This window comes from Rutidosis leptorrhynchoides, chromosome 9 (genome assembly GCF_046630445.1).
Source record: "Rutidosis leptorrhynchoides isolate AG116_Rl617_1_P2 chromosome 9, CSIRO_AGI_Rlap_v1, whole genome shotgun sequence".
NCBI classification, from domain to species: Eukaryota; Viridiplantae; Streptophyta; class Magnoliopsida; order Asterales; family Asteraceae; genus Rutidosis; species Rutidosis leptorrhynchoides.
In genome coordinates, this window is record NC_092341.1 from 320,212,194 (window position 1) to 320,284,282 (window position 72,089).

Genomic DNA, 72,089 nt, shown 5'->3' on the forward strand with positions numbered 1-72,089 from the left:
TTTTTGGTCGTTGGTATATGGATTAGATATAAAGGATATGTAATTTTGTTTTCATGTAAATAAGTCATGAATGATTACTAATATTTTTGTAATTTTATGAGATATTTCATGCTAGTTGCCAAATGATGGTTCCCACATATGTTAGGTGACTCACATGGGCTGCTAAGAGCTGATCATTGGAGTGTATATACCAATAGTACATACATCTAAAAGCTGTGTATTGTACGAGTACGAATACAGGTGCATACGAGTAGAATTGTTGATGAAACTAAACGAGGATGTTATTGTAAGCATTTTTGTTAAGTAGAAGTACTTTGATATGTGTCTTGAAGTCTTTCAAAAGTGTAAGAATACATATCAAAACACAACATGTATATACATTCTAATGGAGTCGTTAAGTCTTCGTTAGTCGTTACATGTAAGTGTTGTTTTGAAACCTTTAAGTTAACGATCTCAATTAATGTTGTTAACCCAATGTTTATTATATCAAATGAGATGTTAAATTATTATATTATCATGATATTATGATGTATGAATATCTCTTAATATGATATATACATTAAAATATCGTTACAACGATAATCGTTACATATAAGTCTCATTTCGTAATTCTTGAGTTAGTAGTCTTGTTTTTACATATGTAGTTCGTTGTTAACACACTTAATGATATATTTAAATATCATTTTATCATGTTAAATATAGTGTATCAATATCTTAATATGATACATATATATATATTTAGTAGACGTTATCATAACGATAATCGTTATATATATCATTTCGAGTTTCTTAACTTAGTAATCTCATTTCTTATGTATATCACACATTATTAATATACTTAATGAGATACTTACTCATCATAATCTCATGTCAACCATATATATATATATATATATATATATATATATATATATATATATATATATATATATATATATATATATACCACAACATGTAGTTTTTACAATTTTGTAACGTTCGTAAATCGCCGGTCAACTTGGGTGATCAATTGTCTATATGAAACTTATTTCATTTAATCAAGTCTTAACAAGTTTGATTGCTTAACACGTTGGAAACATTTAGTCATCTAAATATCAATCTCAATTAATATATATAAACATGGAAAAGTTCGGGTCACTACAGTACCTACCCGTTAAATAAATTCCGTCCCGAAATTTTAAGCTGTTGAAGGTGTTGACGAATCTTCTGGAAATAGATGCGGGTATTTCTTCTTCATCTGATCTTCACACTCCCAGGTGAACTCGGGTCCTCTACGAGCATTCCATCGAACCTTAACAATCGGTATCTTGTTTTGCTTAAGTCTCTTAACCTCACGATCCATTATTTCGACGGGTTCTTCAATGAATTGAAGTTTTTCATTGATTTGAATTTTGTCCAACGGAATAGGGAGATCTTCTTTAGCAAAACATTTCTTCAAATTCGAGATGTGGAAAGTGTTATGTACAGTTGCGAGTTGTTGAGGTAGCTCCAGTTGGTAAGCTACTAGTCCGACACGATCTATAATCTTGAATGGTCCAATGTACCTTGTGTAAGACCCTAATATTTATTATACGGAAGTATAATTATGCTACATAAAGTGCAGGACGCATTGTGTAATTAAACAAAGCTCAGATTCTGTCCAGACATGGGTGCGCGCCGCGCACACCCATGGGTGCGCGCCGTTCACATGCCCAACGACAGAATTCAGCCTTTTTCTATTTTAAGTTTAATGAAGGGATTTTTGGTATTTTCACTTGAGGTCGGATCTCAGGCCTTATCAACTGGTTTGGATCCACTTTTAGATCATTTTCACATCCATTCATCACTCTCAAGTATCTTAGAGAGAGAGGGAGAATTCTAGTGAGAGAATTGGGGTTTTGGAGAGGAAAGAGCTTGAATTGATCAAAGTCTCGGGTGTTAAAGTTGTTCACCTCGTTCCTAGCTTCGTTTTGGTTGTTGTGGTATGTTCTAACTCCGAATTTCATTGTTTGATTTTTATATTCAAGTTAGGGTTTGAACTTAAATTGTTGATAAACCTATTTAAACTCATGAAGTGAGTTTAGTGTTGCTTGTAATCGAGTTTATTGTTATTATTGGTGGATTTTGGGTTGGTGAACAAATTGGCTATGATTAGAACTTGAATTTGAGTTTAATCACTAGGTTTACTGATTATGAAAGTGTTAGAACCCGTTTTATGTATTTGAAAGACTAATTTTGGAATTGAGTCAAAATTAGGGTTTACGGGTAATTTTGAGATTGATAAGTGTTTAACACTTAAGATTGGGTTCATTTGGTTTATTAGGACCATTGTCACTAGTGTTAGTGATTATTGGTTAGTTTGGGCGCGTTTTGTGCTTGGAAGTGCATTTGGGTCAAAATGGCACTAAGTGTCGAATTGGGTTGGTTTGTAAGTCAACCCTAATTGTGTATTGTTGTATTTATGATAATGGAAACGGTACTTTCCATTGACGAGTCGCGGATTACTTGGAAGCATTCATCAAGGCGACAATGTGAGTGTTAATATCCTATGTGTATATGTATGTGTAGGATGGGTGCGGGTCGGGTGAAGTGGTTCTCGGTTATAGAGCTCACTTCACATATAGGTGGATTTGATGGACTTGTGTATAGGTCCAATTGGCTCGATTGTGCGTTTTAGTTGATTACCTTTGGCGAGGTACACGTTTGTGTGTACGTTATCACACGTGGTTGTGATTTGGATGTTATAACCCCAAAGGCGAAGGGTTGATATTGTTGTGATGTGGATAACCCCGATGTGGTGGATTTTATAATCCCGTGACCGTGGGTTTGATGTTGAGAAGTGAATCTCGGGTAGTGCGGATTCATGATGACTCGGGTTGTTCGGTCATCTTGTGATGAGGTAGTGAATCTCGGGTTGTGCGAATTCACTAAGGCTCGGGTAGTTCGGCCAACCTCGGTTGTTGAATTGGTGAAGAAGTGAATATCGGGTTGTGCGAATTCACTAAGGCTCGGGTTGTTCGGCCAATCTTCATTGTGGTGTCTGGTATTCGGTAATGGGTTAAGGGGTTAACCTTATTCGTTTATATGTTGTTATATATATATATATATATATATATATATATATATATATATATATATATATATATATATATATATATATATATATTGTTTTATTGTCGTGATGTAGCTAACCCTCCGGGTCTAGCTTCTTGGCGTTGTTCACATCGTCGTTGGTGAACTTATGTTTGTTGATGCATATTTAGCTTGTTGCTTAGTGATCGTACGGTATGCTTAGATTAGCTTGCCTTATTGCATGGATGCTCCGGTATGCGGTATTTGAATATTTGTGGCGTGTCCATTTTATGCATATATATGCATGTAGTATATTTTCACTCACTAAGCGTTACCTTACCCTCTCGTTGTTTACATTTTTATAGATTGCATGGATGCGGTGGCTCGGGTAAGTGGGAACTAGTGGACTCGCATAGTTGCTTTAGAAGATCTTGCTTTTGGATTGATTAGGATTGGGTAGCATATCCCCAATCGCCATGCTCGGTCTTATTTTGTGTTAAAAATCATGTGGTTGAAAACGTGTATTTGGTACGAAAGTCGTAAAACGGCCGATGTGGGCCCGGTCTCGTAAAACTCATCTTATTATTGGAACGTGTTAGTTTTAACTAATATAAAATGTTGCGAAAAGCGTTTGGTCTAAAAGTGTTGAGAAGCAAGAGATCTTTTTACGAAAATTGGAAAAAGTGGACAACTATCTGCCAGGCCCTGTGCGCGCCGCGCACATGTGTGGGTGCGCGCCGCGCACCCCATCTGGACAGTTCAGTTTAATTTTTTTTTTATTTCCGCGTTTTTAGTTGGTTAACGGGTTGGGTTGTTACAAGTGTATCAGAGCATGGTCTAAGGGATTTAGGTGACTTGAGATAGGTGCCTAGACTTAGACTTTTGTGTGTGCTTATTTGTTGCGGGACTTGTAGGATTACGGGTCGGAATGGGTTATAGTTAGTGCCTTGTTTGTAAGTGGACTAACGTTTATATTAGTAATGCGGATATTATTAATATATTATTGTGTTGTGATAATAATTCTTGCGTGTGTTGTTGTCGCGTGGAATTTGTTTGTGTTTGTTTATGACATCAAGCGACGCGGTCGTTGTACTAACGAGTTGATACGGCGTGTGTGCATAATAAGGACTTGCAAACCTTATTACAGGTGCAAATCGTGTCTAACAAGTGATGTACGACGAGTGTTTAGCAAGATGGGGCGGTGTGGTGCGTATGGTTTTATACGTTCATGGACTAATCGTTTTGCATTCTTTAGAATGGCGACGCGAAACGAGATCAAGACGAATGACGAGGAGTTTAATACTAGAGTTGCGGCCGCCGTTGCGGAGCAAATGGGTGCGTTGGAAGAAAGAATGGATAGGAGGTATTCCGAATTTCGGAGTAGCGGCAAAATGGAGCGTTGTCTTAAGAGCTTCATGAGGACTAAACCTCCGATGTACGATGGGAAATCGGATCCCTTGGTAAGCACCACTTGGATCTCGGATGTCGAAGGGTGTTTTCGCACGATTGAATGTCCTCCCGAGAAGAGGACGAGGCTCGCTACTAGTTTGTTGCGGGGTAGAGCAAAGGATTGGTTGGATGGTAAGATTGATCTTGTCGGTGGTGAACTGTTTATGGTGTTATCATGGGACGAGTTTAAGAGGGAATTCTTCAAGGAGTTCCGGACTTCAGCCGATTTGTCAGAAATGCGGAATGAGTTCCGAAATTTGCAACAAGGGTCGATGGACTTGAATACTCTAAAGACGACCTTTATGTCGAAGGCTCGTTTTTGCCCGGAGTATATTGGGAATGATCGGATGTTGATAGAAGATTTCTATCGGACTTTGAATGATGATTTGCAGGGCAAAATCATCATTGGCCAAGTGAACTCGTTTGCAGAGTTATTTAACATGGCTAGGGGTTTCGAATCACATTCGCGATCGAAAGGTAGGGAGCTCTCAAGTAAAAGAAGGGTTGATTCGTATGGTGCTCCAAGTAAGAAAACTAAGGGCGCAGGTGCGAGTATGGGTAATGCGGAGAAAGGTTCGACGAGTTACCTTGCGCCCAGATGTTTCAATTGTGGTGTCAGGGGCCACAAGTTGTGGGAATGCACAATGCCGAAGAGTGATGACGTAATGTGCTACTATTGTCATAAAGAGGGACATCGCAAGCCGGATTGTCCCGAGTTGGCGGCGGCGAATGCCGCAAGGAGACGTTAAGGTACGTTTCATTTTAATAAATATGCCCTTTGAATATTTATTTATGTGTCGATGCGTTCGGGTTTGTGGGTTGCATAGTGTTTTGCATGTTATTGTTATGGATGACGTTCCTAATGGAAGTACCCTATGGTGACATTTTGATTAATGGGCGAAGGGCGTAAGACTTGGTGCAACCAAGCATTCCTTAGTATTGAGAAATGTTCTACCAAGCCTTGGGAATGGGTTTTGGTGCTCGGATGTTAGAGCGTGTTCGCTCTCGTGTTGAAATTGATGAACCGTGAGGTTCATCGGGTGGTTGGAACCTTTGAGATTGAGTGTTTTGGATCTCAATGTATGTTGGTAATGGAGTCTACATGACGTGACGTTAGGTGCCTCTTTCATACCTACTAGCGTAGTGTTCGACTCCGATGGTGTTGCGGTAACATTGTGCTTAGGGTACCGGAGAGAAACCCTTAGGTACATGAGTGACTGGGTGAAGTTTGGAGAGCTATAGCAATTGGATGATTGCGAGTGTATAGTTGTGTAATTTGTGGTACACTTTTCGTTCAAAGTGTTTAGGGATTTGGTTAAAATCCTCCGTGTGCTCAAGATTGGAGCAAGAAGTAGTGATGGGTCGTGTGAACCCAATTGTTGGTAAAGTCTACCTTTGGTAGCACTGTACGGTAGTACGAGTTGTGGTTATGGAACGTAGTTCCAAGTGGGGGAGTTACACTCCCGCACGAGGAGGTTTTAGTGTGAGAATTCGGATAATGCTTATGGTAGATCCGAAACTTGTGTTGGGACCTAGTTTTGGTCGATTTGTGGTAGAGTACAATTTCGGTGAATTGTACTTCTGATTTTAGATTTGAAATTATCACCGAGGTGATAATGTGGAAATCTCGTTGAGAGATAATAGACGTGTTTGGCGAGCAAGGTGAAGTCCCTCGGTTAGGGGATGTGCGTGGTGGATTCTCTTGTAGAGAATTATTGTTTTGTGCCTATGTTAGATATAGGTGGTTCTCGCTCGATTGCGTGGATGGTTAGTGGTATCCGTTAGGGTTCACTATAGTGTAGCAGAGCGCGATGTTGCACTACTCGTTGTTTGAGGCCAAAAGTGCGTATGAGATTGGTGAAGCATGACCTTCGGGGTCCGCTGACTTCATCATGGGAGTAGTGTTATATCGGCATGGTATAACATTATCGGGAAATGCGAGTACCGGTGGGAAATGCGAGTACCATTCCTTGCGTGTTGTGTTGTGGGACGTGAATATCGGTTGTTCGTATTCACAATATTTCGGGTAGTACGATTGTCCCTGTTGGTTGGACTCATAGTTTGAGGTAGTGAATGTCGGGTAGTTCGGATTCACTAAGGCTCGGGTCATACGGCCATCCTCGGTTATACTATGTGGCGTAGGTAGTGAATATCGGTTTGCGCATATTCACGATGACTCGGGTTGTGCTGTCATTTCGTTGTGGGATATATGGATTGGGTTGGTGAATTTCGGGTTGTGCGAATTCACTAAGGTTCGGGTTGTTTCGACCATCGTCCATATGTGTTTAGGCTCGGGTTGTTTCGGCCATGTTGTGTTGTGAACTATTGGTTGCTTATACACCAATGGTGGGGTCGCGAGGACCATGTCGTGTGATTAGTGATGCGATAGCCGTGTTTCGCTCACATGTTACGGGTGTGACAATAGTCGATTTTGTACACCTTGGGATTTGCGTTGCCATAGTCGTTTGGGGCGCTATCGGTTTTAGCCATTTGTTTATGATGTTACGATAGTTGCGTATTGGTCGTACTGCGCACTACAAGGGATGTTATGTGGTAAGCGTATCCGTAAGGATTCGTTTGGTTCGGTATTCTTCATTTCGGGTTGTTGACCTTAGGTTGAGACTTGGTTTCTTTTAGCATTGTACTCGGTAAGGGTACGCTAAGGGATTGATATCTCGGTAAGAGATTGATTGAGTTTTTCCAGATGTAAGGGATTGAGCAAGTTTTAATGCTCGGATTTGCAGATTTGTTAAATCACGGATGACGATTTAGTGTTAAGGGCGGTCCATTGGGAAGGATTGCCTAGAGAAATTGAAAGGAAACATGATGTTTCCGCTAATGTTAAGCGATTGTAGTAGTTTTCGGATGTCGTGTGCATTGCATGTCTCGAAATGCATGCACATGTGTAATTGGTAAGTGGTTTAATCTCTGAGTTTATGATAATTGTGGTAGAGGTCGGTTTGGAACGTATGTTTGAGGACTGTGGAATGTGGTCCGTTTGGTTAAGTGACGAGGATCACGAGGACGTGATCGATTCTAAGTGGGGGAGAGTTGTAAGACCCTAATATTTATTATACGGAAGTATAATTATGCTACATAAAGTGCAGGAAGCATTGTGTAATTAAACAAAGCTCAGATTCTGTCCAGACATGGGTGCGCGCCGCGCACACCCATGGGTGCTCGCCGTGCACATGCCCAACGACAGAATTCTGCCTTTTTCTATTTTAAGTTTAATGAAGGGCTTTTTGGTCTTTTCACTTGAGGCCGGATCTCAGGCCTTATCAGCTGGTTTGGATCCACTTTTGGATCATTTTCACATCCATTCATCACTCTCAAGTATCTTAGAGAGAGAGGGAGAATTCTAGTGAAAGAATTGGGGTTTTGGAGAGGAAGGAGCTTGAATTGATCAAAGTCTCGGGTGTTAAAGTTGTTCACCTCGTTCCTAGCTTCGTTTTGGTTGTTGTGGTATGTTCTAACTCCGAATTTCATTGTTTGATTTTGATATTCAAGTTAGGGTTTGAACTTAAATTGTTGATAAACCCATTTAAACTCATGAAGTGAGTTTAGTGTTGCTTGTAATCGGGTTTATTGTTATTGTTGGTGGATTTTGGGTTGGTGAACAAATTGGCTATGATTAGAACTTGAATTTGGGTTTAATCACTAGGTTTAGTGATTATGAAAGTGTTAGAACCCGTTTTATGTATTTGAAAGACTAATTTTGGAATTGAGTCAAAATTAGGGTTTATGGGTAATTTTGAGATTGATAAGTGTTTAACACTTAAGATTGGGTTCATTTGGTTTATTAGGACCATTGTCACTAGTGTTAGTGATTATTGGTTAGTTTGGGCGCGTTTTGTGCTTGGAAGTGCATTTGGATCAAAATGGCACTAAGTGTCGAATTGGGTTGGTTTGTAAGTCAACCCTAATTGTGTATTGTTGTATTTGTGATAATGGAATAGGTACTTTCCATTGACGAGTCACGGATTACTTGGAAGCATTCATCAAGGCGACAATGTGAGTGTTAATATCCTATGTGCATATGTATGTGTAGGATGGGTGCGGGTCGGGTGAAGTGGTTCTCGGTTATAGAGCTCACTTCACATATAGGTGGATTTGATGGACTTGTGTATAGGTCCAATTGGCACGGTTGTGCATTTTGGTTGATTACCCTTGGCGAGGTACACGTTTGTGTGTACGTTATCACACGTGGTTGTGATTTGGATGTTATAACCCTAAAGGCGAAGGGTTGATATTGTTGTGATGTGGATAACCCCGATGTGGTGGATTTTATAATCCCGTGACCGTGGGTTTGATGTTGAGAAGTGAATCTCGGGTAGTGCGGATTCATGATGACTCGGGTTGTTCGATCATCTTGTGATGAGGTAGTGAATCTCGGGTTGTGCGAATTCACTAAGGCTCGGGTAGTTCGGCCAACCTCGGTTGTTGAATTGGTGAAGAAGTGAATATCGGGTTGTGCGAATTCACTAAGGCTCGGGTTGTTCGGCCAATCTTCATTGTGGTGTTTGGTATTCGGTAATGGGTTAAGGGGTTAACCTTATTCGTTTATATGTTGTTATATATATATATATATATATATATATATATATATATATATATATATATATATATATATATATATATATATATATATATATATATATATATTGTTTTATTGTCGTGATGTAGCTAACCCTCCGGGTGTAGCTTCTTGGCGTTGTTCACATCGTCATTGGTGAACTTATGTTTGTTGATGCATATTTGGCTTGTTGCTTAGTGATCGTACGGTATGCTTAGATTAGCTTGCCTTATTGCATGGATGCTCCGGTATACGGTATTTGAATATTTGTGGCGTGTCCATTTTATGCATATATATGTATGTAGTATATTTTCACTCACTAAGCGTTAGCTTACCCTCTCGTTGTTTACATTTTTATAGATTGCATGGATGCGGTGGCTCGGGTAAGTGGGAACTAGTGGACTCGCATAGTTGCTTTAGAAGATCTTGCTTTTGGATTGATTAGGATTGGGTAGCGTATCCCCAATCGCCATGCTCGGTCTTATTTTGTGTTAAAAATCATGTGGTTGAAAATGTGTATTTGGTACGAAAGTCGTAAAACGACCGATGTGGGCCCGGTCTCGTAAAACTCATCTTATTATTGGAACGTGTTAGTTTTAACTAATATAAAATGTTGTGAAAAGCGTTTGGTCTAAAAGTGTCGAGAAGCAAGAGATCTTTTTACGAAAATTGGAAAAATTGGACAGCGGGCTGCCAGGCCCTGTGCGCGCCGCGCACAGGTGTGGGTGCGCGCCGCGCACCCCATCTGGACAGTTCAGTTTAATTTTTTTTTTATTTCCTCGTTTTTGGTTGGTTAACGGGTTGGGTTGTTACACCTTGGATTTAGTTTCCCCCGTTTACCAAATCGAACAACGCCTTTTTAAGGTGAAACCTTAAGCATGACCATTTCTCCAATTTCAAACTCTATATCTTTTCTTTTACTGTCCGCGTAGCTCTTTTGCCGTCTCTGGGCGGTTTTCAATATTTGTTGAATTTGGATGATTTTCTCGGCAGTTTCTTGTATTATCTCCGGACCCGTAATCTGTCTATCCCCCACTTCATTCCAACAAATCAGAGACCTGCACTTTCTACCATAAAGTGCCTCAAACGGCGCCATCTCAATACTAGAATGATAACTGTTGTTGTAGGAAAATTCTTCTAACGGTAGGTGTCGATCCCAACTGTTTCCGAAATCAATAACACATGCTCGTAGCATGTCTTCAAGCGTTTGTATCGTACTTTCGCTCTACCCATCAGTTTGTGGATGATAGGCAGTACTCATGTCTAGACGAGTCCCCAATGCTTGTTGCAACGTCTGCCAGAACCTTGAAACAAATCTACCATCCCTATCAGAGATAATAGAGACGGGTATTCCATGTCTGGAGACAACCTCCTTCAAATACAATCGCGCCAACTTCTCCATTTTTTCATCTTCTCTCATTGGCAGGAAGTGTGCTGACTTGGTGAGACGATCAACTATTACCCAAATAGTATCATAACCACTTGCAGTCCTTGGCAATTTAGTAATGAAATCCATGGTAATGTTTTCCCATTTCCATTCCTGGATTTCAGGTTGTTGTAGTAGACTTGATGGTTTCTGATGTTCAGCTTTGACCTTAGAACACGTTAAACATTCTCCTACATATTTAGCAATATCGTCTTTCATACCCGGCCACCAAAAGTATTTCTTGAGATCTTTATACATCTTCCCCGCTCCGGGATGTATTGAATATCTGGTTTTATGTGCTTCTTTAAGTACCATTTCTCTCACATCTCCAAACCTTGGTACCCAAATTCTATCAGCCCTATATCGGGTTCCGTCTTCCCGAATATTAAGATGTTTCTCTGATCCTTTAGGTATCTCATTCTTTAACTTTCCTTCTTTTACAACCCCCTGTTGCGCCTCCTTTATTTGAGTAGTAAGGTTAGTACGAATAATTATATTCATAGCTTTTACCCGTATAGGTTCTCTGTCCTTTCTACTCAAAGCGTCGGCTACCACATTCGCCTTCCCCGGGTGGTATCGAATCTCAAAATCATAATCATTCAACAGTTCAATCCACCTGCGTTGTCTCATTTTCAGTTGCTTCTGATTAAATATATGTTGGAGACTTTTGTGGTCGGTATATATAATACTTTTGACTCCATATAAATAATGCCTCCAAGTCTTTAATGCAAAAACAAAAGCACACAATTCCAAATCGTGAGTTGTATAATTTTGCTCGTGAATCTTCAATTGTCTAGACGCATAAGCAATCACCTTCGTTCATTGCATTAATACACAATCGAGACCTTGCTTTGATGCGTCACAATAAATCACAAAATCATCATTCCCTTTAGGCAATGACAATATAGGTGCCGTAGTTAGCTTTTTCTTCAATAACTGAAACTCCTTCTCTTGTTCATCCTTCCATTCAAATTTCTTCCCTTTATGCGTTAATGCAGTCAAGGGTTTTGCTATTTTGGAGAAATCTTGGATGAATCTTCTGTAGTAACCAGCCAATCTTAAAAATTGACGTATATGCTTCGGAGTTCTTGGGATTTCCCACTTTTCAACGGTTTTGATCTTTGCTGGGTCCACCTGGATACCTTCTTTGTTCACTATGTGACCGAGGACTTGAACTTCTTCCAACCAAAATGCACACTTTGAAAACTTAGCGTACAGTTTTTCTTTCCTCAATACTTCTAGCACTTTTCTCAAATGTTCTTCGTGCTCTTGATCATTCTTTGAGTAAATAAGTATGTCATCGATGAAAACAATGACAAACTTGTCAAGATATGGCCCACACACTCGGTTCATAAGGTCCATGAACACAGCTGGTGCGTTAGTCAATCCAAACGGCATAACCATAAACTCGTAATGACCATAACGCGTCCTAAAAGCAGTGTTTGGAATATCATCCTCCTTTACTCGCATTTGATGATATCCAGAACGTAAATCGATTTTCGAATAAACCGACGAGCCTTGTAGTTGCTCAAATAAGTCGTCAATTCTCGGCAATGGATAACGGTTTTTGATGGTAAGTTTATTCAACTCTCTGTAGTCAATACACAACCTAAATGTACCATCCTTCTTGATGTTTCGCGAGGTGTATATAAAATAGCTTATATTTTTACAGGAAATACTATTAAATACGATACAATTTTACACAAGATATTTATTTATTTATAGAATGGATATACTTAAACCTTGCTACAACACTTATAGGCAGTGTACCTAATCGTACAGTAGTGTAGTTTTTAGTAAGTCCGGTTCGTTCCACAGGGAAATCTTTAAACAAAGCTTAACGCTATATTTGTTTACTTTTATAAAAATACAAATATATATATATAAGTAATATTATTATTATAAAGGGGGGTTTTTACCGTTTAATGACCGGTTTGTCGATTTTAAAACTTTAGTCGCAGTTAAAATCAAATGTAAAATAATAAATAAATACAAGACTTAAATTAAAGCGTAAAGTAAATAACGATAATGAAATTGCGAATAATAAAAGTGCGATAAAATAAACTTGCGATAATTAAAAAGTACGATAATTAAAAGTGCAATTAAATACAATAACAATAAAAATGCGATAATTAGAAGTGCAATTAAATATAAAATAAAGGAAATTAAATATGAAATAAAAGAATTATGCTTATTTAAACTTCCGTAATCATGATGTTTGACGTGTTGATTTTAGTTTTATGCCCATGGGTTAATTGTCCTTTGTCCTGGATTATTTAATATGTCCGTCTGGTTTTGTCCATAACAGTCCATCAGTCATAAATATAAAGTGCGAGTGTCCTCGTCAAATTATCCTTATACCCGAAGTTAAATATTCCAACTAATTGGGGACTTAAACTGTAACATGATTTTAATACTTTGTTTAATAATTACACCAGGATGTCGACTGAGTGTAATCCAAGGTTTTAATATTTTGTTATCAATTATACCAAGTGTCCTTGTACATAATTTCACCCCTGTTTTAATTATTCTAGTGACTATTAATCCATTCCCGTGTCCGGTTAAATGAACGATTATTCATACATATAAATACCCCGCCCATCGTGTCCGATCGAGTGTATATGGTAATTTATAGGGACGCCCAATTGTAAATCTTTATATTAACATTAACAAACTATCATTTAGTTAAACAAATATAAAGCCCATTAATAGCCCATAGTCTAATTTCCACAAGTGTCGTTCTTTTGTCCAAACCCCAATTATGGTACAAAGCCCAATTACCCAATTTTAGTAATTAGCCCAACATCATGATTACTTCGTTTTAAATAAGCATAATAATAACTTAGCTACGAGACATTAATGTAAAAAGGTTGAACATAACTTACAATGATTAAAAATAGCGTAGCGTTACACGGACAGAATTTCGACTTACACCCTTACAACATTCGCTAACATACCCTTATTATTAGAATTATAATTAAAATTAAAATTAAAATATAAATTATAAATATAAATATATCGTATGAATGGAGAAAAGAGAAAGATAGATGGATATTTTTGGTGCACCAAAGCTCGATTTTTATAGGCAAGTGGGCTGGAACTGGGGCGCATGCGATCGCATGGATTTATGCCTTCGCATGGCCAGCTGGGGAGGCTCATTTTTGGTTGTTTTCTTCTGCCGACGGTTTTATAAATAATATAATATATTAAATAATTATAAGAATTATTTAAATATTATATTATATTTATGTGCATAGTTGACTTGTAATTTTTAGTCCGTTGCGTCGAGCGTTGAGAGTTGACTCTGGTCCCGGTTTCGGATTTTCGAACGTCCTTGCGTACAATTTAATATCTTGTACTTTGCATTTTAAATCTTGTACTCTTGTAATTTCGAGACGTTTCTTATCAATATTTGGAACCACTTTGATTGTCTTTTGTACTTTTGAGCTTTTTGGTCGTTTGCGTCTTTAATTCGTCGAATCTGTCTTTTGTCTTCACCTTTTATTATTTAAACGAATATCACTTGTAAATAGAACAATTGCAACTAAAAGCTTGTCTTTCTTGAGGAATAATGCTATGAAATATATGTTCGTTTTTAGCATTATCATGTTTCGTTAATGCGGAAGATATTGGGTAGTCAGTATATAAGACTAGGGCTGTTCTTTATTATCAGAGAGCACTAGATTCTAATACAACTACTACGTTACTAGTATTTTTAATGGTAACCAAGTGTATAAAGATAAAAATTTTAAAAATCCGAAAGAATTTAACCCCTTCCCACACTTAAGATCTTGCAATGCCCTCATTTGCAAGAAATCAATACAATTTAAATTATTGAGGGTGATTAGTGTAGAAATGATTAAATTTTACCAAAGTTTCCAAACATATTGGCGTTTGTTTGCTGAATGATAAATGGTGCATATCATTTGTTCATTTCGTCTGTTGTTACATCACATTTATTTGTCATCTTGTCGTCAAAATTAGTAGCTTTTGCTGAACTTAATGCCAGTCTTTGAAAATGCGCTGTTTTATCCTGTTTTGTACAATCGACAATATACATACATACAAATATAATCATGCATGGCAATTTGAAATGGGACTTAATATCCCACTTTCAAATTCTAAATATGAAATATTAGTACACAATAATAATAAAAATTACACAAATATATCCAATAACATAAGTTTAAACATGAAAAAGTCAAAAGATAAAAACATAAAAATCATAAAAATAACCAAATGGAACTAAATCAGTCTGGATAGGGGTTCCAGTTCATCTCATCGGGTGGGTTCCATTGTTGGTTATAGGTGTTCTGATAGGCTTGGTCATAGTCATACCGGTTAAAGGGTGGTCGGATATCGGGGCTATGTGGTGTAAAATGAGCAGGTCGAGTAGGTACATAGTTATTTGGTACCTGATATGATAGCTGGCTCATGATTTGGTGCTGATGAACTAACCAGCTATCGTGTTGGCGTCGCCTATAATCCTCGTATACTCGCTCGGAGTTCCACTGCTCATACATACTATGTCTTGCCGCGTTCGTCATTGCTTCCTCATCTATACGAACGTGGACGTCAAGAATAGCATCTCGAAAGACATCCCTAATGTCTTCCGCCTCCTCCATTTCCTCGTCTGAGCCTCTCTCTACCTGAGGATGAGATCCCTCATAGGGTACTGCCTGGTTACGTCTACTTTTCAATACCTTAGCACCCACATAAACTTTCAATCCTAAGGGCTCAACCTGTTCTCTACAAATCTGTAATGGACCCCCTTGGTTCCTATCAACACCTAAATACTCTCCAATGAGAGTAACAAAAATACCTCCTCCTATTATACTCCCGTCCTGCATTCCCTCTACCATTTTAGATAAATAAAAAGCAACACAGTAAGGGATATTGACAAAGCTTCTAGGATCCCGAATACACTTTAGGTAGAATAAATCATATAAGGTAATTTTTTCTTTATTATGACCTCTTTGTGTAATCGAGTTAGCCAAAAATCTATGAATAATACGAAGCTCGGCTCTGTCAATATGTGTATAGGAGTGTCCTCCTGCTCGTGTAAAAACATCAAAATGTGACATACGCCTCCAAATGGCGTCAGCGTCAAAGTTACTATCTACCCGTTCACCATAATGAATCAAGTTTGTACAATCGGGTAATAGCAACTCACCAGGAGTATATATCTGTAAGGCCCTGGCCAAGTCCAGCATGGACATTCTGTACATCCTACCGCCAAGGATAAACCTAAGAAATCTTCTATCATTTATTCTAACTATATTTGTATCAAGTGATACAGTACTCATCAACTCAACACACCATTCCTTATATATAGGTCTACGAATGGTGAAAAGACGTTCCCAATCTGTAAAAGAAGAACTGCCATACCTTTGAACTAAAAGCTGTCTAACACGGTCAGCTAGATGGACCGTTTCCAAAGGGGCCCAATCGATTACCCTTGGCACCTCTACATTTTTTTGTTACCAATTTGAATTTGTTCCTTTGATATGTCTCGTAATCTCTCCATCTTCTATCAAATCTCAGATTAGGATGTAGAGTGTGCTCAGGAATCGTTGGGAATTCTACTGGCGGCCTCATTGGGAATACTATGAATTCATCAACAAACTGTACCGGATCATAATAAGGTATGTGCTGATCAGGCTGTTGTTGTTCCTGTTGTGGTTCTTGTTCGTGTTGCATTTCTGGTTCTGGTTCTGGTGCTGGTCGTCTAGATGATGATGCTCCTGAACCTCCAGTATCGGCTCTCTGTAAAACACATTAAACACAAAATTTGTGCATCCAAATATGCATTAGTGTTAGCAAAATAACAACTTAAAACAATCACTATAACATGTTAAATCAAAATTAAACTTATACACATTTTCACAATTTTTCACAATTCTACACTTTTCAAATAAGCACATATGAAAATGTATACAAAATTCATAAGCATTTAACTCAAATAACATGTCAAAATATTCATTACTAATAATTAAACAAGTCTCAAATGGCAAATATATCAAATTAATCAAGTTCATGAATTTTGGACTTAAAAAGTCCACTTTAATCTCCAAAAATCATGTTTAGGATCATTGTTTGGATCATTTAACTATCTAAACATGTTACACTACTCAATTTAGCAATAATTCATGATAAAAATCGGCCATAACCTGTTTATATCAAAAAGCCCCAAATTGCTCAAGAACACAAACCCTGGATTTCTAAAAATTTTGAAGTTTTTGGCTTCAAATCATGTTAATTAGCATCAATCTAGGTTATACATGCATAAAATACTAACAATTTAACACTAATTACATTAGAAATTAACAAAATTGCATTAGGTAAAAAATTGGTAATTATCACAAAAACTAGGTATTTATAGAGTTTAGGGGTGTAATTTTTACCAATTTGCTGAAGAATGAGAATCTAGGCATGATTAGAGCAAGAAAAATGACGAATTACGGTGGAAAAATGGCGAAAATTGGTGAATTTTTGGAGTTGGTTCGTGAATGTGTGTGTGTTGTGGTGAAGAGCAGAACTCGCTGCTGTATTTGTTTCTGGCCTGGATTTCAGCTACATGCGATCGCATGGAGTTGAAGTGTAAAACCCATGCGATCGCATGGGGGTCCGGGTACAGTGTTTTCAGCTTTTTTTTTTTTAAATTAACTTATAAAACAATTAAGTGATTAATTTTTAAAATTTTGTTTCCCTTTTTCTTAGGACGAGGTCGTTTCGGATCGATGTTCTAGTCCGTCCTTCGACAAAATTTTAAAATTTGTCTTTTTCAAGCGATTGTTTTAAAAGCTTAGATTTTTGGGTTTTTTAATTTTTTTTTTTTTTTTATACCTTACTTCAATAAGATTAAAAATAGTGATAATAAAAGTTCTCGTCCCTCTCTTGGGTAAAGCAATTTCGGTTCAAAGACCTAGTCTTCAACTTACGACGAATTTTAAAAATCGTATTTTTAACTTAATGAGATAAAGTAAATTTTTGTATTTAAATTCACATAACTTAAAAATAAAATTCAAAATTAATATTAAAAATTCACACCAAACTTAAAATTTGAAATGCATAAAATTAAAAATTTATATTTTAAAAATTAAAAATTCACACCAAACTTAAAATTTGAAATGCATAAAATTAAAATTTTATATTTTAAAAATTAAAAATTCACACCAAACTTAATTTAAAAATTCATATTATAAATTCACACCAAACTTATATTAATTTTTCAAATATTTACAATTTTAAATATATTGTTTTTATAAAGTTTACAATATTAATTTAAGATTTAAATATTAATTTTAAAAACATGGTAAAAATAAAATTAAAAATCTTTTTGGCTTTTTATCCCACTTTAATCAATCAAATATTATCAAAAATATACGCCCCTCTTTTCGGTAAAGTAATTTCGGTTCCAAGACCTAATTTAACTCATGACGAATTTTTTAAATATTTTGGGTTGATTGATTAAAGATATTTATACCTTAAGAATAAACGTTAAATTTCGCAGTGATGTAATAAATTTTTGAATGATATCAATAATTTCGGTCGCCAAACCTAATTTTATTCAATACCAATTTAATACTTTATAGCGAACAAATTAGCGTTTATTATCAAAAGGTTAAAAATAAAAAAAAAATAAAAAACTGTACAAACATACCTGTGAAATAGATTTCTTAGTTATATGATCTATCCCATTCATAAGATAGTCGGTTTAATTGGTTTTCCATAGCTACATAGGCGTAACCTCGAGCATTCAGTGTCTTTTCTTCTAAACATATGAACGGTCCGTCTCTGCATAAAGTAACAAATTCGGTGTTTGAATAGGTTTGATTATTTGAACATTTACCTCCATGTGACCATTTTCGGCATTTGTGACATCTTTCTAGGTGCCGTGCTCTTCTTTTCGCTGCGGATTTTGATTTTTCTTTACCAAATTGTAACTTATTATCTTCGCATCTGGATTCTTTTCTAACTCCGTCCATTCTTTCTCTGATTACTGATACTATTTCACTCGGAAGTGTGTCATTATTACGTTTAGTGATCAAAGCGTGTAGCATTAGACCATGGTTTAGTTCACAGGCAGTCTTCATTTCGTAAAAACCTAAAAAAAATTAAAAATTCAGAATGGGGGGAGAAGACTAGTTCTTTAGGGTCTGCTAGGGAAAGACCATTCGGGTTCCATTTTCGAGAACTACACGAAAACAGATAATCTAACTCTAACAGAAATACATATTATCCTTTAAAGACTTGATTCTCCCCACACTTAGTTAGCTGTGGTGTCAAAATTGTGATTAACTTCGTTGTCGACTTCCATCGGACTATCTATGTAGTGTTTAACTCTGTGACCATTAACTTTAAATTCAATCCCATTTGAATTTATTAATTCTATCATTCCGTATGGAAAAACTCTTTTGACTATGAATGGTCCAGACCATCTTGATTTCAATTTTCCAGGAAATAGCTTGAATCGTGAATTGAAATGAAGAACTCTGTCTCCTTCCTTAAATTCTTTTGAACTTCTGATTCTTTTATCATGCCATTTCTTCGTTCTTTCTTTATAGATTAACGAATTTTCGTATGCTTCATGTCTTAATTCTTCTAATTCATTTAGTTGACTTAATCGTAGACGTCCGGCTTCATGTAAATCAAGATTACATGTCTTCAAAGCCCAAAATGCTTTGTGTTCAATTTCTACTGGAAGATGACATGCTTTTCCATAAACAAGTCTAAAAGGTGTGGTTCCAATTGTTGTTTTGTAGGCTGTTCTAAAAGCCCAGAGTGCATCCTCCAATTTAATGGACCATTCCTTCGGATTTGATCCTACGGTTTTCTCTAGAATACGTTTTAAAGCTCGGTTGGTATTTTCAACTTGTCCACTTGTTTGTGGATGATATGCGGTGGAGATTTTATGAGTTACTCCATATCTTTTAAGAACTTTCTCAAGTTGATTATTACAGAAATGAGTACCCCGATCACTTATTAAAGCTTTCGGTGTTCCAAACCTTGCAAAAAGACATTTTAAAAAGTTGACTACAACTCGTGCATCGTTAGTTAGGAGAGCTTGTGCTTCCGCCCATTTAGATACATAATCAATGGCTACGAGAATATAGAGATTATTATGAGATTTTGGAAATGGACCCATAAAGTCAATACCCCAAATGTCAAATACTTCACATACTTGGATGACATTTTGTGGCATTTCATCACGTTGACTTATTTTTTCGGCCCTTTGACAAGCATCACAGGATTTGCAAAGAAGGTGTGCGTCTTTGTAAATTGTAGGCCAATAGAATCCAGCATCATAAACTTTTCTTGCTGTTAGTTGAGGCCCATAATGCCCTCCTGTTGGTCCTGTGTGACAATGGTTTAATATTTTACTAGCTTCATCTCCAAATACACATCGGCGTATTATTCCATCTGGACAACTTTTAAACAAATGTGGATCTTCCTAGAAATAGTGTTTTATATCACTGAAGAATTTCTTTCGTTTTTGGTACGATAATCCTTTTTCAAGGAATCCACAAACTAAGTAGTTTGCATAGTCTGCAAACCATGGGATTTCATTATAATCTATCTTCAATAGATATTCATCAGGAAAGTTGTCTTGTATGGCCGATTCATTTAGAACTTCTAATTCGGGATTTTCAAGACGAGAAAGATGATCAGCGGCGAGATTTTCTGCTCCTCTTTTATCTCGGATTTCAATATCAAACTCTTATAAGAGTAAGATCCAACGGATTAATCTTGGTTTAGCATCTTGTTTTGAAAATAGGTATCTAAGAGCAGAATGGTCGGTATAGACCACCGTTTTTGCTAGAACGAGATATGATCGAAATTTGTCAAAAGCAAAGACAATAGCAAGGAGTTCTTTTTCAGTAGTTGTATAGTTCGTTTGTGCTCCTTGTAACGTCTTACTAGCATAATATATAGGTTGAAATCGTTTTTCAATCCTTTGTCCTAAAACGGCTCCCATTGCAAAATCACTTGCATTGCACATTAGTTCAAATGGTAGATTCTAATTTGGTGTTATCATGATCGGTGCATTAGTGAGTTTCTCTTTAAGAATATTAAAAGATTTGATACACTCATCTGAAAAGATGAATGGAGCATCCTTTTCTAGGAGTTTATTCATAGGAGTGGCAATTTTAGAAAAATCTTTTATGAAACGTCGGTAAAAACCGGCATGCCCTAGAAAACTCCTAACTCCTCTAATATTGGTGGGATGTGGAAGTTTAGCAATTACATCTACTTTAGCTCTATCCACTTCAATTCCTTCTTTTGAAATTTTATGACCAAGAACGATGCCTTCTTTAACCATGAAATGGCATTTTTCCCAATTAAGTACTAGATTTGATCGTTCGCATCTAATAAGCATTCGTTCCAGATTAACTAGACATGATTCAAATGTATCACCGAAGACTGAAAAATCATCCATGAAAACTTCCATGCATTCTTCTATCATGTCGTGAAAAATCACCATCATACACCTTTGAAAGGTTGCAGGGGCATTACAAAGTCCAAATGGCATGTGTTTGTAAGCAAAAGTACCATAAGGGCACGTGAATGTGGTTTTCTCTTGGTCTTCGGGTGCTATTGGAATTTGAAAATATCCGGAAAATCCATCTAGAAAACAATAGTAACTATTTCCGGCTAATCTTTCCAACATTTGATCTATAAAAGGTAAGGGAAAGTGATCTTTTCTGGTGGCGTCATTTAATTTTCTATAATCAATACATACACGCCATCCTGTTATAGTCCTAGTAGGAATAAGCTCATTTTTCTCATTTGTAATGACAGTCATGTCACCCTTCTTAGGCACGCATTGAACTGGGCTTACCCATGGACTATCAGAAATTGGATATATCAAACCTGCGTCTAGCAGTTTAATAATCTCTTTCTTAACTACATCTTGCATATTAGGATTTAGTCTTCGTTGGCGTTGCACATACGTTTTATGACCTTCTTCCATAAGGATTTTATGTGTGCAACACGAAGGACTTATTCCTTTAATATCATGAATCTTCCATGCAATGGCTGGTTTATGAGCTTTCAACACAGAAATGAGTTGTGATTTCTCATTTTCAGTAAGAGAAGACGATATTATTACAGGTAATTCAGATTCACCATGTAAATAAGCGTATTCCAAATGGTTTGGAAGTGGCTTTAACTCTAATTTCGGAGGTTCTTCTATCGATGATTTATATCGATATCTGTCTTCTTCTTTTAGCATTTGAATTTCTTCTGTTGTTGGTTCGTATCCATTAGCTATAAGTGTAGCTAACATTTTAGCTTCATCAATTGGTTCATTACCTTCTCCTAAAGAACATTCTCCTGTTCCTTGTAATTCTGAAAATTCTTCTAATAATTCTGCATGTGCATCTATAGTTTGAATATAATAACATGTATCATCTGCAGATTGTGGTTGTTGCATTGCTCTATCAACTGAAAAGGTAACACTCTCATCCTCTATACTTAGGGTCAATTTCTTACCGAACACGTCTATCATTGCTTTAGCCGTGTTTAAGAATGGTCTTCCTAATATGAGAGGAACTTGAGAATCTTCTTCCATGTCTAAAACAACAAAATCTACTGGAAATACTAAAGTACCAACTTTAACTAGCATGTTCTCCATTATCCCTCTAGGATATTTTATTGATCTATCGGCTAGTTGTATGCTTATTCTGGTTGGTTTCAATTCTCCAAGGTCTAGTTTAGCGTATAGTGAATACGGCATTAGATTTATACTAGCACCTAAGTCTGCCAATGCTTCTATTGAACTAAGACTACCCAGAAAACATGGAATTGTGAAACTTCCTGGATCAGATAGTTTTTCTGGTATCTTATTCAACAGCACTGCTGAACAATTAGCATTCATAGTAACAGCCGAGAGTTCTTCCATTTTCTTTCTATTTGAGATTAGATCTTTCAAGAATTTAGCATATCTAGGCATTCCTGAAATCACATCAATGAAAGGAAGATTTACATTTATCTGTTTAAACATATCCAAGAATTTGGATTGCTCGGCTTCAAGTTTCTCTTTCTTCATTTTACTCGAGTAAGGAAGTGGTGGTTGGTATGGTTTAACATAAGGTTTAGCCTTAACTGTGTTATCTTCATTAACCTTTTCAACTACCGGTTCTTTTTCCTTATCTTGATTAGGTTGTGGTTCTTGTGGAGTAGGAATAGCTTCATCAGAAGTTACAGGTATTTCAGGTGGTTTAAGTGTTGTACCACTTCTTGTGGTAATGGCTTTAGCTGTTTCATTCCGGGGGTTAGCATTTGTATCACTAGGTAGACTTCCCGGTTTTCTTTCACCTATTAACCTTGCTAGGTTACTTACTTCTTGTTCCAGATTTTGAATAGAAGCTTGTTGATTTCTAAATGCTTGAGCATTTTGTTCATTGGTTTGTTTTTGAGATGTGAAAAACTGCGTTTGAGTTTCAACTAGCTTCGTCATCATATCTTCTAAATTCGGCTTTTTATCATCGGTTTGTTGTGGTGGTTTGTTTTGAAAATTAGGTCTTTGCTGGTTGTAAGTATTATTGAATACTTGTTGATTGCTATGACCTTGTTGGTTGTTGTATGGAATATTTCGGTTATAATTCTGGTTTTGATTATAAATCGGTCTTGGCGGTTGATAATTATTCTGATAATTATTTCCAGACCTTTGGTTTATGTATGAAATATTCTCTCTTTGTTCCATTGTTAATTCAATACTGAGACAATCTTTTGTCAAATGTGGTCCTCCACACTGCTCACAACTAATTCGTATTGAGTGAATATCCTTAGTCATCTTTTCCATTCGTCTCTCCACAGCATCTATCTTTGCGGAAATGGAATCTAAGTCATGGCTAGAATCGGCTCTAGCTGCTTTAGATGATCTAATGATATCTTTTTCTTGGTGCCAATCATGTGAGTGGGAAGCAGTGTTATCAATAATTTTGTAAGCATCAGTTTCGGTTTTCTTCATAATAGAACCACCAGCTGCTATATCTATGTCTTTTCTTGTAGTGATGTCGCATCCTTGGTAGAATATTTGTACTATTTGACTGGTGTCTAAACCATGTTGCGGACATCCTCTTAACAACTTTTCATATCTTGTCCACGCCTCATATAGAGTTTCATTCGGTTTCTGTGTGAACGTAACAATTTCTGCTTGAAGTCTTACGGCTTTAGATGCAGGAAAGAATTGTTTAAGAAATTTGTCAACTAAAACATCCCATGTATCAATCGCCCCTTCAGGTAACGATTCCAACCAATCTTTGGCTTCTCCCTTTAAAGTCCAGGGAAATAACATGAGATATATCTGTTCATCCTCCACTTCTCGGATTTTAAATAGTGTGCAGATCCTATTAAAGGTACGTAAATGTTCATTTGGATCTTCCTTCGGCGCACCACTAAATTGGCATTGATTAGTCACCATGTGTAGAATTTGTCCTTTAATTTCATAATCTGGTGCATTAATGTCTGGATGAGTAATTGCGTGACCTTGGCCAGTGCGTTTAGCTCTCATTCGGTCTTCCATACTTAAAGGTTCCAGATTCTCCATAATTGAATTTGTTGAATCGGAATCACTAGAGGATTCTGATTTAATGGTTCGTTCCTCAACAATCTCTGTTTGAATGATTGGTGGTTCCGGAGGAAAGTTTAGTGGTTCAGGATCTACGAATCGTTCCTGAATATTCTCCGGATTCTCAATTGTGAGGTCGGGTTCAAAAAATGGATTGTCGGAAATTTGAACTGAAGTACTTGGTCGACTGGATGATGATTCTAAAGAGAAATCAACGGCGGTAATATTTGCTAAATGTCTTGATCTAGTTACAGGTGGTGAACGTACAAAAGGTGGTGAACGTCTTGCTCGGTGCATTCACTGAATATCCTATTAGTTTTTAAAAGGAAAGAAAAATTATAATAAGTTATCCAATCAATAGACTTTTCTGATTTTGCCCACGTTTCGAATAGCCAAAAGATGCAGCAGAGGGGCAGGATTCGTTTGGTCTCAATATAATTGAGGACTGTTTGGCTCCAATAACCCGGTCCACGTACAAATCCAACTATTACTACGAACCAGAAAATTTTGATGTCTATCAATTTAACCACTTAAAATAAATTTTCGTAATTTTAAGAAATTTAGATAAGGAGTAGAACAAAAATCTATGTCCTAAAACTAGAATAACGAGAAATAAGAAAGAAAAAGAGTTCGTCGGAAAAAGGTCGAAAAAGAAAAATGGTTGAAAAATAAAAGGTGACGGAAAAATAAAAGAAACTTATAAAACTTAAAACACTTGACTAACCTAACCTTATTACTACAACTAACTTAAAATTATAATCGCAAATTGAGATTACTAATTGGAATGATAATTGATACATAGGAAAAAGTCGTCTAAAAATATTAAAGCTTACAGGAAAAACTATATCCCAAATGGAAATAACTTAAAAAGAAACTAAAACTTAAAAAGGCGTCGCAAAATTCTAAAGCACTTAAATCTTAGTTTAAAGAAAAAGCACTTAAGGAATTCTACGGCAAAGCCTAAAAATCTAGAAGTAAAAATAACTATGGCAAAAACTATATTTAAAACTAAGTATGAGCTAAAAATACAAATATTACGCTAAAACGATTAAAAAGGGACAAAATATAAAAATATACAAAAAGTTGTAAAAAGTACAATTTTTATAAAAATATTATTTTTATATTATTTATTTTATTAAACTATTAATTTTGTAATTTATAAAAACTAATTAAAATTTTAAATACAAATTAATTAAAACTAATCTAAATAATAAAATAACCTAAACCCTAATTAGGGTTATAATTAATTATAATTAATAATTATACTCCGTAATGATTGCTGGCTGCAGTCTGGCGTGTCAGATGGGCTCATACGATCGCATGAGTCCTCAGTTTCCCAGCCATGCGATCGCATGGGCTAGGGTTTCGGGCCACAGAGTGGGCTGCTACAGTACAGGCCAAATTAATTATTTTTTTTTCTGTTTTTGCTGTAAAATATAAAATATATTTATTAATTAAATAAAACTTATATTTTTACAAAATAAAAAAAAATAGAAATAAAGAAACTTTATAAAACTTAAATATTTACCAAACTCTAAAAAAAAATATTTATATTTTTATTTTTCTTTTTTTTTATATTTTCGAATATTTAAAACGTATTTTTACAAAAGCGTACTAAAAGTAAAAATCTTTTTTTTTTATATATATAGCGTTGCGCTTCAGGCTTTTAAGCTAGATTTTTCCCCGGCAGCGGCGCCAAAAATACTTGATGTTTCGCGAGGTGTATATAAAATAGCTTATATTTTTACAGGAAATACTATTAAATACAATACAATTTTACACAAGATATTTATTTATTTATAGAATGGATATACTTAAACCTTGCTACAACACTTATAGGCAGTGTACCTAATCGTACAGTAGTGTAGTTTTTAGTAAGTCCGGTTCGTTCCACAGGGAAATCTTTAAACAAAGCTTAACGCTATATTTGTTTACTTTTATAAAAATACAAATATATATATATAAGTAATATTATTATTATAAAGGGGGGTTTTTACCGTTTAATGACCGGTTTGTCGATTTTAAAACTTTAGTCGCAGTTAAAACCAAATGTAAAATAATAAATAAATACAAGACTTAAATTAAAGAGTAAAGTAAATAACGATAATGAAATTGCGAATAATAAAAGTGCGATAAAATAAACTTGCGATAATTAAAAAGTACGCTAATTAAAAGTGCAATTAAATACAATAACAATAAAAATGCGATAATTAGAAGTGCAATTAAATATAAAATAAAGGAAATTAAATATGAAATAAAAGAATTATGCTTATTTAAACTTCCGTAATCATGATGTTTGACGTGTTGATTTTAGTTTTATGCCCATGGGTTAATTGTCCTTTGTCCTGGATTATTTAATATGTCCGTCTGATTTTTGTCCATAACAGTCCATCAGTCATAAATATAAAGTGCGAGTGTCCTCGTCAAATTATCCTTATACCCGAAGTTAAATATTCCAACTAATTGGGGACTAAAACTGTAACAAGATTTTAATACTTTGTTTAATAATTACACCAGGATGTCGACTGAGTGTAATCCAAGGTTTTAATATTTTGTTATCAATTATACCAAGTGTCCTTGTACATAATTTCACCCCTGTTTTAATTATTCTAGTGACTATTAATCCATTCCCGTGTCCGGTTAAATGAACGATTATTCATACATATAAATACCCCGCCCATCGTGTCCGATCGAGTGTATATGGTAATTTATAGGGACGCCCAATTGTAAATCTTTATATTAACATTAACAAACTATCATTTAGTTAAACAAATATAAAGCCCATTAATAGCCCATAGTCTAATTTCCACAAGTGTCGTTCTTTTGTCCAAACCCCAATTATGGTACAAAGCCCAATTACCCAATTTTAGTAATTAGCCCAACATCATGATTACTTCGTTTTAAATAAGCATAATAATAACTTAGCTACGAGACATTAATGTAAAAAGGTTGAACATAACTTACAATGATTAAAAATAGCGTAGCGTTACACGGACAGAATTTCGACTTACACCCTTACAACATTCGCTAACATACCCTTATTATTAGAATTATAATTAAAATTAAAATTAAAATATAAATTATAAATATAAATATATCGTATGAATGGAGAAAAGAGAAAGATAGATGGATATTTTTGGTGCACCAAAGCTCGATTTTTATAGGCATGTGGGCTGGAACTGGGGCTCATGCGATCGCATGGATTTATGCCTTCCAGGCCATGCGATCGCATGGCCAGCTGGGGAGGCTCATTTTTGGTTGTTTTCTTCTGCCGACGGTTTTATAAATAATATAATATATTAAATAATTATAAGAATTATTTAAATATTATATTATATTTATGTGCATAGTTGACTTGTAATTTTTAGTCCGTTGCGTCGAGCGTTGAGAGTTGACTCTGGTCCCGGTTCCGGATTTTCGAACGTCCTTGCGTACAATTTAATATCTTGTACTTTGCGTTTTGAATCTTGTACTCTTGTAATTTCGAGACGTTTCTTATCAATAATTGGAACCTCTTTGATTGTATTTTGTACTTTTGAGCTTTTTGGTCGTTTGCGTCTTCAATTCGTCGAATCTGTCTTTTGTCTTCACCTTTTATTATTTAAACGAATATCTCTTGTAAATAGAACAATTGCAACTAAAAGCTTGTCTTTCTTGAGGAATAATGCTATGAAATATATGTTCGTTTTTAGCATTATCACTTCTTCTTGACAAAAAAAACAGGAGCTCCCCAAGGTGATGTGCTTGGTCGAATGAAACCACGTTCTAATAGTTCTTGCAGTTGGCTTTGCAGTTCTTTCATCTCGCTGGATACGAGTATGTAAGGAGCATGAGCTATTGGTGTAGCTCCTGGTACAAGATCTATTTGAAATTCAACAGAGCGATGTGGAGGTAGTCTCGGTAATTCTTTCAGAAATACATCGGGAAATTCTTTTGCGACGGGAACATCATTGATGCTCTTTTTTTCAGTTTGTACTTTCTCGACGTGTGCTAGAACATCATAGCAACCTTTTCTTATTAGTTTTTGTGCCTTCAAATTACTAATAAGATGTAGCTTCATGTTGCCCTTTTCTCCGTACACCATTAAGGGCTCTCCTTCTTCTCGTACAATGGGAATTGCATTTTTGTAACATACGATCTCTGCTTTCATCTCCTTCTGCCAGTCCATGCCAACTATTACATCAAAACTCCCTAACTCTACTGGTATCAAATCAATCTTAAATATTTCGCTACCCAGTTTAATTTCTCGATTTTGGCATATATAATCTGCTGAAATTAATTTACCGTTTGCTAATTCGAGTAAAATTTTACTATCCAACGGTGTCAATGGACAACTTAATTTAGCACAAAAATCTCTACACATATAGCTTCTATCCGCACCCGAATCAAATAAAACGTAAGCAGATTTATTGTCAATAAGAAACGTACCCGTAACAAGCTCCAGGTGTTCCTGTGCCTCTGCCGCATTAATATTGAAAACTCTTCCGCGGCCTTGTCCATTCGTGTTCTCCTGGTTCGGGCAATTTCTAATAATGTGGCCTGGTTTTCCACATTTATAACAAACTACATTGGCATAACTTGCTTCGACACTACTTGCTCTGCCATTACTCGTTCCAATACCATTTGTTCCTTTCGTTCTATTGACCCCTGATCCGTAGACCTCACACTTCGCCGCGCTATGACCATTTCTTTTACACTTGTTGCAAAATTTGGTGCAGAATCCCGAGTGATACTTTTCACACCTTTGGCATAGCTGCTTCTGATTGTTGTTGTTGTTGCGGTTGTTATTGTTGTTGGGATGATTGTTGTAGTTGTTGTTGTTATTGTTGTGCCGTTTGTTGTAGTTGCGATTGATGTTGCGATTGTTGGGATAGTTGTTGTTGTTTTGGTGACTCTTATCACCGTTTTCCTCCCACTTTCTTTTGACTAGCTTCACGTTGGCCTCTTCGGCCACCTGTTCTTTAATTCTTCCCTCAATCTGGTTCACTAGTTTGTGAGCCATTCTACATGCCTTTTGTATGGAGGCAGGCTCGTGTGAACTTATATCTTCTTGGATTCTCTCCGGTAACCCTTTCACAAACGCGTCGTTATTCTCTTCCTCATCTTCGAACGCTCTCGGACATAATAGGCACAATTCTGTGAATCGTCTTTCGTACGAAGTAATATCGAATCCCTGTGTTCGTAACCCTCGCGTAAGCAGCATCTTGTCCTACTTGCTCTAGATAGGTATTCCACCATGTTAACGCAATACCTGTGAAGGTATGCGTAGCGTACTTCACTTTGTCTCCTTCAGCACACTTACTTATGGCAAACACCGATTTAACTTTCTCGGTCCACCGTTTTAATCTGATTGGTCCTTCGGTCCCATCAAATTCTGAAGGTTTGCAGGCAGTGAATTCCTTGTAGGAGCATCCTACACGATTTCTTGCACCGTTAGCTGTATTGCTAGATTCAGAGTTATTGTTGGTATGTAGCGCGGACTGTACTGTGGCTATGTTTGAAGCAAGAAAGACACGAAATTCCTCTTCGCTCATATTCAAGGTGTGTCGAGTAGTCGGTGCCATTTCCTTCAAAATAGTCAAATGAAACAAGTTAATCATACAGAATATTAAGAGTAGTCAATAGTATCTCATAGCATAATATGAACTCATTTATAAAAGCTTTTTTTTCATATTAGCGTTTTATAAGTTTAAATTCGGGTACTACCTACCCGTTAAGTTCATACTTAGTAGCTAATATACAATTCAACTACTACAATTCCATATGAAAAACTGATTATAATAATATATCACATACAAATATTCTTCAAACTTACAACTTCGCTATATTACATATAACATGAAATATAGTACACTATGATACAGGACAGTTTTGAAGATAAATCTAGTTAATACGCAAGTTGTTCAGCAAAGGAAATAAAGACACGTAATTCATAAGTCCATAAACAAGTCATGCATTCTGGTTTTAGTAAGTCGACTTCCCATCCTTGGTCTTGTGGAAAATAACCGTTATGACCATTGGCTAGGCAGCATGTTGTAATGTCGTCAAAAGGACGAGGGTTTCGTAATGTCCAACAGCCCCGTAATAATCTAAAAACCTTGTTTCTCACCCCAACTACTGAATCCGTCACTTGTGGGAAAGTTTTATTTAAAAGATGCAATCCGATGTTCTTTTTCTCACTTTGGTAAGAAGCGAACATCACTAACCCGTAAGCATAACATGCTTCTTTATGTTGCATGTTAGAAGCTCTTTCTAATTCACGAAATCCTATGTTGGGATATGTTGAGTCAAAATAGGTTCTTAACCCGTAGCGTAAAATTGCATTTGTGTTCCCCGCATTTAACGCTTTAAAGAAAACACGGCGTAACTTAAAGTCTCCCCAATGTGATATACCCCACCTATCAAAGGAAAGCCTTTTATAAACTAAGGCATTTCTGAAAAGTCTTTCAAATGTTTGACAAGTTAATTTCACCATAACTAAATGTGCTGATGAATTCTGACCTACTCTAGACAAGATTTCCTCAATCATATCCTCTGGTAGGTCTTCTAAAATATTCGGTTGTCAACCCTTAACGTCCATTTTGTTTTTATACTGTAAAATAGACAAGGATTAGATTCGTAATAACAAACAATACAAGCAATTTTTACATAGAACATAAAAGTACAAGAACGCTACAATACATTTATTACACAACATGCTCACACCCCTCTAATCTGAATCACTGGTTTCTTCTTCTTCGGACTTGGTTCTTTTTCCTAATCTTCTAGGAATATATGATGTTCCTATAATACGAGTCGACGTTTTCCACATTGGTTTAGAAAAACCTGGTGGTTTAGAGGTTCCCGGGTTATTGTCACGATATTGAAAATACGGGTGTTGACGGTACATATAAAGTTCATCGGGGTCGGAATCGGATTTCTCTATTTTGATGCCTTTTCCCTTATTATTTTCTTTTGCCTCATTAAATTGGGTCGGGGTAATTTCTATAACATCATCGGAATCCTCATCAGGATCCGATTCATCGGAAAATTGGTAATTTTCCCAATATTTTGCTTCCTTAGCGGAAACACCATTGACCATTATTAACTTTGGTCCATTGGTTGAGGATTTTCTTTTATTTGACCGGTTTTCTGTGGTTCCTACTATTCCCCCCTCCGGAACCTCTTCTTCTTCCGGTTCCTCTTCTTCTGGTTCCTCTTCTTCCGGTTCCTCTTCTTCCGGTTCTTCGGGAACTTGTGAATCTTGCCAATATATATTCGACTCTTCGTTATTATTAGGTGAGTCAATGGGATTTGTGCTAGAGGTAGACATCTATCACACAATATCAAACATATTAAGAGATTAATATATCACATAATATTTACATGTTAATAAGATATAGTTTCCAACAAAAATGTTAAGCAATCATTTTTAAAGAAAACACGGTCGAAGTCCAGACTCACTAATGCATCCTAACAAACTCGATAAGACACACTAATGCAAATTTTCTAGTTCTCTAAGACCAACGCTCGGATACCAACTGAAATGTCCCGTTCATATTGATTATAAACATTCCATATTAATTGATTTTGTTGCGAGCTTTTGACCTCTATATGAGACGTTTTTCAAAGACTGCATTCATTTTTAAAACAACCATAACCTTTATTTTATCAATAAAGGTTTTAAAAACATTACGTAGATTATCAAATAATGATAATCTAAAATATACTGTTTACACACGACCATTACATAATGGTTTACAATAGAAATATATTACATCGACATATGTTTCTTGAATGTAGTTTTTACACAATATCATACAAACATGGACTCCAAATCTTGTCCTTATTTTAGTATGTAACAGCGGAAGCTCTTAGTATTCACCTGAGAATAAACATGCTTTAAACGTCAACAAAAATGTTGGTGAGTTATAGGTTTAACCTATATATATCAAATCGTAACAATAGACCACAAGATTTCATATTTCAATACACATCCCATACATAGAGATAAAAATCATTCATATGGTGAACACCTGGTAACCGACATTAACAAGATGCATATATAATAATATCCCCATCATTCTGGAATACCCTTCGGATATGATATAAATTTCAAAGTACTAAAGCATCCGGTACTTTGGATGGGGTTTGTTAGGCCCAATAGATCTATCTTTAGAATTCGCGTCAATTAGGGTGTCTGTTCCCAAATTCTTAGATTACCAGACTTAATAAAAAGGGGCATATTCGATTTTGATAATTCAACCATAGAATGTAGTTTCACGTACTTGTGTCTATTTTGTAAATCATTTATAAAACCTACATGTATTCTCATCCTAAAAATATTAGATTTTAAAAGTGGGACTATAACTCAATTTCACAGATATTTCCTTCCTCGGAAATAAACTTGGCCACGGATCGATTCACGAACCTATACAAATATATACATATATATCAAAGTATGATCAAAATATAATTACAACCATTTTTATTATGTTTTAAAGATTTGAGTGTATTAAGTCAGCTGTCCTCGTTAGTAACCTACAACTAGTTGTTCACAGTTAGATGTGCAGAAATAAATCGATATATATTATCTTGAATCAATCCACAACCCAGTGTATACACGTCTCAGGCTAAATCACAACTCAAAGTATATATATTTTTAGAATCAACCTCAACCCTGTATAGCTAACTCCAACATTACTGCATATAAAGTGTCTATGGTTGTTCCAAATAATATATATACATGGGTCGATATGATATGTCAAAATATTTGCATACGTGTCTGTGGTATCCCAAGATTACATAATATATTAGAATACATGTATAATACAATATAAGTTAGCTAGGATATGATTTTTATAGATTTGTTAAACATTTCCCGTAGCTAAAAAGATCAAAAATATCCAATCTTGTTTTACCCATAACTTCTTCATTTTAAATCCGTTTTGAGTGAATCAAATTGCTATGGTTTCATATTGAACTCTAATTTAAGAATCCAAACAGAAAAAGTATAGGTTTATAGTCGGAAATTTAAGTTACATGTCAATTACTAAAGAGGTAGTCATTTCCGTCGAAGGACGACATCTTGATGACCATTTTGAAAAACATACTTTCACTTTGAGTTTAACCAAGATTTTTGGATATAGTTTCATGTTCATATGAAAAATAATTTTCCCAGAAGAACAACTTTTAAATCAAATTTTATCATAGTTTTTAATTATCCAAACCAAAACAGCCCCCGGTTTCACTACGACGGCGTATATCCGATTTTATGGTGTTCATCGTGTTTTCAGGTTTTAAATCATTAAGTTAGCATATCATATAGATAGAGAACATGTGTTTATTTGATTTTAAAAGTTAAGTTAGAAGGATTAACTTTTGTTTGCGAACAAGTTTAGAATTAACTAAACTATGTTCTAGTGATTACAAGTTTAAACCTTCGAATAAGATAGCTTTATATGTATGAATCGAATGATGTTATGAACATCATTACAACCTCAAGTTTTTTGGATAAAACTACTGGAAATAAGAAAAATGGATCTAGCTTCAAAGGATCCTTGGATGGCTTGAAAGTTCTTGAAGCAGAATCATGACACGAAAACAGTTCAAGTAAGATTTTCACTCGAAATAAGATTGTTATAGTTGTAGAAATTGAATCAAAGTTTGAATATGAATATTACCTTGAATTATAAAGATAACCTACTATAAATAATAAAGGTTCCTTGATCTTAGATTATTACTTGGAATGGATTAGAAAGCTTGGAAGTAGACTTGCAAACTTGGAAGTATTCTTGATTTTTATGAAACTATACTTATGGAATTTATGAAGAACACCTATAACTTGAAGATGAAACTTGAGAGAGATCAATTAGATGAAGAAAATTGAAGAATGAAAGTGTTTGTAGGTGTTTTTGGTCGTTGGTATATGGATTAGATATAAAGGATATGTAATTTTGTTTTCATGTAAATAAGTCATGAATGATTACTAATATTTTTGTAATTTTATGAGATATTTCATGCTAGTTGCCAAATGATGGTTCCCACATGTGTTAGGTGACTCACATGGGCTGCTAAGAGCTGATCATTGGAGTGTATATACTAATAGTACATACATCTAAAAGCTGTGTATTGTACGAGTACGAATACGGGTGCATACGAGTAGAATTGTTGATGAAACTGAACAAGGATGTAATTGTAAGCATTTTTGTTAAGTAGAAGTACTTTGATATGTGTCTTGAAGTCTTTCAAAAGTGTAAGAATACATATCAAAACACAACAAGTATATACATTCTAATGGAGTCGTTAAGTCTTCGTTAGTCGTTACATGTAAGTGTTGTTTTGAAACCTTTAAGTTAACGATCTCAATTAATGTTGTTAACCCAATGTTTATTATATCAAATGAGATGTTAAATTATTATATTATCATGATATTATGATGTATTAATATCTCTTAATATGATATATACATTAAAATATCGTTACAACGATAATCGTTACATATAAGTCTCGTTTCGTAATTCTTGAGTTAGTAGTCTTGTTTTTACATATGTAGTTCATTGTTAACATACTTAATGATATATTTAAATATCATTTTATCGTGTTAAATATAGTGTATCAATATCTTAATATGATACATATATATTTAGTAGACGTTATCATAACGATAATCGTTATATATATCATTTCGAGTTTCTTAACTTAGTAATCTCATTTCTTATGTATATCACACATTGTTAATATACTTAGTGAGATACTTACTCATCATAATCTCATGTCAACCATATATATATATATATATATATATATATATATATATATATATATATATATATATGTCTATATATACCACAACATGTAGTTTTTACAATTTTGTAACATTCGTGAATCGCCGGTCAACTTGGGTGATCAATTGTCTATATGAAACTTATTTCATTTAATCAAGTCTTAACAAGTTTGATTGCTTAACACGTTGGAAACATTTAGTCATGTAAATATCAATCTCCATTAATATATATAAACATGGAAAAGTTCAGGTCACTACACATATTGTATTGTTTCGATTATATGCTATTGATTATGCTAGTTGCGGGATTGGAGGTAATTAGCTTTGTACTTGAGATGGTATGCAAATTATTTTGCTAGCGTATATGCGGTATATGAGTAAGTGATTGCAAGTAGGTATATTATATATATATATGTGTGTGTATAATTATTGCATTCACTAAGCGTTTGCTTACCCTCTCGTTGTTTACTCTTTTTCTAGGCTCCGGCGTGGACAAAGGAAAGAGTATACGTTTGGACTAGCGATCTCCCTTATCAATTATGCTAGAGAATAGATTTTGAAGTTTGACCTAGGTTTGGGTAGTTTAATCCCAAACACCATGCTCGGGTTTTGTTTGGTAATTAAACTTGTCGGTCGAAACTTATATTTTGAAGTGTAAATAGGTGAACGATGCCCGGTGGCCAAATACTTGAATGGGAGTCTTAAAACTTGTAAACTTTGCTTATTCAAGTGGCGTGAAGCTCTTTTGAAATGTTTGTTATCATATTCGCGGAAATTGGGCACTTGTGTAAATTTTGTTAAGTCAGAATCAGCTCCAGGTTATTGTCGCGCTGCGACCTTAAGCGCGTTTTGGTATCAAAGGTTTTGGTGGTTCTGACCTTCAATTTACGTTATGGGCCGCGTCGCGGCTAATGATGGTGCGCCGCGATCAGGCGCAGTCATCAACACCATGTTTTAAAAAAGAAAAAATATTTTTGCGATGTTTAACGGGTTGGGTCGTTACAAGTGGTATCGGAGCATGGTCTAAGGGATTTAGGCGACTTGAGATAGGTGCCTAGACTTAGACTTTATTGTGTATGCATTTTATGCGGGACTTGTAGGAGACGGGTCGGACCGGGATTGGTTAGTGTCTAGGTTTAGGTGAACTAACTTTGTGCTAATTGTTTTGTGTTGTGTTTGTAATCATCAAGCAAGATAGACGTTGTACTAGCAAGTTAATGCGACTTGCTCGCGTAACAATGATTAGCTACCATTGTTACGGGTTCAAACCGTGTCAAACACGCGATGAACGGCAATTATTGAGCAAGATGGGGCGGTGAGGTGTATTTGTATATATGTGTCATGTCTTTTCGTTTCATTGTTTAACGTATTCTGTTTTATAGAATGAAGATGAGAAACGAACATGATACCAATGAGGGAGGTACGAGCGAGGACTCCGAGTTCACGGCTAAGGTTGCGGCCATCTTTAAACGTCAAAAGGCAGAGTTTCTCGAGAACGTTAGGAAGATGTTCCTAGATTCGATTGACGAACAAGTAGTTGATCTAGTTAAGGAACAAGTTAAGATTGTTCTACAAGAAGACAATGTTGGAAGGCGGAACTTCTATTATAAGAATTTAAAGGATTCTCAACCTCCCACCTTTGAAGGTGAACGGGACCCACTTAAGAGTTCCCGTTGGATCTCCGATATGGAGGGGGATTTTCGTACTTATGAATGCCCTCTCGATAAGAAGACAATGTACGGGTGTAGTATGTTAAGGGGCGATGCCAAGTTGTGGTGGGACGCAAAAATCCAACTCTATGGTGAAGAACAATGTATGGAATTCACGTGGGATGAATTCAAGGTGGAATTTTTCAAAGAGTACCGAACTTCGGCCGATCTTTCAAGGCTAAAAGACGAGTTGCGTGCTTTGAGGCAAGGGTCGATGGACTTGAACACTCTTAAGTCCACTTTCTTGGCAAAGACCCAATTTTGCCTGGAGTATGTCGGTAATGATCACATGTTGAAGGAAGACTTCTATCGAACCTTGAATGACATCTATCAAGAAAAGATTAGTGTAACCTCGGTGAAAACTTTTGATGAGTTGTTCGATATGGCCAAGGGTTTTGAGGCGCACGTTTTGAGAAAGAGTGGTTTTACTTTTGGCAAAAGAAAGTTTGAGGGTTCGATTCATTTGAACTTTTCAAACAAGAAGAACAAGAAGGGTTCTGAAAGTGTTGGTAGTGTGAAGAAGAGTGCTTCTGGGGGTTTTTCTTATTCGTGCTACAATTGTGGACAAAAGGGGCACATGGCTCGTGATTGTCCGAACCTATTCTCTACAAACAAACTCACTTGTTTAATTGTAACAAGGAAGGGCACCGAATGACGGAATGTCCCGAGTTGCGGGGTAATCATGTTAAGAAGTTGGAGAAAGCAGCGAGTACGGCTTGGGGGTGAAATTACTTAATGACCAATGATGAGGTCAAGCAATCCAATGAAGTCGTCTCAGGTACTTTCATGGTTAACTCTAACCCGGCAAGGATACTATTTTATAGCGGTGCTAATTTATCGTTTGTGTCTCCACGATTTATGTCTAAGCTTAATAAGCCACTAGCTAAGTTAAGTCATCCGATAGAAGTTAAAATAGCGGATGGTAAGAAGGTGCTAGGGTTTGAGTTTGTAAAACTTGTGATATTGTGTTTGGTACCGAAACGTTTAAGATAGATCTTATCCCGATGACTTTGGGTAAATTTGATATTGTTGTGGGTATGGATTGGCTCGATCATTATAAAGCCGATATTGCATTCCATGAAAAGTCTATTCATGTGAAGACCCCAAATGGGGGAGAGTTAATTATTCATGGCGAGAAACGAAGGAGACTTGTGCCATTATGCACTTATGCACGGGCACGTCGTTTTCTTAGTAGTGGTGGCATGGCTTTTCTTGCTCATATAGTTGATACTCGTGAAGAGCCACCATCCATTCGTGAAATTCCGGTGGTTAATGAATTTGAAGATGTGTTTCTGGACGAATTACCGGGTGTTCCGGCGGAAAGACAAGTCGAATTTCGCATTGAGTTGGTTCCGGGGGCTACTCCCATTGCTAAGACTCCTTATCGTTTAGCGCCAACAGAAATGCAAGAATTGTTAAATCAAACCCAAGAGTTGCTTGAGAAGGGTTTTATCCGGCCGAGTGCTTCGCCATGGGGCGCTCCGGTTTTATTCTTGAAGAAGAAAGATGGTAGCATGCGGATGTGCATCGATTATCGGTAGTTGAATAAAGTGACGATCAAGAATCGTTATCTATTGCCTCGAATTGACGATTTGTTTGACCAACTCCAAGGTGCTACCTATTTTTCTAAGATTGACTTACGGTCCGACTATCACCAAATGCGGGTCCGTGAGGAAGAAATTGAGAAAATGGCTTTTCGAACTCGCTATGGGCATTTTGAATTCGTGGTAATGCCTTTTGGTCTTACGAATGCACCGGCGGCATTCATGGATCTTATGAATCGAGTGTGCAACCTATGTTGGACAAGTCGGTAATTGTTTTCATCGACGACATTCTTGTCTATTCTAAGAGCATGAAGGAACACGAACGTCATTTGCGCGAAGTGTTGAAGACATTGCGGAAGGAGAAGTTGTATGCAAAACTTTCAAAGTGTGAATTTTGGCTAAGGGAAGTTCAATTCCTTGGTCATATTGTGAACAAAGACGGTATTCAAGTAGATCCGGGGAAGATAGAGACGGTGAAGAGTTGGGAGCAACCGACTACACCTACGAAAGTCCGAAGTTTTCTCGGATTGGCTGGTTATTATCGTCGGTTTATCCAAGACTTTTCTAAAATTTCTTCTCCTTTGATGAAGTTGAAGAGGAAGAATGTGAGATTCAATTGGGAGGAACGAGCAAGAAATTGCTTTTCAATTGTTAAAAGAGAAATTGTGTCAAGCTCCGGTATTAGTGTTGCCGGAAGGTGTAGAAGATATGACGGTTTATTGTGATGCCTCATTGAATAGAATCGGGTGTGTTCTAATGCAAAGAGGTAAAGTCATCGCTTATGCCTCTCGACAATTAAAGGAGCACGAAAAGAGATACCCGACTCATGATGTTAAATTGGCGGCGGTGGTTCATGCGTTGAAAATTTGGCGCCACTACTTGTATGGTGTCAAGTGTACGATTTATTCGGATCATAAGAGTTTGAAACATCTCTTTGACCAACGAGATTTGAATTATCGTCAACGTAGATGGATGGATGTGGTAAAGGACTATGATTGTGAGATACTTTATCATCCGGGTAAGGCGAACGTGGTTGCGGATGCGTTAAGCCGAAAGAGTCAACATCCGTAGGATCGTTACGCATGACTATTACTAATGATTTTCTTGTAAAGCTTGGTGAGATACAAATTGAAGCTTTTGTTAACAACAAGCATGAGGAACGAGTCGTGGGCCAAACAGAGTTTATTACCTTAGGCCCGCATGGTTTGTTGTCCTTTCAAGGAAGAGTGTGGGTGCCTATAATGGGAGATTATCGACAAGTGCTACTTTATGAAGCACATAAGTCAAAGTATTCCATTCATCCGGGTGCGACTAAAATGTACCTCGATTTCTCGATTTGAAGAAAGAGTATTGGTGGCCTAGGTCATATTTGCCCTTGCTAACCCATAGGAAGGAATATTTAGGCCCAGCATATATAAATTAAACAATCAACTTCTTCCGTTGATATTCTGAGTTGACGTTTTGCGACCTAACAACATCTCATAAATAAACCGTCCGATTCGGGCATATCAGGAATCTCATCAAAAAAATATTATCTAAAATCAAAAAAATCTTATCTCAAAATCTAATACTAAATACAGTATAAAATAATATAGTGTACCATGCATATGGTAGACCACCTTATTACATTGGTCGACTATGAAGTAGTCGACCAAAATGTTGTTCGACCTAGTGATGTATATTGCTATTTTTTTTTTAAAAAGCGTATATCGTTTTATCCTTCAAATTAAATTTCAGAAGAATATTTGATAATCTTATTTTAAAAAATATTATCCAAACGTATCCTAATTTTCACACAATAAATATATTCATTTTTACTCATTTTTACACCGACAAATTATATCTATTTAGATCTCTTGAATTTTTCAAATTCTATCAATTTTCACTTGTTAAGTTTTATAAGTTGAAATGTATTGTGGTGACGTTAATATGATGGCAATCGTAAATGGAAGTTGTAAAATGGTGTAACATCACGCATTTTTTTTAATCACAGCAGAAGGCTAATAAATCAAACACACACATACACACATATATAACATACATATATAACATACATACATACATACATACATACATACATACATACATACATACATACATACATATATATATATATATATATATATATATATATATATATATATATATATATATATATATATATTACAAATCTCGATTAACACGCTAATATATAAATATTCGGGTGTTACGTTAAAACAACATAATTATTTTTGTTACAAATGACCCGACATCAGAGTTTCCGACTTGTCAAACATATCTTTCAACCGACCGACTCCCTTCAACTAGCATGCATCATACATAAACCTGCAAGGGAGGAATGTGGGGGATTAGCACAAAGCTAAGTGAATGAAATTTATCTAACAGATACAACATAAGCATCAAACATGCAACAGCCATACAATTATGCTAACATCTTAACTAGCATACAAACAAAGACAACATGAGGATCGGCGGCATGTATGGGCCTTCGAATCGTAGCTGATCGGGCTACAGTCTACCGATAGTCCTTCCTACTGAATCAACACACATACAGCATGACATGGACCCAACCTCCACAGGACTGGTTGACCTCCTATACACTCTAACCTCCACAAGTCCGGTTACGAGTCCTCAGCCTCCGCAGGCCCGGCTCGTGTCAAACACAGTGTGCACATAGACCAACGACAATAAGCATGCAAACATTTATCTAGCATGGCAATCCATATCTAAGCATGGCACGTATCTACAACAGTATGGTAAACAGGGTATACAACAGTAGCATGACTCGCTATTAAACTCTATCCGAAGATAAATCCACTCACTCATTATCAGCAAACTCAGTGGTCTTATATCACTGAGGCTTCTCCTCGTCTGTATCACAATAGAACAATACTTAACAAGTTAGTAATTTATATCACAATTACTAACAATACAACAGTAACGTAAAATAAGCACGATATCATCACAATGTTATAACACTTAGCATGATATCAATCTATCATGACGATACAAGATTTCCTAAATACTTAACACGGATTATAACGATGTATAATATCTTAAGTACATATAGCACAATACCCAAACGACATACAATCTTCACGATTTCTTAACATAATCCAAACATGGATAGATACTGCAATATGACAACACTTTGTATAATATATAATAATATACCATTTTACAACACTATATTCAAACCATGAGACTGCCAAATCATACTATAAATCCATTCATGCAACTCTATATTCGCTATTTGACAAGTCTACTAACTTGTCCATTCAATATCATCATTCATATGCATGCAAAATAAGACATACACGCAATATCACATTTTCGACCCCATTTAAAGTTTGATTTAACATTTATAAAACCTTACCATTGAAAATTAGACGTCAATATGATTTCAACGATAGCTTATTCATCAAAAACGAAATTACAGTTTGAAAGTTACGACCAAAACAAATTTCACAAAAAGCTGACTGACCGGATCCGTACGGATGGACCCGTATCCGTACGGATGCATCCGTATCCGTACGGATGCATCATGTATCCGTACGGATGCAGTTCATCAGTGTGATTTGACGTTGAAAACATCATTCGTAACCGGATGCAACACGCTATAGAAAGACCCTTATATACAATACCTTTTGAAATTTTTCTTACAAAGCTATATAATTCTCTCAGGCTACCGAAACATGGTGAATCTCATACCATACATAAATGTAATGTGGTAACTAGTCAACCAATGTTATGCTTTAAGACTAAATGTGTGTTTCTATTGTTATTTAATATGAAATAAATGTGTGTTGCTAATGTGTACCATACTTGATATTGTGGTAGTCGACCACATTTTTGATAGCCCTCGTTGTTTGTTAGTCGACTACAAAGTCGAACATATATAACAAGCGAGTCGATCGAGCACTAAATGAATTTTGATCGACTGCCTTGAAAAGTGAGGTGGTCGACCAAGTTAAAAGAGTGGTCGACTAAAATGATGTTCTAACAAATGGTGTATATTGCCAAAAAAAATTTGTATAACTGTATATTGTTTTAAGACTTTGAAAAAAAAAAAAGTATTTTGCCAATTTACCTATACAATTTTAGTTGATCCATCAAAAATTAAAATGAATATCAATGATCATAAGAATATATACATACAAACTCCACCAAATTTTAATATTAATTTATTTAGCAATTATTAAATTAAAATACCATTTAAACCTAGACATATAAGATAATAGTATACCCGCATTCAATCAAACAAAATCAATGTGATATTTATTCATTCATAAAAATAGAAAAATTATGCATATAACCAAATAGAAAAAAATGATCGTAGTTTGACATGAGGTTTGGGAGCTTGGGATCGTTAGATAGACTCCTAGCCTCCTCACTTTGTGGCTGCTTTTTTTTTATTAAAAAAAAAAAAAAAAAAAAAAAAAAAAAAAAAAAAAAAAAAAAAAAACTTTTAAAGTGTTACCCCGTATATATCTAACACCTTATGTATAAGTATAATCGATTAGGATAAATATATCTTGGTTTGGCACATGGTTTGGCATGAGGTTTGGAAACTTCGAATCGGTAGATATAGGCTCTATATCACTATGGACTCCTAGTCACTTCTTTATAATTTTTTATATTTCCAGCCATGACCACCCCTTTTATAATATGTTTAAGTTTGTCCCTTTAGTTTTTATTTTTTTTTTTCAATTTAACCACCCTTTTTATAAACTTTCTTTTATGACTTTTTGTTATTTTTTCTTTACAAAATTTTTTATACTTTTTCCCCCACATTATCGTATATACCAAATTGAAAAATTAACAAAAATATCTAAACTATATAGGTTATTATAAATTTAATTATTCACGATTGAATTATATGTATTTGTTCTGTTGAAAAGGATTATTAAATAGTTAGACCTCTTGTAGCGGTATGTTGCAACGGCGTTGGGGGGTGACATGGCACCCGGCGCCGCCCCCATCCAAACCGTATCAAGGCGTGGCTCAAAGCAAAAGTTTGAGCGTTCCTGGGATGGCAACGGGCTTTGCAACGGAGTGGGTTATAATTTTATTAATTTTTATTATTTTAAAAATCTTATTTTTACCCCCTTTTAATATTTAATCCAATTATATTTTAACACATCATCACAATACTCCTAACCCACACCAAAACCCCACACCACCACTACTCCACAAAAACAACCCACATATCATAGTCATCAAAAAGGTACAAAAAGCAACTCACGCCCCCAACCACTACAACAAATAGTCTTATTAAAGCAAACTAGCAAAGTACTTTTAATGTACGGTAAGACAGTGTTCGATGCAATGCGTCCTGACCACCTGCTTATATTAGAATTAGACCTCTTGTAGCGGTTATAAAAAGGGCGTGGGATGCCTAGGTGGCAACCAACCAACACCAACTTATGGAGTATCAAGGCTTGGGATGGGGGCAGTGTTGGGGCATTCTTTGCTCTGCAACGCATGAAGCCACGGAGTGGGTTGAAAGTTTTTGTTTTTTATTAATTTAAAAATATTATTTTTATCTTCTTTTAATACTTAACTCAATTATATTTTAACACATCATCACAAAACTTTTAACCCACACCAAAACCTCACACAACTACTACTCCACAAAAACAACCCACACGTCCTAGTCATCAAAAAAATACAAAAAGCAATTCACGCCTCCAACTCACGCCCTCAACTACTATAAATAGTCTTAAAAGGTGTGTAGTATGTAGCATAAAAGTTAGGGGTCCATTAGGATTGTCATATCCATATCGATGACTATCTATTTGATAATTAAGCCACCGTGGTATTAGGTATACGCCATTAAGAATCCAACTACCCAAATGTTATGTCATCACTCTAACATTATTCATTCATAGATTTATAAAAATGGTTTTATACTTTATTAATTAATTAATTAAATCACATGTGGAACAAGACAAAATAACCTTGCGGCAAAATGAAGTGTAAGGATAATATGTTGAAATAGCTTTGATAGGAATGAAACAAGTTGTGATGTTATTAAGGGAAGAAATGCATTTTTTTGTAAAGATGATATTTTACTTTTTTTTTTAGTAAATTGTTTACATTGACTGCATTTAAGAGCACTTGAAGCGATATGCCTTTTTTCAGCGTTGAACATGTTTCACTACACATTTACCGCTTCTCGTCGTTGCGATAATAGCTTAGTGGTTTGAGTACATGCAGCATAAAGCAGTGGTCATGTGTTCAATCCCTGCTCCATGTCCCCTTAAGCATGGGTTACCGGTGGCGGAACTTGAACTCAAAGACAGATGGGGCGGATGCGAAAATTTAATAAATTTTTCATTTTCAGCGGGCGTAGACACTTATAAAAACCCTACTTTTTAGTAATAAAAAAAAATTAGTGTAAAATTTTTTTATCCGTTAAATTCAGGTGAGGCGGATACCCCCTTTGGGTTACTCTAAGCTCCGCCCGATTTTTCTCTCAAATGTTGACCGTGAGACCGGTCGATGTGGAGCCGCCAGAGGTCGGTTTTACCCTTCTCGTCGCCACAGAGATTAATGTGAACAGCCCGATATTGCTTCAACGTTTGGTGGAAAATTTTGCTTTTAGGTTTTTCTTCTTCATTGTTATTAGTTCATGCTAGAATCGGTTTTTGTAATAGTGAAAACTAGCAAATACAATTCATTGATTGTTAAATATCACACCCGGACCATATTAGAGTAGTATAACTCCTGATACGATTCTTGGGTTTTTCGACGGCCCATTTTCGCAGGTTCATTGACAAACTTGGGGGTGCGTTAGGTAGTCTGAGAGTTTTTTATGGGGGTTTCGCGTTGCTGCGGATTTGAAAATTTTTAATCTGACTTTGCTCGATATATAGTTACTTTCTGGTTTAGGGTTTTATGTGCATTTGAGTTTGTAGGTTTATGGGTTATTTACGGCCAAGTATTTGCAATTGTTCAATAGTGACGCTGTAGTAAAATGCATGTTGATTTCAAATAGATCATCAGATTTGTTTTCACATGTAACTCTATAGATCTTCAGATTTTTTTTATTATATATATATATATATATATATATGTATTTTCAAAAAAAAAAAAAAAAAAAATGGAGAGTGATATGTACAGAACTTATTTTTGTTATGTATACAATTATCACGTTTTATAGTGATGTAATGTACAACACTGTAAAGCATGATAGCTGTTTACATAACAAAAATGAGTTGTGTACATATCATCACCCCAAACTTAACAAATTAACAAAGTAGTAACCGAAGAGTCCATGAAGATAGCTCTCAAACTATGTTTGTATATTATATAAGTAAAGTAAAAATGTGACTGTTATACACCTACTTGAAAAATGTGCAACCAATTTATTTTTTAACCAATGAAATGTTTTCACACACAACTTATACGTATAACAGTCACATATTCCCTATCCTCTAATATTATTTTGACTTAAAAAAAAAATTCTAAGGCCTTTAAAAATTTTAACTGAAAATAAAAACTGAAAGAAATTGAAATAATGATGTAATTCCAAATTAACTGTATATTTCACAAATCAACCAATGAAATGATTATTTATGTGTCAAAAGATAATTTATATATATATAATAAATCGTGGTAAATTGTGTCAACTTATGATTAGTTGACACCATCCGTGAATAGTAACTTTTTTTTTTTAAAACATGATTCCCCAACCACGAACCCAATACCATCCGGATCACCTGACTCGCTCCACCAAACAGACCCGAATATCCGCTACTGTAGCTACAGTAACTTTTTTTTTTGAGAACCAACCCGCAGCGAAATCGCAGGGAAAAAACTAGTTTTTATTAATTTCAGAAAGTTTTGAACATTTATAAGGGAGCATATATTTTGAGACAGCGAGAGTGATGTTTAACGATATATTGTCACCCATGTGATGTTACATAAAGACTTTAGTACTTGTGGATTTCAATATATTTTTCGTGCTTTATGGATTTTTCTTGTTTGTATACCAAACGTATACAACGTATATGTATAGATACATGACCAACACCATTACAGCATTACTAATATAAAAGGGTCCCACTTTTGCCAAATACCTATACATTGGTCCCACTTTTTTAGTACTCCGTATCACTTTATTTTCTTTAGTATTTGTTGTACAAACTTATGTAAATTTCAGTCGATTAAATGTTCGCAGTGTCTTTAAATACCACCCTTATAAATAGGGAAAACATGTTCAAATTGTTAAAGCATAACACCAAATCTCACAATGGGAACTCTTTATCAATCTCCAATAATCAAATCTTCTACTCCCGAAATAATTGAAGACCTTAAAGTTATTATACATGACACAGTCACTATCTTACCACCTCATGAAACCGAAAAACGGTCCATGTTCTTATCGAACATAGACCAAATTTTAACTTTTAACGTCGAGACGGTCCATTTTTTTGAAGCCAACCCTGAATTTCCGCCACAAGTAGTGGCAGAAAAGCTTAAGTTGGCTTTGAGTAAGGCAATGGTGCCATATGATTTTTTGGGAGGGAGGTTGAAGTTGAACCATGAGTTGCAACGGTTCGAGTTTGATTGTAATGCGGCTGGGGCATGGTTCGTGGTGGGTTCGAGTGAGTTTGAGTTGGGTGAGATTGGTGACTTGGTGTATCCAAACCCTGGTTTTAGACAATTGGTTCAAAAGAGTTATGAAAACTTGGATCTACATGAAAAACCACTATGCATTTTACAGGTATATGTGTTATATAAAAAATTATTACATGCTCTATTTATATATTTATTTATTATTTATTTAGTAAGCTACCAGGTTCTTTTTTAGCTTTTATATTTTTAAATAACCATTGACCATTTGCTTACAAGAGTGTGTCGGAAATTCCAAATTTCATTAATAATAATAATAATAATAATAATAATAATAATAATAATAATAATAATAATAATAATAATAATAATAATAATAATAATAATAATATTATTATTATTATTATTATTATTATTATTATTATTATTGTTGTTGTTGTTATTTTTACAATCATATTAATTAATGATATTATTATTATTATTATTATTATTATTATTATTATTATTATTATTATTATTATTATTATTATTATTATATTGTTGTCGAGTCAAATGTGTCCTTTTTCTTGACCTCTTTTCCGATGAGATAAGTAGGCCCACTGCTTCACTCTCACTTAGGCCCGGGCCAAGTCGGTGAGGGAAATAAACAAATATGGTGAGAAAGAAGGGTAAAAATCTCTTTCTAGAGTCTAGTAGTCGTTTTTTCTATTAGTTGCGTAATGCAAACATGTCTTAACTTACAAACACATCGACTAATTTTTTTGAATCCCGGCCAGCTTTTTTCCCATAACGTAAAGAGAAAATAAATCAATAAAAAGAGATTGTTCTCGTGACTTGGGAGGAGAAAATGAATAGTGACGGATTCATAAGTGACCTCCTTATAGATCATCTTTTTCTGAGAAAGAAGTTTTTGAAAAATAAATTAATATTAATATTATTATTTTGAAAATGGCAAACTCACACTGGACTTGAACTCCCAACCTTTTGATTAAAAATGTCACCTCAATCCCGCTAAGTCAATAACTCTTTAATAAAAAAAAAAGTAATTAAACTTTTTATGGTATATATAAAAATATAAAGTTGTGATAGAAAACCAAGTACACAAAATATACACGAAAATGGGAAGATATATACCAGTACGAGTTATGGCTTACGAAAACTGTTGGTCGTATAAGTTAATTGGTAAAAGTCAAAAAGATGTGATGAATCTTAAAACGTGGGTTAAGCATCATTTAAGTAATTTCGAATTTAATTGACGTTTTGTACTATGGTGCGTACCCCCAGTTAGGAAATACTTCGAATAAATGTGGGATTATAAAAAATGCAAAAACATCTTTTTTTACAAACACAAAAAATACCATTACTAAAAAAATAAGTGAGTACACCGCTAATTTTTACAAGTACACCACTATAATGTGTTGTGAAATTGTAAAATATCATACTTTATATCATATTTGGTGATGTACAAAAATACAAATTGATAATGCACGTATCATGAGAAAAATAATGTAAAAGATGGTATTATGTGATTTAGTATTATCTCATTAAATTTTATTGAAGATAAATTCTTTTTTTCAATAAACGGATATAATAAAAATAATGAGAATCTTTGATAAAAGAGACCAAACGATTACAAACACAAGGAAGAGCAACAAGAGGAAAGAAAAACCCGGCAAAAACAACCATAAGCAAAGAGAACATAAAATAGCCTACTAGGTATAATAATATGCTTAGCAAGGTATAATAATATGCTTAGCATATAAATGGGTATAATAAATAATAATGGTATTAATCATTGTTTTAACTTGGAATATTAAATTTATAGTTTTCTATCTCATTTTAGCTTGTTTAGAAGTAATTAATATCATATTGGTTGATTAGAGGTCTTTCTAAATGTTCACTCTTTATCTTAGGTAGACGCTAGCAAAACCTATGTAATAAATTATTATGTAAGGTGTCATTGTAAACTTTGGCAATTTTTTTTTTTTTCCATTTCCGGTTCGCATAGAAAACTAACGACAATTACATTGGATTCTCACTAACACTAACGAGTAAAACCCCTGGTATCAAATAGAACCGTTACAAAGTAGTAGTTATTCATAGTTTGTCAAGTTATAACATATATGCAAGTGTTAACAATTAAATGTATTTAAACAGTTGACATCTTTCAAGTGTGGTGGATTTGCAATTGGTGTAGCAACAAATCATGCCACTTTTGATGGCCTAAGCTTCAAAACATTTCTTCAAAATCTTGGTGCTTTGGCCGCTGATAAACCACTTGCCGTCATTCCCTGCAATGACCGCCACCTATTGGCGGCAAGATCACCGCCACAAATTCAATTTGACCACCCTGAACTCCTTAAAATCCCAACAGGAACAGACATCCCAAACCCTACAGTCTTTGACATCCTAGATGATCAACTCGATTTCAAGATTTTCAACTTAACCTCAGATGACATAGCCCGGTTAAAAAAGAAAGCCAAAGATGGGCCTGTGTCAGCCGATGCGAAAATCACCGGATTCAATGTGGTTGCAGCCCATGTATGGCGGTGCAAAGCGTTGTCCTCAGGGTCAGAGTATGACCCTGAGAGAGTGTCAACCGTGTTATACGCGGTTGACGTTCGAACAAGGCTGGACTTACCATCATCGTTAGCTGGTAATGTAGTTCTTAGTGCGTACGCCTCGGCCAAATGCAAAGAGATTGAAGAAGGCCCGTTGTCTAAGCTAGTGGAAATGGTGACAGAAGGTACTAATAGAATGACAAGTGAGTATGCAAGATCGGTGATCGATTGGGGTGATGTGAATAAAGGGTTTCCGGTTGGGGAGTTTATGATATCGTCATGGTGGCGGTTAGGGTTTGCTGACGTGGAGTACCCGTGGGGTAAACCGAAGTATAGCTGTCCTGTTGTTTATCATAGGAAAGACATAATATTGCTATTTCCAGATATTGTTGGTGCTGATAATAACAATGAAGTGAATGTGTTGGTGGCTTTGCCTAGCAAAGAAATGGAAAAATTTGAAGCCTTATTTCATAAGTTTTTGGCATGATGACTTGAAGCTTGCAGTGTATTTGACCATGTGGAGTGCTTTTTAGAATGTATTTACTATTTACTATTATTGGTTTTCAAGCATGTGTATGTAATGTATTTGAAGTGTTGAAGGAGTAATCTATCTATCTATTTCTGGATATATAAGAGCTATATGTGTAATATCTTAAGTGAACTAATTACAGTTGTGATATGTAAATGCATGATGCAATATAAACTATTAGCTTTTATGAACAGAGCCAAATAAGCTTAAATGAAAAACAGTTTGGTACACAGAAACAAAAAAAATGTTACGTATGCTTTTAGACTTATGAAAAGGAAAAAATGTATAACTATATAGTGCACAAGTAGACACAAGGTGAAATATCAAAAGCTAAAAGAGGATATATGAACCATGCTTTTTTACATGACTCATTATCATATGGAGATATGAAACTACACTGTGCATAGTCCATAACACCGAAACGAGCAACAGCGAAGACTATTAAGAATTTTATGTTTCGACAGTTTCGTTCTGCATGTCAACAGCTGGTGAGGTCTTTTCCAGTGGCAGTGGAGAAATTTGGTTAGGGTTTGTATTGTTACCAGCAGGAGGCAGGCACCTCTTTGAGAAGAACGCAGCTATAGATTTGGTCCGCCTTGACGTTTTCTCTGTTTTATAAAAAAAAAAAAAAATAGTCAGCAAATAAAACTAGATGTGAGGATAATCACATGCTTATCGACAAGATATGTTTAAGAATTTGCTTATTGAAACGATATATGAGATCATATTTTCTTAAAAATTTGAAACATTAGTGTCCCTGGTTAACTTAAGCAGACATGTTAAGACCAATAACTAAATAATACATCTTTTGACCCAATAACTGGCACAGTTGACCTGCCTTATTCAGTTATTATGCCTCTATATAAAACCAAAGATGGTACATGATAAGCAAGGTTGTTCAATAGAGTACCTGGAGAACGCGATAAGCCATATTTGTCTAGGATATCTTTCTTGACCTGCAAAACGAAACGATAATAAAAAATATTAGTCATCTACCAATTGAAAGAGAACAGTTCACTAGATTACACTATTCAGTTATTGATTTAGGTACCAAATCATCAAATAAATATGTTTAAAAAAGGGCCAGGTTCAAACAGTGTGCACTTCTATTATTACAACTTACATAGTCATTATTTCTAGTAATTCTTTAAATTTATTTGTATAAACTATATAGTTGAAAAACACGAGCCAGTGTGTTTCCAGGCATGCTAAAAGATCCTACCGTGACCCATCACCCAACACAATTTGATCATTTCAACACCACTGTACTCTAAAATCTCAGATGAATTTTTTTTACCGACTCAACAGCTAAGAATGAAACAAGTGAGTATCCCAACTCTATTCTACTTCATGTAACAAAATAAAGTATAGCAATAGCTTAATAAAATATGATTATCACAAACCTGCCAACGATGTTGGTTATCTGCAAAAGTGGATATCTCTCTCACTTTATTTCCCAACTGAAATTTTGGAATATTTGGAAACTTCAAATGCAATGCGTTCACCACTTTGTTGATTCCATGTGGGCAAGACTGGATGATAGAAACCTGATATGTTTTAAAATAAATAAAATTACCAGTGTTAAAAATTCATGTCAGTTCAGAAATGATTGCACGCTGATTCAGCTTATGTTAACAAGGTCACTAATTATAACACAAAATGGGTTGGAGTGGACACCTCAAGTATATTTTGATGCCAACAGCTCACTAAATCAATTTATACAATATCAATAATCATATGGTTTATGTGATTATTTTTAACAATTAACACAGATCAAAATAATTAAGATCTGTAACCTCCCGTACAAAAGTTGCCCATTTTGACCATTTATCCAACCTGCTTGTTATGCATGAGTAAGCTTGTTATGCATCAGTAAGCTTGATTTCAGATTTTATGCACACACTTACAATTTCAGGTAAATCTGAATCTGAGATAACTTGTCCACTGGATGCTGTCACCACACTGCTTTTGCTACTCGAAGGGTACTCGTCTTGCACTTCTTGCGTATCATCACCAGATATGATCTCGATAGATGGGCCTCCAGGAAAAGCACGGATACTCAGAGCTTGCAAGCACATTTGTTCACTTTCTGAGCAATCTGGAGTTGGTAATGAGTTTGACTTTGACTTCTCATGCAATAAGTTCAAAATTACTAATGGCCTGTTTTTCCTGAGAGCTTGCTCGGTCAAAATGTTAAGATGCTTGAGCTGTCGAAATAGTATAGATAGTTCCTCAGTTTCTATCTGAGAGCAACTAGAAGAGCTCTTGGCATCCTCAACTAAGTCACTATGTTCCATCCTCTCAACTTCAACACCCTGCAGAACATAGACAGAATAATAAGAGGATATAACTTTATTTACTAATACATCATAGTAATGTTTCAGCTTTGAGTAATATCCCAAAACGAAACTAAGATAAAAGTAACATAGCTACCAATATGAATCAAATATACAACTTTTTCACTAGTGGGCTACAACATTTCACTTTGTTCCCAATATTTCACCAGACTTGCGTATTAACGTCAATAAGAAGTGACTATCAAAATCGTACACTTTTTCTTATTTATTTCTTCATTATAATTGTGAGCATAATAATAGTAATAATATTAACTTTAATGTAATAAACAAGCACATAGCATCTCCAGTGGATTTGGTCTAAAGACATTGATATTAGTCTACATTTTTATTCATAAGCTATAATAATCAAACAACAGAGTGTTTGTCATTTAAAAGAACTTTATAAAGTAGATGTATCAAGAAAAGATGACAGAAAATGATTGACCTATCGATCAATATAAGGTTTTTAATGAGTCTCGGACAATATATAAAAGATAAATGTGTTTAACTGACGTTAACAGTCCAAGTCAGCCAACGATTGAATAAAAAAACCATGCATGTGATAAATCAAATATTAATGAAACCTATCTGATTCAATTATAAGAGAAACTGGATGCTGGTTTCTAAAAATAATAGGCAAAAGAAGAAAAGTTGAAGATGCCAAGATACCTCATTTTCTGAAAGATACCCGTCAGGTACAAAAAACCCATCCTCACTTTCATCTTCATCGTCAGCTTTAGTTACATTTTCCTCCATACTTTCATCTTCTTCCTTATCACAATCTGATAAGCTTTCCCCAGGTTCCTCCTACGACAGAGCATTATTTGTAACAAGAATATGATCATTAAGAGTAAAACTGTAACTTAATATTAGTGGGTGCCATCTTGAAATTTCTTCATTGAAAATACACATTAATAAATAGTACATACCTCTTCCCATTCCTCGTCACTATCAATCTCATAATCCAGGTCTGGATCCTTGACAAAAGGGCAACGAGCTCTAACAAATTTACTGAGAAAAAGCAAATATAACCATATACAATCAGCACTTTTAATATGGCTTGATCTTAATATTTCACTAACAATTACTATTACTCAAGTCAACCACAATTTGAAGGATGGCATATCAAATTAATATTTAATATGTCGGCTAATAGTAAAATTTTATATACATAAAGAGCACACTACATAGCTCAAATAGTTTGGCATTGCTGTTCAACAAATATTCAGCATAATAATAGAAATAAAACAGCAGAACAACTTGATCATTGACATACAAAAGCATTTAAGAATACTGCATGTATATAGGAGTCTTACACCAAGCAACTAAATAGAAAAAATGATTCCAACTTAAAAAAATTAACTGATTCTCTAGTACACCACTAATAAAATTCAACACCAAAATCATGATCCAAACAAGGTACAATCAAATGCAGAGATCTGGCAGATGTTATCATATGTTTTTTTAGTTTTTATATAGTGGTAAGCTCGTATATATCGTAAATAACTCAAATGATGTTTTTAAAAAGATAATAATGATCAAGAACATCATGTTTACCTTTTCCTGGGCCAATACCCATAAAATGCAGGCCTGTGGCTCTTATCAAACTGTAGTAACTGTTTACGGCGTCTTAATTTCCTGCTATCCAAAACAGGACTATTTGTGTTTTCATTAGATGATTGGCATTCCATTTTTGATTCAGCAAATCCATCATCAAATTTCTCTACACCTGGGTCCTCTTCACCCTTACTGGCTACCTTAAGCTCCTTGATCGGAGCCGTCTTTGGGGAACGCCGGGTGCCCCAATGTCGTTTTCTGCTACAATGATGACCCAATTGATGCCAAGAATCCAAGTGTACTCTACATATGTGAACATAAAATTTATAACAAAATCAGTTAACAGCTACAGTTATCAATGGGTCAAAACTTGTGGGTGATATCTATTTCCATAAGATAGCATCTCAAAAAGTAAGGCAAAGGCTCGCACACCCATTACACCTATTATAAACACTCACGTATCAATTGAAATTTGAACCACAACCTCTAGATGGATGGGTCACCCAGACACCACTCGCCCACTTTGTCCCCTCAAATAGCAAAAAAGAGTGTAAATGAACAATAAGCTACCTCCATAATTCCTTTACATCAAATGCTGCTTCAGATGAAAGTGCTTTATCCATCGTCTCATTAACTGATTCAGGCACATGTACCCTTTGCTCAGGTAAAATATCTGCAGCATGAGATTTTAATGTTGACTGGTCAACGTGCAACGGTGGACTACTTTTGGTTTTTATAATGAATCGCTCCAAGATTGACGCCTGTTTTTGCAAAGCAAGTTGCTTTTTCTGTTCAGCTTCTTCTTTTTCGCGTCGTCGCAGTTCTTTCTCTGCTTCCTCTTGTTGCTTTTTTAAATGCTTTTTCATTTCATTATCACGGCGTTTTTCCTCTTTTTCTGCCTCGTCTTGCAAACGCTTCATCTCTTTTTCCTACAATCAAATTCCTAGGTTAAAAACATATATACTAAGAAACTACAAACATTGATCAACCGATGACAAAATAGAAAAATCATGCTATCCGTAGAACCATAATTATATAGATGTATGTAGCCATATTTTGACATATAATGGGGTTTGATTGTGCATTTATACCATTGTTTGTAATTAAATGTTACAATATAAGCTACGAGTGTTTGAGTCAACTAAAGATCATTTTAGATTGAATCAATAGAATTTGAGTAATCAGATAATTTAACTAATGAAAAAAGAGTTGAGTCCCTAGTATTCAAAGGTCATTTATCAAACTTGAATTCTTCATGTAATCATGTCACATTATAAATACTCTTCCAAAACACCCTAACATTGTGTCTACTGACTGTAAGTGCATAAATAATCTCTCATGAGTTGAAAAAATTTACACAAATCATTTAGCAAAGTCAACATACAAAGATACATCTAGTAAATATTAGTAATTTTAAACCTAACAAGATATACTTACACTTTGCAACTTCTCCTTCAAAAGCTCCCGCTCCATTCTCAATTTTTCTTTCTCCTCTTCACGTTTGTTTTTCTCCAACTGTTTCACTAGTAGTTTTTCTTCTCGCTTCACATCTTTCTCAGCACTTTAACCACAAATATAAGGTTATGTTATCAACCAATATAGAAGCAAAAGATAATATTTACATAAATCATATGATAAACTACTTACGCATCAGTGCCACTTTTCTGTTCCATTTTTTCAACTAGCGAACGTATTTCTGCTTCACTTAACACTTTACTAAGCCTTTCAGATACTTTCATTACTTTCTTCTGACCATCTGAAGAGCTCTCTAGCTTCATTAATTCACTTATAACAGCTGAAATCAATCAATCAATGTCATTATACATGATACAAAGGTCGGTTTCTCAGAAGCATAATGCTAGAGAATATATATGGCTAGGTCAGGTTAATCCTGTTAACACAAACATTTCTTAGTACATCTCGTATAGATAATCAGCATGCTAAAATAAAAAATTACCATAAACTATTTGATTGCAATAATAATCAGTAATTCATATAAAATAATCATGCAGTATGCTTTATAGTGCATGTTTGGCATTTAGACCCAAGTTATGTCCCATCTAATTTTTGATTAGACCCGTTAGAGAAAACATAACCCAAATGCACCCATTCAAAAGTAAACAAGTCCAAATTGGCATATTGCATGCCGATACAGCCTTGCATATAAAAAAGACAACCAAAAGTTTGGCACAAGAAATAAATGAAACAACAAAGAGCATAAAAGATGCCACCAAGATCTACTAAAAAAAGTTTCTCTTTCTTTATTCAACATGATGTTCGTATGACATAAAGCGTTGTTTCACATCTTTGTCAGGTTTTTCATATTGATCAGCTAATGACATTGGGTCAAATGTTGGCCATTGATTAACTATCAGATTAAAAATGATGAAACACTAACCAGAAACAGCAGTTATCCTCTCATGGATCTTTTTGCGACAAGTCCGCCTAACTTTAACTGCCACACGAGAAGCCTTTGGAAGCAATTTTACATCTCTTGTCTACAAAGTTTTAGCATCAAATTATTAGAATGACACACAATCCTTAACAATAGTTCTAATTATTAGCATCAAAATATATCCATTCAACACAAACCCATATTCAAGTGACTAATTATAGTAAACATATATACGGAGTAATATTTTGAAAACGTATATTGTTGGTATCATTATGAAATAAATACATATATAGATATAGATATATAGATTATATATAAAGATATAAATATATATAGATATGTCTAGATATTTTCATATATACCTCCCAGCACCAAAGACAAGAAGGAGATTCATCCTCCAACACATCAGCATTCAGATTCTGAACACCATAAAAAGATCTTTGACCAATTAGAATCACACAGCTCTTAACAGCAGCAATCGTCATCAATCCATCTTTCTCTTTCACTTTCTCATAAATCGATTCAACCAATTTCGATAACGGTAAACTGCTTTCTTCCAACAAGCAAGCAACAATCGAATTACTCGACATATTCCCCTTACACAAATCCACATTACTTAACTCAGTTCCACCAATTACTTCATTATAATACTTAATTAAAGCATCAATTTCTTCGCGTAAAACCCTAATTCTTTCATCTCGTTCTTCTACACTCATTAATACATCCACTCGCTTTCGCTTCACTGATTTCTTAGTATCATCGATTATCATTGGATCACTCATTTTCACAAACCCTAATTTTCAAAACCCTAAGTTTATTTGTTGACTTTCGAATCAAATCGATAGTCTCAGATGCATATACACGCTCGCAATTGTAGAAATTGTCTCTTGAATCAGCTGAAATGATGTAATTTTTAGTGAAATTTGGGGTTTTAGTGTAGGGGTGTGATTTGGGGGTAAAATGCTTTGGAGTTCCCGCGTGATGAAACTGGAAATATAAATTGGGGGTTTGATTTGGCGCTTGATAATTTCGTTTTTTAAAATGTGTTCGCGCCCACTGCATAGAGGTAATTTTAGGGTGTGTTTGGTTGGTGGGTAGGAATGGTATGGGAATGAAATTGATTGGAAATTGATAATTAGATCATTTTTAATTATGACGGACGTTTTGGCGTATTGATAGGTAGAGGTGAGTTGCTTGATGTGTGTGCTGGTTAACTAATGAGTGGCGTGTTGAGTGATGTGTTGTTGGGTAAGAGTGGAGCAAGGGCGGAACTTCCCACTGACAAAAGGGTGTGGTTGTCGTTGCTTAAAATAATGTAGCTAGCGTTTTCAAAAGTATAATATGGAGTATCCCTATAAAAATAACACAAGGTCATCTCAAAATATATACGTCGGTAATTCATTTCCCAAGTCACTATGTTTAAATGATTATATGTATACTCATATTTATTTTTTATTTTATCAATATCAATTTAAATTAATAGTGATACCAAAATTTTGTTCACTAGTAGATTTATTTCCTAATAACACTAAAATAAGTATTAAAAATGAACGTCAAACGAATCTGTCATCGGTGTCATTGATAAAGTTGTGTACGTAGCAGAATGTGTATGTATGTGTGAAGATGTGAATGTATATGTATGTGTATATAATTATATATAGGCAAAGCATCAAATATCTTGTTGCAAAAAATACAAAAATACATATATATGTTTCAATTTGTCAAACGAATCCATTATCCATCTAATCTCATCCCTCCACGTCGCTACACGCCATCGTTCTTCTCCGTGCATGGTTCCAGCATGCCTCCGACTAAACCCACCAGCACGCCGCATTAGCAGCGTGCTTGCGGCGTGTTGGATCCACAATGATGGTAACACATGGGCGTTAAAAATGGTCTTATTGTAGGTTTTTAAGTAAAGATTAATTAGACTGTAAGTAACGTCACATAAGAGGCGTTGGATGACTTAAACAAGACTGACACCTTTAACCCAACATCATACCTTGAAGTGGCGTCACATATGTTACATATACATACTGTCAATATAAATACACACACACACACATATATATATATACATACATACATACATACATACATATATATATATATATATATATATATATATATATATATATATATATATATATATATATATATATATATATATATATATATACGTGTTGGTTGAATGTTGGTTAATAGACTAATCGACAAAGTTAAGTATGATGTTTAACCAAATAATATGTTTTGATGATCACACATACATATGCATAAGTGATCATCGACATCTTAACATAAAACACGCAAGTTCAATAATCCATACTTGATATTGCAAATGACCAAATCAAACAAACCTTAGAGTGAAAATAAAGATCATTAATGTTACACGGTCAAAGGGACAGTAGACCGTACACTTGACCGTAGAAGCCCAGACTGAATCTGCAACGTATTTTTGTGAAAACAAGTTACACGATCGTCACCACGGTCAACTGCAGTGCGACCGTAGATTTCACTGTCACTGTTTTTGACCAAATTTAGTTTTACCACTTCCCGACATCTATAATTCATGAAACCTTTCTCAACACGCTTAGAATATATGCCCTCTCCATGCTCAATTGATTTTTGGTCATAAAAACGCTAATCTTGGTTAATCACGCTTAATTACACCTTAATGACAATTTAACCATGATTAAGCATAACACATAAGTGTTAATCGATAACTTGTGATCTTAAAACTTGTCTAGACATTCTTAGGATGATCACCAAGTACCAACACACATAAGCTAATGTCACTAAAACACTAATTACAATTAAAGATTACTTAGTGACAAAGTGATACTAAATGAAGAACAACATGTTAAAGTGTAACTAGTAAAGACTTGCAATCCTAAAATACACTTAGATACATTTATGATGATCACTAAGTTTCAACTAGAGATTGCTCTTCCCTTGTACATGTGTTGGACATTAATGTGTGCTTACACATTAATCATGCAATGTGTTATATTGCAAGTAAGCTTGCTAAAGTTTAAACCATATTGTTGTGCAAATATCTATATGATTGATATTAGAATAACTATCTCTTGCTATATGTGAGTATTAATTGCTATTTGCTAATATGTTTAATACTCATTAATTCACCAACTTGTTAACATGCTCTTAAACTTGTTATGTGTTATAAGTTAGAACAATAGGATTCAAATAACTAGTTTACTTTAAGAAATTGAGTGTAACGTGGTTCACAAATAATAATGGTCAATAATTTATTTGGTCTTGTCTAGTAACACACATTGTGTAACATGTCCAAGCACAACTTACACTTAATGTTTAACTTAGAAAAATATTATTCAATTAATCTCTACTTAGTTTTAAAATGAATATGATTTGTGATTAATTGAAACTAGGAAGTTAATGAAATGTTGACTAGTCTTTAGGATTGAACCAAATGCATTAATGAATCCAACTAAGTCTTGATCAAACTGAGATTACCACAAATGACAATCAATATACTTCTCTAATAATGTTGGGTTTACCACATTTGGAGTGTTCTGTCATTTTCACACAATAAGACCAAATCCCACACACTTAATGCATATAGTACTTGTATAGGATATTGGGTTTCGTTTGCAGGTGCTAAATGAAGTAAAGATTTCAAAATATGATGTTCAAATCTGAGTCAAACGGCTATACAACGGATATAAATTTTGGACACAGGCGCGCACGGTCGAACCACGGTCGACCGTGACAATGATCGTCTGACAACGGCTAGTTTTTTAATTCCACCATTAATAGCAAGCATTGGAGAGCATTTGAAGCTGACCCTCTTGCACATTTCAAAGGCATATTTCCAGATATCACAAGAGCTTTAATTACTACTAAAATGTGATCAAGTAAGAGAAGATTCTATGATCTTATAGATATAGAATTTGGTTGTTGTAAACTTACTAATCAAATTTGTTTATCTTGTGAGTTTACTTAGTGTGATGTATGTCCTAGAATTATCTTATGATTATCATCACTAATTGTGTGAGTCTTGTGACGACCCGAAAAATTTTGACTAATTTTAAACCAAACTCTCGATACGATTTAATATTTTTGACACGATAAGAAAATTCTGTAATGTTGAGTCTCAAAATTTTTGAACTGTTTCATATATTCAATTTACCTTCGACTGTTCTCGACGATTCATGAACAACTATTTGTAAATAGATAAATATATATTTCAATATATATATATATGTATATATTTGAAGTCTAAATTTAAAATACTATATGCTTTAGTTAACTATGTAAAATAAAAATAAAATATAATATTATTACTAAAATAAATACATACATATAAAGTATATTAAAAATAAATATTTAATGATTGTAATACTCGTTTGATGTTCCGATTGATATTAAACAAGTTAAATTCAAACTTATATGATTTTAAAATAAACAGTGATCCAAAAATGAGTTCTATAAATTATAGACTTATTAAAAATGTATTTAGGAGCTGTTTGTTAAATTTTAGAACTTTTTATATTTTACCCAGAATTGAGAGGGACAGTTGATGTGATTTTTATTTAATAAACTAATGATCAAATTTTATACCATAATGACCAAAATAAATAAAAATGATTAACTCAAAAATTTGGGATTTTTTCGAATACTTTTATCTGCCACTGATTTACAATGAAGCGCGATATTGCACTCCGTAAAAACTGTCGGTACACTAATTCAATTCTTATGATTGCATACTGTTTTCTCTTCACATTTCTATTACCTCGTGATTTATAAATATATTTTATTATTATTATATTATTAATGTTAGTATATTATTAACTCTTATTTATACCCGTGAACTTGTGATTTATTGGCGACACTGTTTTTACTTTATCATTATCAACTTGCTATATATAATATGTAAATAAACATATGTATGATACATATACACTTAGATATAGATATATAACCACCAATCTTCCTGCAAACTCCCTACACCCGCCATCTTGATACTTGGTTACTACCACTACCACACACAACTCCTATCTCCTTCACCTTCTTCACAAACCGCCACCCTCACGTCATCCACCACCTTAGATTATCACCCACAACCACCGGCACCTTCATTGATCACCACCTTATCCTCTTCCCTCAACACCGCCTATATAATATTCGACCAAGCTATTACGGTTCCGGTTAGGTTCTTGATCAACCATCTCTGTTCAACCAACAGTTACAACCATAACAACAATCACCATAACCGTCATCTAAAATCACCACAACCACCATGTACAACCATCTTGACCACCCTACCATCGTGCAACCACCTACAAAACCACTATCATCAAACAACCCGATCACTACCTCCTGCATCCATTCTTGCTAGACATACACATACACAACCACCATCGGTTATCACTAACCCGTAACCACCACCCCACAACTCCACCACGACAACCATCACCATTATAAAACTTCTCTGTCTACCTATCGATCACTATTACTTGATCTAATCTACTACAGCTGCACCTGTTCTTCTATTCTAGTTCGTGTCAAGCACCAACGCCATCGAATCACCACCTTTTCCTCTTGAAACCGGAACACAATCACCACTTCTATCTCCCTTTCACTCTAATCTATTTCTGTTTCGTTACCAAGACCAAAAGCAAACTCAAACCTTTAATAAGTCACTTATATTGCTGCCACTACACTAGCTGCTACTGCATCATTTATGCTGCTATTTTACTCGTTAAAAACTGAAGAACACCATGACCACCAAACAATCACACCTCGGTTATACTTCCACTGTTGCTGCAGTTTCTTCCACTTGAAATGTCCCGTTCATATCGATTATAAACATTCCATATTAATTGATTTCGTTGCGAGGTTTTGACCTCTATATGAGAAGTTTTTCAAAGACTGCATTCGATTTTAAAACAAACCATAACCTTTATTTTATCGATAAAGGTTTAAAAATATTACGACGATTATCAAATAATGATAATCTAAAATATAGCGTTTTCACACGATTATTACATAATGGTTTACAATAATATTACACATCAATTTAAATCTTCGAATGCAGTTTTTAAACAATATTATACAAGCATGCTGACTCCAACTCTTGTCCATAAATTAGCATGCAACAGCGGAAGCTCTTAATAATCACCTGAGAATAAACATGCTTTAAACATCAACAAAAATATTGGTGAGTTATAGGTTTAACCTATATATTTATCAATTCGTAATAATAGACCACAAGATTTCATATTTTCATTTTTTGTAAACAACATGCATGCATAAAAATCATTCATATGGATTGAACACCTGGTAACTGACATTAACAAGATGCATATAAGAATATCCCCTATCATTCTGGGACATCCATCGGACATGATAAAACAACATCGAAGTACTAAAGCATCCGCAACCATGGATGGGGTTTGTTAGGCCCAATAGATCTATCTTTAGGATTCGCGTCAATTAGTAGATCGGTTTACTAATTCTTAGGCTACCAAGCAAAAAGGGGCATATTCGGCTTTGATCATTCACCCATAGAATATAGTTACGATTACGTGTGTCTATTTCGTAAAACATTTATAAAACTTCATGTATTCTCATCCCAAAAATATTAGATTTTAAAAGTGGGACTATAACTCACTTTCACAGATTTTTACTTCGTCTGGAAGTAAGACTTGTCCACTGGTCGATTCACGAACCTATAACAAATATGTACATATATATCAAATTATGATCGAAATATATTCACAACATTTTTTATTATGTTTTAATGATTTAAGTTTGTTAAGTTAGCAGTCCAACGTTAGTAATCTACAACTAGTTGTCCACAGTTATATGTGAAATGTCCCGTTCTTATTGATTAAAAACGTTCCATATTAATTGATTTCGTTGCGAGGTTTTGACCTCTATATGAGACATTTTTCAAAGACTGCATTCATTTTAAAACAAACCATAACCTTTATTTCATCAATAAAGGTTTAAAAAGCTTTACGTAGATTATCAAATAATGATAATCTAAAATATCCTGTTTACACACGACCATTACATAATGGTTTACAATACAAATATGTTACAACAAAATAAGTTTCTTGAATGCAGTTTTTACACAATATCATACAAGCATGGACTCCAAATCTCGTCCTTATTTAAGTATGCGACAGCGGAAGCTCTTAATAATCACCTGAGAATAAACATGCTTAAAACGTCAACAAAAATGTTGGTGAGTTATAGGTTTAACCTATCTATATCAAATCATAATAATAGACCACAAGATTTCATATTTCAATACACATCCCATACATAGAGATAAAAATCATTCATATGGTGAACACCTAGTAACCGACATTAACAAGATGCATATATAAGAATATCCCCATCATTCCGGGACACCCTTCGGATATGATATAAATTTCGAAGTACTAAAGCATCCGGTACTTTGGATGGGGCTTGTTGGGCCCGATAGGTCTATCTTTAGGATTCGCGTCAATTAGGGTGTCTGTTCCCTAATTCTTAGATTACCAGACTTAATAAAAAGGGGCATATTCGATTTCGATAATTCAACCATAGAATGTAGTTTCACGTACTTGTGTCTATTTTGTAAATCATTTATAAAACCTGCATGTATTCTCATCCCAAAAATATTAGATTTTAAAAGTGGGACTATAACTCACTTTCACAGATTTTTACTTCGCCGGGAAGTAAGACTTGGCCGCTGGTTGATTCACGAACCTATAACAATATATACATATATATCAAAGTATGTTCAAAATATATTTACAACACTTTTAATATATTTTGATGTTTTAAGTTTATTAAGTCAGCTGTCCTCGTTAGTAACCTACAACTAGTTGTCCACAGTTAGATGTACAGAAATAAATCGATAAATATTATCTTGAATCAATCCACGACCCGGTGTATACGTATCTCAGTATTGATCACAACTCAAACTATATATATTTTGGAATCAACCTCAACCCTGTATAGCTAACTCCAACATTCACATATAGAGTGTCTATGGTTGTTCCGAAATATATATAGATGTGTCGACATGATAGGTCGAAACATTGTATACGTGTCTATGGTATCTCAAGATTACATAATATACAATACAAGTTGATTAAGTTATGGTTGGAATAGATTTGTTACCAATTTTCACGTAGCTAAAATGAGAAAAATTATCCAATCTTGTTTTACCCATAACTTCTTCATTTTAAATCCGTTTTGAGTGAATCAAATTGCTATGGTTTCATATTGAACTCTATTTTATGAATCTAAACAGAAAAGTATAGGTTTATAGTCGGAAAAATAAGTTACAAGTCATTTTTGTAAAGGTAGTCATTTCAGTCGAAAGAACGACGTCTAGATGACCATTTTAGAAAACATACTTTCACTTTGAGTTTAACCATAATTTTTGGATATAGTTTCATGTTCATAATAAAAATCATTTTCTCAGAATAACAACTTTTAAATCAAAGTTTATCATAGTTTTTAATTAACTAACCCAAAACAGCCCGCGGTGTTACTACGACGGCGTAAATTCGGTTTTACGGTGTTTTTCGTGTTTCCAGGTTTTAAATCATTAAGTTAGCATATCATATAGATATAGAACATGTGTTTAGTTGATTTTAAAAGTCAAGTTAGAAGGATTAACTTTTGTTTGCGAACAAGTTTAGAATTAACTAAACTATGTTCTAGTGATTACAAGTTTAAACCTTCGAATAAGATAGCTTTATATGTATGAATCGAATGATGTTATGAACATCATTACTACCTTAAGTTCCTTGGATAAACCTACTGGAAAAGAGAAAAATGGATCTAGCTTCAACGGATCCTTGGATGGCTCGAAGTTCTTGAAGCAGAATCATGACACGAAAACAAGTTCAAGTAAGATCATCACTTGAAATAAGATTGTTATAGTTATAGAAATTGAACCAAAGTTTGAATATGATTATTACCTTGTATTAGAATGATAACCTACTGTAAGAAACAAAGATTTCTTGAGGTTGGATGATCACCTTACAAGATTGGAAGTGAGCTAGCAAACTTGAAAGTATTCTTGATTTTATGAAACTAGAACTTTTGGAATTTATGAAGAACATTTAGAACTTGAAGATAGAACTTGAGAGAGATCAATTAGATGAATAAAATTGAAGAATGAAAGTGTTTGTAGGTGTTTTGGGTCGTTGGTGTATGGATTAGATATAAAGGATATGTAATTTTGTTTTCATGTAAATAAGTCATGAATGATTACTCATATTTTTGTAATTTTATGAGATATTTCATGCTAGTTGCCAAATGATGGTTCCCACATGTGTTAGGTGACTCACATGGGCTGCTAAGAGCTGATCATTGGAGTGTATATACCAATAGTACATACATCTAAAAGCTGTGTATTGTACGAGTACGAATACGGGTGCATACGAGTAGAATTGTTGATGAAACTGAACGAGGATGTAATTGTAAGCATTTTTGTTAAGTGGAAGTATTTTGATAAGTGTCTTGAAGTCTTTCAAAAGTGTATGAATACATATTAAAACACTACATGTATATACATTTTAACTAAGTCGTTAAGTCATTGTTAGTCGTTACATGTAAATGTTGTTTTGAAACCTTTAGGTTAACGATCTTGTTAAATGTTGTTAACCCAATGTTTATAATATCAAAAGAGATTTTAAATTATTATATTATCATGATATTATGATGTACGAATATCTCTTAATATGATATATATATACATTAAATGTCGTTACAACGATAATCGTTACATATATGTCTCGTTTCAAAATCATTAATTTAGTAGTCTTGTTTTTACATATGTAGTTCATTGTTAATATACTTAATGATATGTTTACTTATCATAATATCATGTTAACTATATATATAACCATATATATGTCATCATATAGTTTTTACAAGTTTTAACGTTCGTGAATCACCGGTCAACTTGGGTGGTCAATTGTCTATATGAAACCTATTTCAATTAATCAAGTCTTAACAAGTTTGATTGCTTAACATGTTGGAAACATTTAATCATGTAAATATCAATCTCAATTAATATATATAAACATGGAAAAGTTCGGGTCACTACAGTACCTACCCGTTAGATAAATTTCGTCCCGAAATTTTAAGCTGTTGAAGGTGTTGACGAATCTTCTGGAAATAGATGCGGGTATTTCTTCTTCATCTGATCTTCATGCTCCCAGGTGAACTCGGGTCCTCTACGAGCATTCCATCGAACCATAACAATTGGTATCTTGTTTTGCTTAAGTCTTTTAACCTCACGATCCATTATTTCGACGGGTTCTTCGATGAATTGAAGTTTTTCGTTGATTTGGATTTCATCTAACGGAATAGTGAGATCTTCTTTAGCAAAACATTTCTTCAAATTCGAGACGTGGAAAGTGTTATGTACAGCCGCAAGTTGTTGAGGTAACTCCAGTCGGTAAGCTACTGGTCCGACACGATCAATAATCTTGAATGGTCCAATATACCTTGAATTTAATTTCCCTCGTTTACCAAATCGAACAACGCCTTTCCAAGGTGCAACTTTAAGCATGACCATTTCTCCAATTTCAAATTCTATATCTTTTCTTTTAATGTCAGCGTAGCTCTTTTGTCGACTTTGGGCGGTTTTCAACCGTTGTTGAATTTGGATGATCTTCTCGGTAGTTTCTTGTATAATCTCTGGACCCGTAATCTGTCTATCCCCCACTTCACTCCAACAAATCGGAGACCTGCACTTTCTACCATAAAGTGCTTCAAACGGCGCCATCTCAATGCTTGAATGGTAGCTGTTGTTGTAGGAAAATTCTGCTAACGGTAGATGTCGATCCCAACTGTTTCCGAAATCAATAACACATGCTCGTAGCATGTCTTCAAGCGTTTGTATCGTCCTTTCGCTCTGCCCATCAGTTTTTGGATGATAGGCAGTACTCATGTCTAGACGAGTTCCTAATGCTTGCTGTAATGTCTGCCAGAATCTTGAAATAAATCTGCCATCCCTATCAGAGATAATAGAGATTGGTATTCCATGTCTGGAGATGACTTCCTTCAAATACAGTCGTGTTAACTTCTCCATCTTGTCATCTTCTCTTATTGGCAAGAAGTGTGCTGATTTGGTGAGACGATCAACTATTACCCAAATAGTATCAAAACCACTTGCAGTCCTTGGCAATTTAGTGATGAAATCCATGGTAATGTTTTCCCATTTCCATTCTGGGATTTCGGGTTGTTGAAGTAGACCTGATGGTTTCTGATGCTCAGCTTTGACCTTAGAACACGTCAAACATTCTCCTACGTATTTAGCAGCATCGGCTTTCATACCCAGCCACCAAAAATGTTTCTTGAGATCCTTGTACATCTTCCCCGTTCCAGGATGTATTGAGTATCTGGTTTTATGAGCTTCTCTAAGTACCATTTCTCTCATATCTCCAAATTTTGGTACCCAAATCCTTTCAGCCCTATACCGGGTTCCGTCTTCCCGAATATTAAGATGTTTCTCCGATCCTTTGGGTATTTCATCCTTTAAATTTCCCTCTTTTAAAACTCCTTGTTGCGCCTCCTTTATTTGAGTAGTAAGGTTATTATGAATCATTATATTCATAGATTTTACTCGAATGGGTTCTCTGTCCTTCCTGCTCAAGGCATCGGCTACCACATTTGCCTTCCCCGGGTGGTAACGAATCTCAAAGTCGTAATCATTCAATAATTCAATCCACCTACGCTGCCTCATATTCAGTTGTTTCTGATTAAATATGTGTTGAAGACTTTTGTGGTCGGTATATATAATACTTTTGACCCCATATAAGTAGTGCCTCCAAGTCTTTAATGCAAAAACAACCGCGCCTAATTCCAAATCATGCGTCGTATAATTTTGTTCGTGAATCTTCATTTGTCTAGACGCATAAGCAATCACCTTTGTTCATTGCATTAATACATAACCGAGACCTTGCTTTGATGCGTCACAATAAATCACAAAATCATCATTCCCTTCAGGCAATGACAATATAGGTGCCGTAGTTAGCTTTTTCTTCAATAACTGAAACGCTTTCTCTTGTTCATCATTCCATTCAAATTTCTTCCCTTTATGCGTTAATGCAGTCAAGGGTTTTGCTATTCTGGAAAAGTCTTGGATGAACCTTCTGTAGTAACCAGCTAGTCCTAAAAACTGGCGTATGTGTTTCGGAGTTTTCGGGGTTTCCCACTTTTCAACAGTTTCTATCTTTGCCGGATCCACCTTAATACCTTCTTTGTTCACTATGTGACCGAGGAATTGAACTTCTTCCAACCAAAATGCACACTTTGAAAACTTAGCGTACAATTCTTCCTTCCTCAATACTTCTAACACCTTTCTCAAATGTTCACCGTGTTCTTGGTCATTCTTTGAGTAAATAAGTATGTCATCAATGAAAACAATGACAACTTGTCAAGGTATGGTCCACACACTCGGTTCATAAGGTCCATGAACACAGCTGGTGCATTAGTTAAACCAAACGGCATGACCATAAACTCGTAATGACCGTAACGTGTTCTGAAAGCAGTCTTTGGAATATCATCTTCTTTCACCCGCATTTGATGATACCCGGAACGTAAGTCAATCTTTGAATAAACAGACGAGCCTTGTAGTTGATCAAATAAGTCGTCGATTCTCGGTAGTGGGTAGCGGTTCTTGATGGTAAGTTTGTTCAACTCTCGGTAGTCGATACACAACCTGAATGTACCATCTTTCTTCTTGACAAACAAAACAGGAGCTCCCCACGGTGATGTGCTTGGTCGAATGAAACCACGCTCTAAAAGTTCTTGTAATTAGCTTTGTAGTTCTTTCATTTCGCTGGGTGCGAGTCTGTAAGGAGCACGAGCTATTGGTGCAGCTCCTGGTACAAGATCTATTTAAAATTCAACGGATCGATGTGGGGGTAATCCTGGTAATTCTTTCGGAAATACATCAGGAAATTCTTTTGCAATGGGAACATCATTGATGCTCTTTTCTTCAGTTTGTACTTTCTCGACGTGTGCTAGAACAGCATAGCAACCTTTTCTTATTAGTTTTTGTGCCTTCAAATTACTAATAAGATGTAGCTTCGTGTTGCCCTTTTCTCCGTACACCATTAAGGGTTTTCCTTTTTCTCGTATAATGCGAATTGCATTTTTGTAACAGACGATCTCTGCTTTCACTTCTTTCAACCAGTCCATACCGATTATCACATCAAAACTCCCTAACTCTACTGGTATCAAATCAATCTTAAATGTTTCGCTAACCAGTTTAATTTCTCGATTCCGACATATATTATCTGCTGAAATTAATTTACCATTTGCTAATTCGAGTAAAAATTTACTATCCAAAGGTGTCAATGGACAACTTAATTTAGCACAAAAATCTCTACTCATATAGCTTCTATCCGCACCCGAATCAAATAAAACGTAAGCAGATTTATTGTCAATAAGAAACGTACCCGTAACAAGCTCCGGGTCTTCCTGTGCCTCTGCCGCATTAATATTGAAAACTCTTCCGCGGCCTTGTCCATTCGTGTTCTCCTGGTTCGGGCAATTTCTAATAATGTGGCCCGGTTTTCCACATTTATAACAAACTACATTGGCATAACTTGCTCCGACACTACTTGCTCCGCCATTACTCGTTCCGACACCATTTGTTCCTTTCGTTCTATTAACCCCTGGTCCGTAGACCTCACACTTCGCCGCGCTATGACCATTTCTTTTACACTTGTTGCAAAATTTGGTGCAGAACCCCGAGTGATACTTTTCACACCTTTGGCATAGCTGCTTCTGATTGTTGTTGTTGTTGCGGTTATTATTGTTGTTGGGATGATTGTTGTAGTTGCTGTTGCTGTTGTTGTTGTTGTTGTTGTTGTTGTTGTTGGGCCGTTTGTTGTAGTTGCGATTGATGTTGCGATTGTTGGGATAATTGTTGCGATTATTGTTGTAATTGCTGTTGTTGTTGTACTGGTGATTCTTATCACCGTTTCCTCCCACTTTCTTTTGACTTGCTTCACATTGGCCTCTTCAGCAGTCCGTTCTTTAATTCTTTCTTCAATCTGGTTCACTAGTTTGTGAGCCATTCTACATGCCTGTTGTATAGAGGCGGGCTCGTGTGAACTTATATCTTCTTGGATTCTTTCCGGTAATCCTTTCACAAATGCGTCGATCTTCTCTTCCTCATCTTCTAATGCTCCCGGACACAATAGGCACAATTCTGTGAATCGTCTTTCGTACGTGGTAATATCAAATCCTTGGGTTCGTAACCCTCTAAGTTCTGTCTTGAGCTTATTGACCTCGGTTCTGGGACGGTACTTCTCGTTCATCAAGTGCTTGAATGCTGACCACGGTAGTGCGTAAGCGTCATCTTGTCCCACTTGATCTAGATAGGCATTCCACCATGTTAACGCAGAACCTGTGAAGGTATGCGTAGCGTACTTCACTTTGTCCTCTTCAGTTCACTTACTTATGGCAAACACCGATTCGACCTTCTCGGTCCACCGTTTCAATCCGATCGGTCCTTCGGTTCCATCAAATTCCAAAGGTTTGCAGGCAGTGAATTCTTTGTAGGTGCATCCTACACGATTTCCTGTACTGCTAGATCCAAGGTTATTGTTGGTATGTAGCGCAGCCTGTACTGCGGCTATGTTTGAAGCTAGAAAAGTACGGAATTCCTCTTCATTCATATTCACGGTGTGTCGAGTAGTCGGTGCCATTTCCTTCAAAATAGTCAAATGGAACAAGTTAATCATACAGAATATTAAGAGTAGTTAATAGTATTTCGTAACATAATATGAACTCATTTATAAAAGCTTTTTCTTCATATTAGCGTTTTATAAGTTTAAATTCGGGTAGTACCTACCCGTTAAGTTCATACTTAGTAGCTAATATACAATTCAACTACTACAATTCTATATGAAAAACTGATTATAATAATCTTTCGCGTTCAAACTTTTATACAATATTTTACAAACTTACAATACCGCTTATTTTACATAAAGCATGAAATATAGCACACAATAACTTTGATACAAGATAGTTGTGAAGATAATTCTAGCTAGTACACAAGTCGTTCAGCAAAGGCAATAAAAACACGTAATTCATACGTCCAGAAACAAGTCATGCATTCTAGTTTTACTAGGACTACTTCCCATCCTTGGTCTTGTGGAACATAACTGTTATGGCCGTTGATAAGACAGCGTGTTGTAACGTCGTCAAAGGGACGAGGGTTACGTAATGTCCAACAGTCCCGTAATAATCTAAAAACCTCATTTCTTACCCCAATTACCGACTCAGTCACTTGTGGAAACGTTTTGTTTAATAGTTGTAGCCCGATGTTCTTGTTCTCACTTTGGTGAGAAGCGAACATTACTAATCCGTAAGCATAACATGCTTCTTTATGTTGCATGTTAGCCGCTTTTTCTAAATCACGAAGTCCAATATTCGGATATATTGAGTCAAAATAATTTCTTAACCCGTTGCGTAAAATAGCATTTGGGTTCCCCGCAATATATGCGTCAAAGTAAACACATCGTAACTTATGGGTTTCCCAATGTGATATCCCCCATCTTTCAAACGAAAGTCTCTTATAAACCAAGACATTCTTGGAACGTTCTTCGAATGTCTTACAAACTGATCTCGCCTTAAATAGTTGTGCCGAGGAATTCTGGCCGACTCTAGACAAGATTTCATCAATCATGTCTCCGGGTAGGTCTCTTAAAATATTGGGTTGTCTATCCATTTTGTGTTTTTAAACTGTAAAATAGACAAGAGTTAGATTCATAAAAAAAAATACTTATTAATACAAGCAATTTTTACATATATCATAAAGCATAAGAACACTATATTACATATATTACACCACACGAATACAACTATCTTATTCCGACTCGCTCGTTTCTTCTTCTTCGGTTTTGGTTCGTTTTGCCAAGTTTCTAGGGATATATGATGTTCCCCTAATACGAGCCGTCGTTGTCCACACTGGTTTAGAAAAACCTGGTGGTTTAGAGGTTCCCGGGTCATTGTTACAAC

The 72,089-nt window shown here is 35.2% G+C and overlaps 2 protein-coding genes across 2 annotated transcripts; one reads left to right on the top strand and one right to left on the bottom strand.

The window, feature by feature from the left end:
• Positions 1–46,345: 46,345 nt before the first annotated feature.
• LOC139866896 (acyltransferase GLAUCE-like) lies at positions 46,346–49,952 on the top strand. Its single transcript, XM_071855190.1, has 2 exons — positions 46,346–46,827; positions 48,834–49,952. The coding sequence occupies exons 1-2, from the start codon at positions 46,354–46,356 to the stop codon at positions 49,722–49,724; spliced, it is 1,365 nt and encodes a 454-aa protein (XP_071711291.1). The 5' UTR covers positions 46,346–46,353; the 3' UTR covers positions 49,725–49,952.
• A 207-nt stretch (positions 49,953–50,159) lies between these two features.
• Positions 50,160–56,873, bottom strand: LOC139867557 (chromatin assembly factor 1 subunit FAS1-like). Its single transcript, XM_071855925.1, has 12 exons — positions 56,417–56,873; positions 56,058–56,157; positions 55,307–55,454; positions 55,097–55,220; positions 54,230–54,588; positions 53,660–53,962; positions 53,032–53,113; positions 52,772–52,909; positions 51,674–52,081; positions 51,170–51,313; positions 50,677–50,722; positions 50,160–50,374 (listed from the first exon to the last, which is right to left on the bottom strand). The coding sequence occupies exons 1-12, from the start codon at positions 56,834–56,836 to the stop codon at positions 50,217–50,219; spliced, it is 2,430 nt and encodes an 809-aa protein (XP_071712026.1). The 5' UTR covers positions 56,837–56,873; the 3' UTR covers positions 50,160–50,216.
• Positions 56,874–72,089: the final 15,216 nt, after the last annotated feature.

What these genes read in the sequence shown, in the direction of transcription:
- LOC139866896 (XM_071855190.1), top strand. Translation starts at nt 46,354, where the DNA reads ATGGGAACTCTTTATCAATCTCCAATAATCAAATCTTCTACTCCCGAA. An exon ending in AACCACTATGCATTTTACAG is followed by an intron (nt 46,828 to 48,833) that starts GTATATGTGTTA and finishes GTATTTAAACAG; the next exon opens with TTGACATCTTTCAAGTGTGG.
- LOC139867557 (XM_071855925.1), bottom strand. Translation starts at nt 56,836, where the DNA reads ATGAGTGATCCAATGATAATCGATGATACTAAGAAATCAGTGAAGCGA. An exon ending in GGTATCTTTCAGAAAATGAG is followed by an intron (nt 52,082 to 52,771) that starts GTATCTTGGCAT and finishes TATGTTCTGCAG; the next exon opens with GGTGTTGAAGTTGAGAGGAT. An exon ending in ATTCAGATTTACCTGAAATT is followed by an intron (nt 51,314 to 51,673) that starts GTAAGTGTGTGC and finishes AAAACATATCAG; the next exon opens with GTTTCTATCATCCAGTCTTG.